We start from the raw sequence: 72,089 nt of genomic DNA, 5'->3' as shown, positions 1-72,089 counted from the left end.
CTGCTCACAGTGGAACTCGATCTTTTTTCTATATAAGGCCGTTGATGCTCTAAAGACCCCGTGTTTCTTCAATTTCTTACGCCAGAGGTCCCTTTCATTTCATCTCACTTTATTACTATCTCTAGATTCTCTCTCTTGTTTTTGAGCTTTTGCAGGATGGTGGTCTAACCTATGATTGTGGCTATGGAGTTGTAGGAAGTAGGATTATAAAATCATGGTTAGTTTATGGATTAGGAGTAGAGAGAGCAAGACTTGGATCTCGTTTTGTTGGAGTAGCTCAATCTGAGGTAGAGAGAGAGAAACCTGAGTTGGGACACTTTTCCAGTTGCGGCTGAATCTTGGGTGGTTTTTGGATTTATAGTGGTAGGCAAAGTTTGTGGCTTTCTTCTAGTCTTGCATGAATTTGTATTTCTTTCTAAATCGAGATTAGAGAAGAAGATAGTGTTCTTTCACCTAGGTTTATGGGGTTCACTGTTTGAGAGAGAAAGAGATTGAAATTTGAAACTTTATTTTGATGGGTTCCTCTATAAATTTGATGAAATGTGAATAATTGTTCAGAATTTGAAACGCGAATGCACAATTCTTTGATGGGTTTTCTTTGAGGGTCTTCTTACTGGTTCGACTGTAGGACATGGCGGCCATGGCTTGCCCTTTACAAGAGAAGCCAGTTCCTTCTCTTAGCTATGGTGGTCCTCTAAAAAGTGGAATCCATGAAGAGCTTGCTTCCCAATATTGAAGCTCGAGCTTCCTCCAAGCGTTGCCAGACAATGTGTTTGCTGTGATATCAAAATTTCTTTGCCCCATAGATGTCTGTAACCTTAGCTTGTGTTGCAAAAGCCTCACTGGTTTTGCCATTTCTGATAAGGTCTGATTCTCTCAGTGCGAGAGATTGGGTGCTCTGAAAGCTGATGATTTGATCCTATGGAGAAATTCCATGGCTTCTTATAAAGCCCTTTGTCGTTTTCTCGTTAGTGTTAGGCCTCTGGTTGGAATGTGGGTTCATCAGAACCTATAGCTTGGGAATGTGGTGTATATCATGTGAGGCTTTCTCTCTCTAGTCGCTTGCCGCTTAATTTTCAAGAACTCGGTCCTCAAGGCTTCAATAGCCCCTGTGTTTGAAATCATAAGTGAATCACTGGTTTGCTATCTTCATAGTAGAGAGATAGATCATGACTACTTTTATCCTGGTTTTTTGAAACCCATAAACAAAGATTGTAATGTTCTTTTATTTGAAGTGGAGCTTAGGAGATGTAAAATTCAGGATTTTAATCAAATAACGGAAGGGAAGCTACTGCAGACTAAGAGCTCAATTAGCTTAAATTTCGATCTTTCGAGGCTGCCTCGGCCGCGTGATGAGAGAGAAAGTAGAGGGAGAAAGAGAGTCGGTGGATGTTTGTATACATGGAGAGAGAGAGGTTACTTATGCAAAAATAAATAAATAAATAAATAAATAAAGAGGGGTTTGAGAAACACGTGGCGAGAGAAATGGAGAGAGAGTTGTGTAATAAAAAGATTTGTCTTTTAAAATTTGTTTAGGGTAAAAAAAGAGAGTCAAAGTGTTTAAAGTGGGCTTAAGGGGTTTTAAGAAATAGTACATGGCATCTCCATGCATCAAGATATATTCTAAAACTTTGGGTATAGTGAGAAATGAAACTAAAAAATTGGGGGTATGGAGATATTTTCCCTAATATTATTTTCTTAGCTGCTTTGTACATACTTTCTATATACGTAATTGATTTTGGTGATTTTCAGCTATTTTTAGTTATTTATGGCTAAAAACATGTGATTTTCAATAAATTACTTATTATAAAATTAAAAAAACTCTTAAAATAAAGATAAACTTAGACATGTTTATCATATATTATTTTATAAGGGATGCTGCTAAACAGTTGTATAATTCATTTTGAGAAGTAATTTTGTTAGAAGACTAAAATTATTAATGACAACGAGTTCATCCAAACAAGCTATAAAGAGACAGATGTTTCGATCACTATAATTACTTGTATTTTAGTTCAAAATTATATCCCGTAGTTACAATTACGCCATTGAGGCAAAAACTAATTTTTTTTTAGCAAATATGATAATCACATTATTATTGAGGTCCGCGGTGCCACTCCATTGGTATGGTACAAAAGTTTAATCTGCCACCCAAGTGTTGACCCTACGTAGGTAGGGGTGGCAATGAACCAGACCTGACCTGGGTCCGAGTATAGGTCCAAAAATTGGACCGGCAGGTCGGGCCCTGATCTAAATATTTGACCTGAACACTATTGGGGTCCGGGTTTGGGTCCATGATGACCTGATCTGAATCTAAACCGAAAAGTATTATTATTTATATAATATTTAAAGGAAAAAGTGTATATAGAGCCGAGGCTCTAAACAATCAAATTAGAGCCTAGCTCAAAAATTTCACTAGAGGAGGTTGTTTTGATGCTCAAATATCGTCAAATTGATCATCTCAACATCAAGATGCATGGACATGAGAAAAAAAGGGATTTCAAGTTGTGTAAATAATGTATTTTGTAATGCATTTTTGGACCGTCAATTTTCAAGATTTTCAAGTTTTCATAGATCTGTCGATCTACATTATTTTTGAAGCTTTAAACTTTATAAATAAAGATAAAAATACATTTTAAGGCTATCACAAAGATTTCCAGTATTGAAACCACATTTCTCGATACTATTTGAAGGTAGGCTCTAATTTGATTGTTTAGAGCCTAGGCGAACCGCACCCATATTTAAATAGTATTTAAATAATATTTACATTAATATAATCATATATTTTTAGTTAAAATATTTAAATGATACATGTATATATTTAACATAATATTTAAATATATTGTAGTATATATTTTTATTTTTGAGCCAGGTATGTTTCTAGATCCGGCCGGACCCGACCCGACCTGACCCGACATATTGCCACCCCCATACTTAAGAGGGTGCAGCTTAACTCGGCTTATCGCTTCGGCTTATATCAGCTTGTCTATCAATCCAGTGAAGAATCGTCTGCGATCATCCTTCACAATTGAAGATGTAACTTATACCAAAATTAGTTTATTGGGAAAATTATCTAAGCCCCCCTTTCGAAGATCGTACGTGCAGGACCCCTGGTAAGTTTTTAAGCACACCATTTACCCAATTATTGTTTTTCTTTTACATTCAACCTGAGGCTGGCAATGATCCAGGTGGCCCAGCTTGGCCCAGTCGGCCCGGCCTTGAATCACTAAAGCTTAGGGCACGAAACGTAGCCCAAGGGCTGAGTTGGGCTTGGGTCAGATCCAACGCAAGGCCCACCTAACCCTTTGTTTTCCCTAATTTTTTCTTGTTTTTCCTCTTGAATCTATTGGGCTCATGGCCGGGTCAGGCCAGGTCTATAATTTATTTGACTATATTTAATCAATTTAAGGGCAACCATACACTTATACAATGTCACCATATATATTTATAGAGTAATGATCCTATGAGACCATTCATATGTGTAGGACCTCAAAAGATCACCATTAAATTTGACACATATCATTATAAAAGTTATTACATGGATGTGGGACTTGACTTTTTTAAAGATATGTGCTAAATTTAATGGTGATCCTTTAAATTCATACATACATGGGTGTGGCAGGGTATCATATGATCATTACTCATATTTATACACAAGGAATAATTTAAGTAAATTCTGAATAAGATGTAAGCCCCTTGTAAAAATCTGCATTGGGACTACTTAGGGTGTAAAATATATCTGAGGTCACTCTAGGTGCATTTCGGTCGTAGATCTATGATTTTTGGGCTGTAGTACATTTTTGATGATTTACGAAGAATTAAAATGAATGACGACTAATGATCCAAATTTCCATTAAAAATAATTAATTTTTAATATTCAAATCTTCTTTTCCAATGCATGATTTGTGACCCATTTTACATTTATGCCCCGTGCTTGGGAGTGATTATGACTTTCTGTTATGCAAAAATAATGGTCCTAAAGAAATCATAAAGGTGTCGTTTGATTTTCTAACCAAATTTATTACTTTAGCTTATTTGAAAATAAAAAAAGTTTATATAAAGTTGCAACTTTAAAATGTAGAATTAAAGAGGCACCTCAAAAATCCATTGGAAAATGTTGTTTTACTATTGAAAAACCCTCTAATTGATCATTTCGACATCGAGATGTATGAAATATAAAACAAAAAAAGAAGAAAGAATTTGACTCTCAAAAAATAATACATCTTGCAATACATTATCTAGACTGTCTATTTTCAATATTTTCATATGTTTATAAATCTTGATTTTAACTATCTTTGAAGTTTAAAATTTTATAATTAGATATCAAAATAAATTTTTAGACAATCCTAAGAATTTTTTACATAAAAATTACATATTATGATAAAATTTGGGTGCGTGCCTCAATTGGATTGTTTAAAGTAGCTTATAGAAACCGCACCCTTTGAAAATTTCTCACTAACAATTTAACCTCAAGAGATCTTTGATTAGCAAATTTGAATTGATTCACAGCCAGCCACGAGGCACCTGAATTGATTTTTTTTACAAAATTACTCCTAGTTATTTTGCAAAATTTGTACTTTGAGTCTCTCTTTCCCCACCACTACCATTGTTACCATTGCCACCGCCACAGTACCACCACCGCCTAACTACCACAATTCCACAACCTACCGTGCCACCTCCACCATTACAGGTGTCACTTAGCCCCTACCACCGCTATCACCATGCCACCAATATACTGCCACTATTGCCACTACCACCACCATCCACCACACTACCACCACCTCATCACCACCACCACTCTACCACCATTGCCTACTTGTTGCCACCACCACCATCATGTTTCTACCACCACTCCACCACCACCATTTCACCTGATTTACTACAGCCGCTATCACCATCATATTTCTACCACCACTCCACCGGATTTACTACAACCACCATTGCATCACGACCGCTACCACTATCACATTATACCATCACTATCATACCAAAACAATCTCCACCTGCCATGGCACTACACAATAAAAAGGGAAACTTTTCAAAATACATCTAACTTTTCAACATTTTTAACAATTCACTCTTTTGCGACTATTCCAACTCATGGTCACATGTATTTTGATGGGGTATTCGTAATTAAATTATAATACAGGGGTAAAATATTAAATAATGGATCTTTTATATATATTTTGATAAATTTCCCTTATAAACAATTTATAATTCTGAGGTGGATGTGAGATTTAAATCTTGCTGACTTAACATTCTCCCATTATGCTAAGAAGGGCAGGTTGGTCATTGGATTCCACCGAGGATGCTTCAAGTTAAATTTTGATGGAAGCTCCTTGGGTAACCCAAGTGAAGCAGATATTGACAGTGTGGTGAGACATTAGAATAGGGCGGTTATTTTTGGTTATGTAGGTTTGACTGGTGTGGCAACAACTAACGTTTGCTAAGTTCACAACTTTGCTCCATGGTCTTAGTTTTTGAATTTAAAAATTCTAGGGACGACTTGTATGGTGGAAGGGGATTCGTTGAATGTAATCAAATGGTGTAAAAAGGAGTAACGTATCTCTTGGGAACTTCGATCTTATGGTGCCAAGTCATGGATATGGTTGATTGTTTGACTATATCTTTCTATCATATTTATAGGGAGGCTAATTTCCTTGGTGACGGTTTTGCCAAAAGAGGAGTTACTCGTGATTCTATTTTAATTTCTGATAATGTAGATCTCTTGTAATCCCCCTTTTTTAGCAATAAAATTTTGTTAACATTTGTCAAAAAAAAAGGACAATTTATAATTCAAATTGTAATCATCATAAGAGTAAATGACAATTAACTAAATGACAATTTGGTTGATTATAAATCGAGAAAATTTATTATCATCATCAGAGCCTTTTCCAATTAGTTGGCATCAGGTAAATGCATCATAGTCCACCATTCTTTTAGATAACGTGGGTTCAAGATTCATAAAAAGTTTTGTCAAAGTTTTACATTGATTGTCTATCTAATACAACCTATCTCTTTTACCAGGGCTCGGGATGAGTTACGGGAAAGTTTAAAATACTCATATTTCTTAGACCATATAAATTGAGAAAAATCCTATTGACAAAATTTTACTATCAAAAAGTCATTATATTTAATTATTACTAAATTTTAAGCTAATAATTATAAAAGGATGTTAAGATGGAATGCTTTAAATAAGGAAAAAGTTTATGAAGTAGCAACCTCATGCTTACTTCCAATTGATCATCTCAAGCTCGTGATATTTGGATATAAAGGACAAAAAAATGGAAGTCCTAAAAATAGTGCATCTTATAATAAGTTATTTGAAACGTCTATTTTCAAGTGTTTATAGATCTGCTTCATCTGCACCATTTTTAAAATTTAAAATTTCATAATTAGGGTTAAGAATAGATTTTTAGGCCATAGTAGGCCCTACAATAATATAAATAGAATGAATTTCTAGTAGAAAAAATGGGACGTCTTAATTTCATTTAAAATTTGAGGCTAGGTGGTTAGGGTGGTCGGGTTTGACAACTTGATGTCTTGAGTTCCATTTCTACTATGGGTAGAAAGCCCATTCCTAAACTACCAATAATAAAAAAAAGAGAGGGATGGATGAGAATCAACATGAAAGCTTGGGATCTATGTTGGTTTGGTGTTCCAGAGATGAAATTTCCAAACCTTTCAGGTCCATGGGGAGCATGGAAGGGGTAGTTTTCAGTTTCTTTACCATTTAAGGAAAATGCGTTGTTTAAAAAATGATGGAAAAAAAATGAAAGCTTCCCTTCCATCAATGTTTGAAACCACTACTCCGGTCGAGTACTCGGCCCATGCCAGAGCTGAGTAATCAGTCCGAGTCTAAGGCCGAGTACTGCAGTAGCAAAAACATGTTAAAAAATAAAAATAAAATATAAAAACTCAATAAAACGAGAACAATATATTCATAGTAAAATTAAACAAAAAACATTTAAATGTAGTTAAAAAAGTAGCGAACAAAAAGATCTTAAAAAATCAGTTTGTGATTAGAGGTATTTTCGACATCTTCCAAAAAAGAAGGGAAAATGTAAAAATAACAGGAGTGTCGTTTAAGACGCTCTCTGATATTAGATCCCAGGAGTTGGAGGCACCTAGAATGAGGTGAAAATGACAATATTTTCTTTAGTGGGGGAATAAGGCATAGGGACCTAATGGATTTCCTTTACTATTCTTTCATAAGTTCTAAGATGTTCTTCAAGTTGATGTTTATAACATGGTGATTGAATTTTTTGATAGGGGGATTATTGATAAGAGTATAAATACCACATTCATAGCTTTAATCCCTAAAAATGACTCAATATTTGGTATTTCAGATCTGATACTTATTAGCCTTCTTACGAGCCTATATAAGATTATTGGTAAATTAATGTCTTTGAGGTTGAAATTGGTGCTACCAGAGATCATAGCTAGGCATCAGTCAGCATTCATTAAAGGGAGAATAATTACATATAGCATTCTAATTGCTTAAGAATGCCTTCATTCTAGAGCTTTGGGTTCAGAGCCTGGAGTTCTTGTTAAGCTTAATATGAAAAATGCTTATGACAAGGTGGAATGACATATCTTAGATGCGATCATGAAACGTATGAATTTTGATATGATCTGGATAAGGTAGATTAGGGGATGTTTGTCATCGGCATATTTTTCTATTTTAGTTATTGGCAGCCTAAAAGTCATTTTCAAAGCCTCAAGGGGATTGAGGCAAGGTGACTCTTTATCTCCTTTTCTCTTTACTTTAATGGCTGAAGGGTTTAGTCTAATGCTTAGGAGAGTGGAATGTAAGGGATAGTTCAATGGATTTAAGGTCACTGATGGTGGTCCAATCATTCACATCTTCAGTATACTGATGACACATTGATATTTTTTGTGATGCTAATTTGCAGCAAGTGTTGGCCATTTCTTTATTATTAAGATGTTGTGAAGTCACTCTGGGCTTCAAAGTAAACTTCGTAAAGACTACTTTGGTAGGGGTAGGCTGTGGCGGTACTTTTATAAATCATTTAGTTGGAAATATAGGGTGTGTTGTGGGTCAATTTCCTACTTCATATCTTAGGATTCCTATATCATATTCTAGACTCACTAGCGCTATTTGGGATCCAGTATTGAAGAGAGTTCATACTAAATTGAATATTTGGAAGTCCAAGTTCATGTCTCCAGGAGGCGTGTCCTATTATCCTTATTGCATATGCCTGCCATTCTAGTAAAAGAAATAGAACGCCTCATGCAAAATTTTTTATAGGATTCCCTTGATGGAAATCGTAAATACCATTTAGTAGGTTGGGATAAGGTTTGTGCTAAGTCGGAATAGGGTTTGGGAATTCGCAAGATCAAGTCAATAAATCAAGCCCACCTTGCTAAATGGTGGTGGAGGTCTACGCTGGGAGGGGATCAATTATAAAAAGAGGTGTTGGTCGCTAAGTGTGGAGTGGATCATGAATGGTTCATTGGGAAAATGAGAGGCCGTAATAGTCGATCTCAACTTTGGAAAGGCATTTACACTCAAAAGGAGGTGGTGTCAAGGAATGCGAGGTGGGAGGTTGGGAGGGGATCTGCGATTGAGTTTTGGAATCACAAATGGTTGGGGCCTAATCTCTTAAAGGTGTAATATAGAGAGTTCTTTGAAAAGTCCATTAACTAGCCATTGAAGGTGGAAGATACTTATTTTGTATGTGCAGAAATGATTAATTGGGACATTCGCCTCATTTATAATAGGGGTCCCAGACAGCATTTTGACACAGTTTTGTGATCTTTTGAGGGACTTATCCACAATTTATGTTTCGCATGAGTTTGATGATGAGGTGATTTGGGAGCTTTCAAATGATGGAGCTTTTTCGGTGAGATCTGCCTATCATTTGTTATATCATGATAGAGTTAGATGGGAATAACCAAATCTTAAATCTATATGGAAGTGGCGCATTCCACATAAGATACAAATTTTTTAGTGGACTTTGTCACAAAATAAAGCGCTAACTGTGGAAAATTTGAGGAAAAGGAGAAAAGTTATTGTCAATTGCTGCATTTTATGTAAAGAGGATGAGGAGACTGAAGATCATTTGTTTTCACACTGCAAATTTTATTTTTCCTTATGGAGAGATGGATGCTTCTTTTAATAGGGATTTCACTCCCTTTACCTGAACAACATATTCATATTATTGATCACTTGCATATTTCTCTTATTCCAAAGTTAGGTGTTATGAATTGGCAGTTACTTAGATCTTCAATTGTATGGGAAATGTGGCTTGAAAGGAATAGACGGATCTTCGAAGGTAATTGTTTAGACTTAGCTCAGATTATCCAGAATGTTTGGTTATGGCTGCCGGTCCCCAAAGAAGGTTTGGGGATTTCAAGAACTGATGTTTTCCTCAATCGTCGGACTTTGATGCTTTTTAGGAGGTAGAGACCAATTATTTGAAGAACTTGGATCCCACCCAGCAATGGTTGTGTGAAACTTAATTTTGATAGTTGCTCATATGGGAATCCTGGACTAGTGGGGCTAGGGGTATTGTTACAGACTCTTCAGGCAAGGAGATCTTTTCTTTTTGTGGCCCAAGCGGGATTGCTATAGCCAATAATGCTGAGTTTATGGCTGTTTTATAGGGGATTAAAATTGTGAATGAGCGTTATCCTTTACTAGGATGGGTGGTAGAAGGGGATTCTCTTATTGCTATTAATTGATGTTCGGGGAGTAGTAAGCCTCCTTAGAGTTATAGGAAGCATTGGTTATAGATTATGGATTTATGCCGAAATTAGATGGTTAGTTTCAACCATGTTTATAGGGAGGCTAATAAGAGAGCCGACTCTCTTGCTAAAAAATGGGTCGAAGCTAATTGTTAGTTTATTTATGCTTTATCTTTGTAATCGAGGTGTTGTGTTTTGAATAAAATTTTATGTGCACTTGTCAAAAAAAAAAAGAAGTATTCATGACCAAAATACTTTTCAAATCTCTCCTAAATGATAGAAAACATAAAAAAAAATTAAAAAATTTTAAGAAAAAATTATAAATAGGTTTCTTAATCTTTTGGAGTTTTTATAAACTTTGTTGAATTTTTTTCCAGCTAGGGACAACTTAGGCTCGGTTAGTCCCTGAGTAACTTGGCTGAGTTCGAGTTGACTAGGTCAATCCCTTAAACCCCCCCCCCCCCCCACCCCCCTACGTGTCCCCCCCTTCCCAGCACCCACCCCCGCCCCGCCCTGCCCCCGCCCCTGCCCCCGAAATTTTGAGTATTTCAACTTCCAAAACCTATCTTTTGTAAAAAAAATCATGCAATGACGTTTAAATTTTGAGTATTTCTAACTTCCAAAACCTTTTTTTTTTTTCCAAGAAATCATGCAATGAAGTTTTCGTTTTCCTCTAAATTTACGCAAAAGGATTTCATGCTCATCAGCATATGCTCCATTAATTCCCTTCATAAAATCCAACCTAGGAATATCTTAGGACTCAAATTTTGTTGGTGTAACCTCTTCAACTCATAGACTATTCTCAATAAATTTTTTTTTTTTTTAAATCACACTGGCTTGTAATAAAAATAATGTCTCAAGATTGAATAGAAACTATCCAAATTTTCAAATGATAAATCCAAGTATCAGTAGACTCAAAACCTTTTTTTTTTTTTTTTCTTTGAGAAATAATCATCTAGTGATTCTTAAGTGGTTTCCAAGATTTGAGATTCAAAAAAATCCTCTCGGCCTTTTACTAGAGGGAATAATTCTACATTATGCTCTCAAAGGAGCATAGTACCACATGTGCGGCCATGGATTCATGGGCTACTCCTAGACTTAAGGGGCAGCCGTGGAAGATTGACCTTACTATTGACCTCTCTCAACAGTCCAATCACCACCCTCCAAGTATTGTGTTGGACGGTGGAGATCATGTTGGGAACATGAGGTAAGTGGACGTGGCATATTTCCCATAGATTCTCTTTGGCGTCATATTGCAACATAAAAAACACAACGCCAGTTGTATTTCACGGGATTGCAATTGTTAAGCATCGAGAAAGAGACTCAATCAATCAAAATAGCATGCCATTGATAGAATCCAAATGATATGATAGGAAAAATTCCATTTAGGATTAATTTTAAGGACTCAAATTTTAGGAATATAATATCTTCAACCAATAGATTAACTTCAATAAAGAGTCCAAACTGCCCCCTCTGTGCAGTTGAAAAAAAAACGCAACGTCTCAAGATTGAATAGAGACTCTCCAATTTTTAGAAGGTCAGATGTAAGTTTTAAAAAACTCAAATTTTTTAAAAAAATTCTTTTGAAAATAATTATCTAGTGATTTTTTGGGCAGTAGATGTGCACTATGCTCCTCCGGAAATGCAGTATACATATTCTAGGTCACTCCCACAGTTAATATAGGGTCTTCAATTTTTTGGAGATTTAACATTCTCAATCTAGCTAGAGACCTCGAAATAAAGAGAGCTTTCATGTGTCCTCTATACACGCCTGTGAACAAAATATCTTAAAAGATTTAATGCTTTTCCAATTTTGGGATACTTAAATTTAAGTGTCTAAAAACTTAAAATCAAAATTTAAGTTTACCACGATGTTCACATGGTAATTCTAAAGTGGATTCCAAGATTTTCAATCAAAGAATTTTTCATTTGCCTGAGGGAATAGATGTAGACACTCGATTCCCACATGATTACATCATACAAACTAGAGAGATTTTATAAAGAGCATAGTTTATTTCTACTCCCTCGGTTAGAAGACCTATTTGAGAGGAGTTTTTCAATCTAAAATTTTAAGTACCACTTAAAGAACATTTGATGATTATTCTAGAAAAAATTGAAATTTGAGTTTCTATACTTAGATCTCACCAATCTAAAACATTCAATCTTGAGAAATTCTTTTTTTCTCAAGTGCATAGACGGTACAATTCAAAAATATTTCTATTGAGGGTAATTTATCGGTTGAAGAGGTTACATCGTGGGTCCTAAAATTAATTCTATATGGATTTCTACCTGAGTGTGTAAATGAACAGTCTACTCCTGCGACGGAGCCATGTTGAGAGAGAGAGAGAGAGAGAGAGAGAGATGGAAGAGACATTAGAAAATAAACAAAAAAAAGTCCACTGTCTTCCACGGAATAAACAAAAAAAAGGCCACTGTCTTCCACAATCGGTTTCCCTTTGTAATTCTCTTACTGAAGAATCTATCTGCCTCTCTCTCTCTCTCTCTCTTCCCCCAAAACTATAATTCTCTCTCTAAACCAGTAACCATCCAATCTCTTCCTCCATGGACAAAGAAACAGGAGCATCAAAACTGCAAGATAAAGAGCCCCAATTACCCATATGGGAAGCCACTCTAAGAGCCACAGTTCACAACCAACCTCCCCACAAAGTGTGGCAACTCTTAGAGGACTTCTTCTCCATAGAGAAATGGCTTCCGACCATCGACATCTGCAAGAAAATCGAAGGGATCAATGGAAAACCAGGTTGTATCAGATACTGTGCCGCTAGCTCGAACAAAGTAGGAGAAAATGACATAGCTTGGGCCACTGAGAAGCTGGTTTTCATTGATTCTGCTGAGAGAAAAATGATTTATGTGGTGACTGATTCTAATGTTGGGTTAGTTGGATATGAGGCAACAGTTAGTGTTTTGCCTGAATCTCATGAGAATGAAGAGAAGGGGAGTGTGATTGATTGGTTCTTTAAGGTTGAACCTCAAACTTTTATGAGCTATGAGGGTTTGGTTGAATATGTAAAAAATAGTTTGGAATATATGGCCAAGAAGATGGAAGAGTTTCTTTATGAAGAATAAGCAAAAGGTATCTAGTTTCTTCTTCTTCTTCTTCTTTTTTTTTTTTTTTTTTATTTAAATATTAGTTGTTTGTATGTATGTTTGGAATTATAAGTGTGCTATGTGGTTGAATATATTAAAAAACAGTGTGGAATATATGGTCAAGAAGATGGGGGAGTTTCTTGTGAAGAAGAAGCAAAAGGTATCTAGTTCTTTTATTTTTAGTTTTATTTTTGATTTTTTGTTTTTATCTTTGCAGTTGTAGGTGTGGTATAAAATCGTAAGTGTGGAAATGTATTTCTCTTATTATTGGAGGAATTTCAGCCTCTTTGTTTTTTGTTTGGATTTTTATAATGAATAACATGGTATGTTTTTTTGTGTGAATTACTAATTTTTCATCAGTGCAGTAATTTCTCATGAGAATCTCATGTTACAATGTATCTTGATTTATTTGACTATTTTTAAAATAGTCAGGAAAATATTTTGAAATAGCCAAATAAATGGGGAAATCCCTCTCTCTCTCTTTCTGTAGGTTGAAGAAGATGGGTAAGGGTAAAAAGTTTTAGTGGATCGAAAATGGGGATAGGGGCTGAGGATTGTTGTGACCCCATGATCTTTCTTGATATGTACATGGTATGCGAGGAGGGTGAGAAAGGCAGTTGTGGAAAAGGAAAAGGTTCCTTTACTTCCTTTACTGTTTCAAGTTCTATACTATTTAGACCAAATGAGTCATTGACTGTTTGATCTAGAGGGATTTTATTTTTAGGATTTATGAAATTTAGTACGTGACAAGAAAATATATAAAAAAATAATTTTTAATAAAATAAAATAACCAAAATAAAATTTTCAGAGGTATTTTGATTATTTTATTTTATCGGGAGTATTTTTTATATGTTTTTTGTTTGAGCGAGTTTAAGAGATGAGTGGACGTCCAAAATTTGGTGCCAAAATATTTTGTAGAAAAAAAAATGTATAGGTATTGACATCGTAATTGGATCCATCTTAGCCGTTCATTTAGATCTTATGTCTAGATAATGGGAAGTATATAACTACCGTGCATTAGGGGAAGTATAGAAAAATTTTAGAGAAGAATGAGAAAGGGGGCATGGACTACCCGTATGCTACCATGACCTTGCGTTACTACTATTAGGGCTGGCAACGACCCTGGCCGAAGCCCGACGCTATTCCTTGAGGGTCGAGCCGAGTAAAATTTAAAAAAAACAATGCAAAAAAGTATGAAAAAGAGGGGCCGGGTCGTGCCAGTGTTGGCTTGGTCCAAGCTCGGCCCTCAAGCTATATTTTGTGGCCTAGGCCCTAATTTTTTTTCGGGCCAGGCCGACTAGGCCGTGTCACTTGTCCATTGCTGCGCCTAACGAGAGAGCATCTATTTTATTTATTCTACTCTTTCTTAAAAGGCAGGCATATGACCCTAATTTTACTTCTCACCTGAGAGAGAGAGAACTTTATTTCCTTTGCTCTTGATTTCCTGCGTTTGCCAGGATTGATGATCCATAAAATGCAGTAATCAAGCTTATCATTGTCCAAAGACATGGACCTTTTTGAAATGTATGAAATAATATAGGAAGGGTTTTGGTATTTCCCCTAATATGTGTTTCTCCACCTATCCAGTTGTCCAATTTAGATCAAGTAAGCTACTAATCGTTTGATCTAGATTCGATGTTTAAGAGTATTTTATTTATTTTTAGTTTTTCTATAAATTATATGAATATGAAATTTGGTACTTTCACCCTTTTATTCTCAATAAAATAAAATTATGTCAAGGGGTAATAACATATGTTCAATAAAATAAAATGACTCCTGAAAACAAATATTCTCAATAAAATAAAATGATCAAAATAGCCTTGAAAGTTTCAAAGGTTATTTTGGTTACTATATTTTATTGAAAAATTATTTTTTAATATTTTTTACAGGTGCAACTTTAAGAGAGGAGTGGACGCCAAAAATTTGGTATCAAAATAGTTTGTAAAAAAAAAAATTAAAAATAAAATAGTGTAAAGACATAACATTGTGATTAGGACAATCTCAGCCGTCCATTCAGAATGGACGGTTGGAGAGGGAGAAGCATATAAGGTTTATCCCATAAGGGAAGCATAAAAAGCTTGCTCTTAATAAAAACTAGTATTTCAACAAATCATATTCCCTTTTACTTGTATTACCTCAAATTTTACACGCATATGTTTCATCTCAATGATGAATCTGAAAATAAGAAAACATATATTTACACCTCAAAAGAGGTCAAATGAGTCCCTATCCAACAATGAATCAACTTCATTCATTAGTGGGCATTGAGATTATGGCTTTTAAGAACCAAAAATCAATTTTCTCTTTAAGCCATCAAAAAAATTTATGATTAAAAATAAGAAAGTATACAAAGAGACTATTTATTTTTAGTAGAAGGTGGTCAAAATCACTCTTGTCTATCATATTTTAAATCACTTGATTGTAAGTATGTCATTGACCAAATCCAAAGTTCAAAAAAAAAATTATCGAACTTCATGATAGACCCCATATCATCCAATTTGACATATAATGGTTAGGAATCATGATAACCTCCTTGTAATAACGGTAAATGATATCATAGTATAAGATCCCTTAAAACAAAGCTCTTTTAAGGCGAAGATCTAACCATCACATTAAGTGGACATTCCTTGGGTTAAAATATGCACCTTTTGGGGCGCATTTTCAAATAGTGGTTTTTTTTTTTTTTTTGGATCTTCATCACAACGAAAGAGTGTATGGTTAAAACTTTCGGGTCAAATGCCCCTAATATGGTTTTTTATTTTTGTTTTTCTTCTATTTTGGCTCATAAACCCCAAATCAGTGATTTTTTTTTTCCTTTGTTGATGTTGTACTTATAACTCGCAAATGCTTGAGTTAACACACTGATAAACCCCAAATTAGTAAGTTTTTAATTTACTTTTTTTTTCTGTTTTTATGATGTTAAACCCAAATGGCTGCAATAATGTACTTTTTTTTTTTTGCTATGATTTTATATGATAAACCCCAAATCAGTGAGGTTTTTTTTGTTTTTTGCTTTTATTTTGGCTCATAAACCCCAAATCAGGGAGCTATCTCATTGATAAACCTCAAATCAATGAGTTTTTTTTCCTTTCTTGCAGTTTTTCCTAATAACCCCCAAATATTTGAATTAACTCACTGATAAACCCAAGATTATTGTTTTTAATTAATTTATTTACTTATTTTCATGATGTTAAACCCCAATGACTGCATTAATGTAAATTATTTTTCGCTGCGATTTTATATGATAAACCCCAAATCAATGAGTTTTCTTTTTTTTAATCTTTTTTTTGTTCTGCTAGTTTGGCTGATAAATTCCAAATCAGTGAGTTTACTCACTGATAAACCCCAAATTAGTGACTTTTTTCATTGTAAATGAGTTCTTAGGCACTGCAAAAGCTTTATTTCATGATTTTTATGTGTTATAAAACTTAATATATACATAAACTTTACACAAAGTTGTAGAGGCCACCAATGAAGCTAAAATTTTGTGTGAATATAGATCATAGGTATTGGGAGATTCAAATAATAATTTCATGGAATTTAAACAATTTTAAACTGTAAAACAAAATGTTCTTCATTCTCATTAAGTTTTATGTTGCATAAAATAACTAGGAAATTAGGCTCCGACTTGAAGAATTATTCAAGAAAAAAAATGTTTTATTTTGAGGTAAAATTTTATGAAAAAGTGAAGGATTGTGTAATAATCTCTGGTTCAAATTTCATAGTTTCTAGACAATGGAAAGCAAGACATTAGATTAGTATTAACTCGCTGATAGGCTGTAGTATCCTCTGTAGCAGACTTGTTTCACCCTTATGGTAAATTCTTTATTTGTAGCATAACTGTCTTTTGATGTTTTTTTTATCATCTTCTAAAACAATCTTCTTGGAGTATGATTTCGAAATAGATTTTGACTAAAATATGACCATACAATCCCAAAACTTGAATGCAGAAGGTAGTTTATCCTTGGTTGCCACAGATGGCTTCCTCTAGGCATCCTAAAGGTGGATGGACAAACGACTTTTATACATTGGATATGTTTACATTGCTTCATGCCCTTCATATGAAATGTCACTGATTCTTGAGTTTTCCTCATGGGAGGGGAGCATTGTTTGCCTTGTTAAGGAGAAGGTGAAGTCATCAGGTGAGATGGTTTTTTTGTAACATGTGGGTGTAGAGAGAGAGAGCATTAGATGGGGATGGACTTGATGACAATATTCTTCACTATTTATATAAATATTAGTATTCCTTGAATCTATTTATATTTTTTATAATATGTTGGATGAATGGAATAAACCCTATTTAATTACAAAATACTTTTTAAAAACTGCATTTCACAAATCATATCAGTGAAATACATAATGAACAATATTACATGCAATTTCTAGCTTTCCCATTGCCAAACATGTGAAACTACCAGTACCACAGTTTATCAATCAAGGTTTCCAGCTTTCACCTTACCAATTTTCACATGCATCCCAAAATCTAAGAAAGTCAGCAGCATGAGTGATTTCCATGCATCCCATAATCTAGAAAAGTCAACATCATGGGTGATTTCTAGAGACACAGCAGTGAAAATTATCCAACACTACCTTAAAACATTTAGAAAGCATATTTGATGCATCCTAATATCAACACCACCATAAAGGAAAAATTGATTATGAGTCCAATTTCCTAGATACATGGTTAGTCAAAATGGATGGTCAAGAGTCAATCATACATAGAGGATAAAAATAAAATTTGGACAAAAAAATAAGGGGAAAGAAAACAACGTAGAAAATTAAAATAGAGAAACACAAAAATTTATGTAATATGGCAATTCCCTAGGTCCATAGGCGGTAAACTTCTTTTTCATTAATCAGAAAAATATCAACATGGAGAATATAATAGTTTTAAAGCTCTCTCACAAGCTTTCAAACATCATTTTTTCTCTCTAGAATACTCACCCAAAGGATTACAAGAAATCACCCTCTTGTCTCTATATTTTGTACTCATATAATTTCTCTTTCTAGAGCAACATATTTATAGAGAGAAACCCATAGGACAAATGCTTGAGTCACATCCTCATTCCATCCAAGATTTTTGTAATTTCTTTTACGTAAGTCCAAAATCTAAAAGATACCAGATCCTATAAAATAGGAAAGTTCATATTCTAATGAAACTTGTCTCCCATGTTAACATTCTCCACATACTTCCATTTTCACTAGTTTGCTAGAAATTGCTATCAAACAGTTACAAATCATGAAGTAACTACAAGCATCAAGGAAGTGATGCATTTAATGTGCTTCCCCTTCCCGATGGGCTTAATCAATATATTTGTTGGATTGCTATCAATATAAGTTTTTTACAATAAAATTCTTCCATCTCATGCGACATCATAAATAAAGTGAAATTGATCATCAATGTGCTTAGTCCGGCCATGGAAGGTTGGATTCCTTGCTAAAACCAAGGCACCATAGTTATCATCATAAAGTGGTATCCCTTCTTACACAACTTGGAACTCTCCAAGTAACTTATTTAACCAAATTGTTTACTTAGATGCATATTTACTACTCAGCCTTATAGTACACAAAGCCACCACATACAACCTCTATAACAAACTAATTGCACTACCTCCCAAAGAAAAAACTTATCTAATAAGTAGACTTTCTTTTATTCAAGAATTATATGCAAAATTTGCGTCAACGTAACAATTTTCGATTCTGTCCTATTATAACAAATACCAACATTATAAGTTCCTTTTAAGTTACAAGCGATCCACTTCATAGCGGTTCATTAATCATGGTCAAGACTTGCTCTTTATCTATTTATAACTCCCACTGTTTGTGCCATGTCAGGACTGGTACTAAATATAACAATCATGATATTCCTTACTATTGAGGAATATAATACTAGAGATATCTATAGCTTTTTGCTCGGTGCTAAGACATTGTTTTGAAGACAACTTCATATGCATAAGAAATGAAGTACTAACTGGTTTAGTACTCTTCATATTGAAGCGCTACAAATCCTTTTCCACATAACTCTTCTAACATAATCAGATTTTAATATTCTTCATGTCTCTAAGTATACCCATTCCAAGAATTTGATTAATGGCTCCCAAATCTTTCATATTAAATTTCATAGCCAATTAAGCTTTAAGTATTGCAATATTATCTTTATTTGGTTTTATAATAATCATGTTATCGAAATACAATAATAAGATAATAAAGTTTTCATTACCAAAACCACAAAATAGGCATAATAGTTTAGCTTCATATCTATAAAAATTCAAGCTCCACATGAAATAACCAAATCTCTTGTACTAATACCTTTGTGCATGTTTTAACCCAGATAATAATTTCTTGAGCCTACAAACTAAATGTTATTTATCTTCCTCAGGTTAGGTCATAAAACTATCTTCTTTAAAATCACTATGCAGGAATGTAGTTTTCATAGTAACTTGTTCCAATGAAATTAAGAACAAAATAACTCTATGGTTATGCGCGTATAAGAGAGAAATTTCATCAAAAGCAATACCTGGCTTCTAAGTATAACCTTTCACAATTAATCGAATTATATACTTTTCAATAGCATCATCAGAACCTTTTTGCATCTTGAAGACCTACCTGCAACCAATTGCCTTTTGCCCCTCTAACGATTAGACTAGTTCCTATATTTAATTTATTTGTATGGCCTCCATCTCCTCTTCTGTAGATGCTATTCATTGATGGGCTTCATCGATCTCATATACTTCACTATTAGAAATTGACTCGCCCTCCTCTGTAATGTAGACATAGTATAAGGTATGGTCGTTAAGCCTTATAGGAGCATTTTTAAATATGTCAAATCTTCTCATTTAACACCACCTAAATATTTTTCAAGGATTTGGATAATTTTATGATCTTAGTCTTGACCACTATCTCGTTCGTTCTCATAGTTGTATTCCACTTCAATAATTTATGCATTTGGTTCTTCTTTTTTTCCTATATAGAATTTTCATTGAGAATAACATCTCGCCTATCAATAATCTTGTGATCAGTAAGATTCCACAACCTATACCCTTTGCACCATTTACATAGCAAAAAAAAACTATAGTTTTTAGATTTTGTGTCCAATTTAGTTTTCTTATCCTTTAGAGTCAAAGAATATGCATCACACATAAAAACACGAAGGAAAAAATAATCAATTGGCTTACCTGTTCAAACCACTTCTGGTTTCTTATAGTCAACCACAAAATTGGAAGACCCATTAATGAGGAAGCAAGTTGTGTGAACTGCGTTTGCCCAAAAATACTGCTTTAACCCAACAACACTCAACATACAAGTGACATACTTTATAGTGGTACAATTCATCCTTTCATTATAGTGGTACAATTCATCCTTTCAGCACCTCTATTTTGTTGTGGAGTCTCTAAAACTATCGACTTCGTAGTAATAAAGCTCTTTGTAATAACTACATTGCTCTTTCTAGGTCTCTGTAATTTTGTCCTCAGTTTAGAGAGGGGGGAATCATTGGGCTATTTTTCAACTCTCTACAATACATTGGTAATTCTATAATATAGGTTTTAGGGGAATACATTTTTCTTGGAATATGTTAATAAAAATTTTTATTGATTTTTTTATTAAACCAATATTATTGACTTAATCTCATTTTGGTAAAGGTCATTTGGAACTTAAAACTCAAGATTTCAAATCAATAACGAGAAAAAAAGTCCAAAAAAGTTAAAAAATAAGAACATTAATACAAGGAAAGATCTTTTTAATAAAAACGTTTTTGGAAAAAATATAAATGCGCTTAATGAATTCCATCAAAAAACATGTTTTTTTTTTACGGTTTTTGAAAAGGAAAAAGTTTATATAAGGATACAATCTTATAATGTAGAACTACGGATGCACCTCAAACATCCATGGGAAAAGATAGTTTTAAATTGATCATCTCAACATCGAGATGTATGACCATGAAAAATAAAAAGATTTTAAGTCTAAGAAATAGTACATTTTACAACATATTATTTACACCGTTCATTTTCAAGATTTTCATATATTCATATATCTACTTGATTTTAACCTTTTTTGAAATTTAGAATTTTATAATTAGATATAGAAATAGATTTTGAGATAATCCTAAAAACATTTTACATCAAAATTATATACCATTATAAAATTTGAAGTTGCACCTTACCTCTACACCTACGGATGCATCCGTATGCCAACTGCACCCTTTTGAAAAACTCAAAATTTTGAATGGATTTCAAATAATTATATATATATTTAAAAAATCATGTTTAAATTAGAGACTTGCTTTCAACCTCATGGTTCTCCTATTCTTAAGAAACCAAAACTGAGAAATCAGTTTATTCACAATCAAATGCAAAAATATTTTGGAGACCATCTGAGTTTCCATATCCTAGTTGAGCTCTAGCCTTAAGAATTGCCTCTTTAAGATCCACAGCAAAATGCTACCATAGTCCATAACATCATCACATTCAAGGTGCCTTTCATGTTCCAATAAGTAATAACTCGAATATTCATGTCTTCTCTCCCTCCTTGATCTTTATTAGAAGCCATTTTCCAAAAGATTAGTGATCCCTCTCTCTAACTCTAAGATTTTATCTTGGAAATGGTATACAAATGGGATACGAAAAAAAAATAAAAAATAAAAAATAAGAAGAAAAGAAAGAAGAAAGTAGAAAGTGGTCGGGAAAGGGACCAGGGGCAACCAGTCCTTATGCCCCTTTTTCGTGCACTAACTATTGAATGGTGCAGATGTCAAGATGCACTTAGATCAGTGTGATTTCCAACACATCATCTACTTCTCTTATTTGGAATAATTTTCTTCTCAATCTTTTTCTCATGATTGATGATCTTTTCTTTCTTTCTTTTTTGTTTTTTAACGTGTTATTAGTTACTCTAGCACAAACTAATTTGATGTCGTTCTATTTCTATCATGATATTCCCATCTATCTGTGAGCTTGTATGGTGCATGAATGTTCCCGTAGGAGCATGCTGTAGACTTACTCCCCAAATACTCTTCCCAAAAAAACCGAACGGTTACTTGTTTACTATTGGGTATTATTTAGGGAAAGCTTTCTACGTTCTCCCTACAACATAAAAGTACTATCTTCCCTTTTATCCAACCGTCTATTTTTTAATGGAGGGTTAACATTGTCCCAATCATAATGTCATGTCTCTACACTGTTTTATTTTTAATTTTTTTTCTATGTACTGTTTTGACACCAAATTTTGGATGTCCATTCCTCTATTACACTCGCACTAACAAAAAATATAAAAAAATTATTTTTAACAAAATAAAATAACCAAAATACCCCTAAAATATTTAAGGGGTATTTTGGTCATTATTTTTATCAAAAAATGATTGTTAATATTTTTTATTGGTACGCCCCAATGAGAATATGGCACGTACCAAATTTTATATTCAGAAAATTTGTATTAAAAAAACTAAAAATAAAATACTTTGAGATGTTGGATATAAGATCAAACAGTGAATGGCTCTCTTGATAAAAAATGGACGGCTAGATGGTAGGGGGAGGATAGAACTTCTATGTTGTAGGGGGAATATAGAAGTATTCTTTATAAGAAAAAAGTTTATATAAGTGCGAGGCTCTAAACAATCAAACTAGGGTACACCTCAAAATTTTCACTAGAAGAGGTTGTTTTGATGCTCAAATATTCTCAAATTAATCATCCCGTCCTCAAGATGTATGGACATGAGAAAAAAAATAGATTTCAAGTTTTGAAAATAATGCATCTTTTAATGTATTTTTGGATTGTCAATTTTCAATTTTTCATAGATCTGTTCGATTTACATTATATTTAAAACTTTAAATTTTATAATTATAAATAAAAATATATTATAAGGCTATCACAAAAATTTCCATCATTAAAACCACATTTTTCGGCACTATTTGAAGGTGCCTTTACTTTAATTGTTCAATTCTTGGTCTTATCCAAACGGCATCCTTTTTTGTAGATTCATGTTGCATTAGAATTTCCTTTTAGAGTTTGGTCCTGCATTGAAAACGTTTTATACCCTTAAATAAGGAAAAATTTATATAAGGTTGCAACCTTAAAAATGTATCACAGATACACCTTAAAACTTCATTGAAAATATTGTTTTAATGTTGAAAGAGCCTTCTAATCAATCATCTCAACATCGAGATTATGAATAAGAAAAATAACAAAAAAAAGGTTTTTGAATATAAGGAATAGTGCATTGCAACACATTATCTAGACCGTCCATTTTCACGATTTTCATATATTTATAGATCTACTTGATTTTAACTATTTTTGAAATTTAAAATTTTCTAATTAGGTAAGAAAATAGATTTTAAGATAATCCTAATAATTTTTTACAATAAAATTACATGTTATGATAAAATTTTAAAGTGAACTTTAATTGGATTGTTTAAGATTACAACCTTCTAAAAACCGCACCCTTTAAAGAAGGAGGGTTGAAATGTTTTTCTTTTAAAAATAACCTACCTATTCTTAGGTGGTTCCAATAATTTCAAATTGAAGATCCCCCACGTGGGTCTTGAGAATCCAAGAGATTTTATACTCCACTCTAGTGTATATTGCATTTAAAACTCTTTAAGACACCAAATTTTGGAGATATTACTTTTTTAGCCTATAAAGTTAAAAAAAGTTTCTAAATTGAACTTTTTATGTGCTAAAAAAAATATAATGTCTAATTTTTGAAGGGTGAGATTTAGGCATAAAAAAAAACTCAAAATTTTTTTTTTTTTCTTTTTGAAAATATTGACGTGGTGATTCTTAATGCTCCCACATAGGCCTTTTGATTGAGGGAGTATACATACCAACTACTCTGAATAGAAAATAAAAATAAACTTCTGCCCAAGGAAGAGGCGAGGGAATGCTCCCGCGGGAACATAAAATCTTTTTCCCAAGGTTCCACCGCTGCATACATTCAAAGGAAATGACAAAATGGTGGCCTATCCTGAGGGGCATCTTATCTTGAAACTTGTTTTTATTTCTCCTACCTCCTTTTCACTGCAATTAAAAAATTTAAAATCTTTTGTGTTTCTCCTTTTAAACTCCCCCTTCTTCTCTCTCTCTCTATCAGCGCTCAAAGCAGACATCTCTCTCTAGTGCCTCCTCTTCATTCATTCACTTGCACCAAAAGATGGTTGGGTTCTCGCTTGATAATCCATTAACAGTTCTTGCCACCTTTGCTTTCGCTCTCTTCTCATGGTTTCTCTTCACAAGGCTTTTCTTCTCTCTCTCGAGAAAATCTTCAAATGCCCCCCCAGGTACTGCTTCTTTTTTCTCTCTTTCTCACTCCTCTGGCACTTGTGAAACCTTTGTTTTTTGCTGTAAAAATTGAAAGTTTTGATTTTGTGTTTGTGTAGCTGTTCCTGGGTTGCCTGTTCTTGGGAATCTGCTTCAATTGAAGTCCAAGAAACCCCACATGACATTTACAAAGTGGGCTGAGGCATATGGGCCTGTTTACTCCATCAAAACAGGGGCCACAACTCTTGTGGTCCTCAACTCCACTGATGTGGCCAAGGAGGTACTTTTGCTAACAGCCCATATGAGCTTTTCTCATTTCCTGGCATGTGCAAACTCTCTCTCTCTCTCTCTCTCTCTCTCTCTCTCTGTGATTGTGATGTTGTCTTGAATTAATGAGAATCATGGCTTATTCGAAATTGGTCATTTTTATCTCCCTCTCTGAGTGTCTGTGGTGTCACAGCCTGGAATTAACCTGAATCATGATTAATTCTAAATTGGTCATTTAGAACTCTTTCTAGACGAATCCTAAATTAGTCATTTTCATCTCTCTCTCTCTCTCTCTCTCTCTCTCAGTGTTTGTGATGTTACTGTCTTGAATTAATCAGAATCATGACCAACCCTCAATTGGTCATTTACCGCTCTTTCTAACTCTCAATTGGTCATTTACCTCTCTCTATTGAAAGAAAAACCTACGTGATCTTTTGTTGAAAAAGTACAAATTTTTTTTTTAAAAAATAATAATTACCCCTTATAATTTTGGTAACAAGATCACTCACAGATGGTCTTATTACAAACAATAGAAATTCCAAAACTAAATAACACATCAATAAAATAAATATCAACTACTTGATGTCATTCATACAACTTAATACTGTGCTTGAGAATATAAAATAAAAAAACAAACAAATAAAAGAAAAGATGCCGGAGATTATCTCAACTGGGCTTTTTACACCCCACACCGAGTCACTACATCCAATGGCACGGGATCTGTGGTCTAGTTTCAATCTCGAATCGGGATAGCTGATTTCGCCCTTTAAAATCTCTACAAAACCCTAATTTCAAAATAATTAGGCTCAAGCCCTTATTTTTTCAAACCCTTAGATTAAATCACGAGAGGGAGAGAGAATCTCTATGTTCTTCTCTCTATGTTGGGGCATGTCCCCTAGGGGTAGAGAGAGGGGCATGGCCTGTAGGGAGGAGAGAGAGTTTATGAGAGAGAGGTGTGTAGAGATTGGAGGGAGAGCACCCCTATTTATAGTGGATATTTAAGTTTAGGGTTTCTTAAGGTTTTTCCATAGTTTGTTTCTTTCATGATATTGAATCTAGACCCTTGATAAAGATGACTTGTGGGGTGAGAGATCGGAGTCATCTATTCCATTGATGAGCCATCAACATTATGGAAGGTGCTTGAACTATATCTTTCTTTCCTTAAACTATTTTCTCATCAATATATTTAAATAAAATAAATACCATGCATTCCATAAAATTGTATGATCCATGTCACATATTCCATAAGGATATGTCAAATATTATCAAGTAAATAAAGATTACCAAATAAGTTAAGGTCAATATTTTCGTTTCAAGATTTGACCACATGCCACAAATCAAAGTTACTATATTTAACACACTTGAACACAAAACAACAAGAGAATCCAAGGGGTGGTACATGTGGGCCCCCACCCACATGCCACATTATAAGCTCATATGCATTTTGGGCCCCCATGGAATTTTATAAAAATTTTAAAATTAAATAAAATGAATTAATATATATTTGAATTTTTACAACTTTGTAAAATCAATAACTGTATTTTTATAAGTCCAAATATCATAATTGAAATATTGAGAGATTCATAAAAATTCAAATAATAAAATTAAAATCATTTAAATAATAAAATGAACACAATTAAATTAATATGATGGGAAAATAATCCATATGGTTTTAGGAATTTAATTTGTAATAATGGGGTACTCCACCTCAACTGTGGACTACAGACCACACTAGCTTTATCGAACCGACCCAATGTTTCTCATGACCCACAGTTCAAGCAAGGGTTCATTAGCGGGTCATCAAAGTTAGGTCGATAAATCAAGAGGTCGCAATCCCAGTCTGTGGATTACATGTCCTCTCCTAGAGACGAGTCAAGGACACCACGACCTGATGCGACTGCAGCTCTATGACGCATAGGGGTATCTCTCGCACATGCATACGTTTCACCCAAAGGTGGATATCTGGCTTTCCAGAACGATATATCAATATGCATGTCGTGTGATGGAACATGGATCAGGTTTTGGTCCCCGTCTTAGTAGGCCTACCATCACACATAAGGATCACACAGTCCCTCGGCTCTCTCATCTAGGCATAAGCTCCGACCTCATCAAGGGTTAACCCAAAACCCTCATTGGTTAATTCTTTATGCCCAGGTACCTTGGGTTTTCCAACCGACTGGCCTAGATCGATAAGCACAGTCCTGTATAAGCAACCACTAGTCGCTTAGTATGGTCTTCGAGTGACCACACTCCTACAGAGTTTATGTTTCACTATAATAAAAGTATATCAATACATACTCATAAGGCCTTTAAAGGCCACATAAACCCAACATCTCTCTCTCTCTCTCTCTCTCTCTCTCTCTGGTAGTAGCCTGTTCAAGTTGTGTTACCATCTGGAATTAATCAGAATCATATCTGATTGCTAATATTGTTCTCAATGTTTGGAGTGTTTTGTTATCTTGCTGACTGTAATTAATCAAGATATTTGTTTTTGGATAGGCCCCTCCCAATTCCTGCCCACCCCTCTTCTCACTCTCTATATATGCATTATCTATCTCTATCACTTCCAATGTAGATTTGGTTGTTTTTGTGATTTTACTATTACAAACACAAAATACTGCAAAGAACTCTCTCTTTATTAATTAATCAAGAATATACAAGATCCCGTATAAATATACTGTTAATAACAGTTCTGGATAGATACCAACAGTTATGGATAATTACTAACTAATCTTGAGATACCTATTGACACCTAACCTTATCAAGAGATATATATACCCATATACATACATATTCATACTGATATGTATTCATAATGATGTAAATCAATACTGACAAGGATATGTATCCATAATGATGTATATCAATACTAACAAGAATATATGTATATCAATACTAACAAGATATTCATACGCTAACACTCCCCCTTCAAACTCAAGATGCTTTAACACAAAGCAGCTGGAATTTTAACAATAAGTTGCATAAATGAACAAGTTGGATCTTTAAGTCTTCACGTGCATAGAATGCTTGAACAACAAACACAGAATGACACTTGGAAGAGCCAATAGAACTCGGTGTGGATCCTTGACAGATTTAGCAACTCGCAGTCCAGAACACAAGCCAGAACAGAGACAAAGACTGTTTTGCAGAGAGTCGAAACAGACCCGGCAGAGAGCATAGAATCAAAACAGACTTGCCAGAGAGTAGAGAGTCGAAACATGACTCAGAAGCCTTTGGCAGTGCTTCTTTGGTCTATGAGTTTCTCTAAATAAACTGAGAGTGTTGATTGATTCAACCATGGATGAAGATGAGAGCTAAAGTTTTTGGACGAAGCGGAGAGCTGAAGTTTTTATGCTTTAGAATCGAAGGGATCGATAGAAGAAGCTTGGTTGTCCCACAAGTTTTGAGTATGACTTTGAGAAGGAGGGGATTAAATGGCTAGTGTAGCGTTGGGCCAAACAAGGGCGAGAGCAGACAATGCAATTCGATGCAAAACAACAACGAGAGCAGACAATGCAATTCGATGCAAAACAATGACGAGAGCAGGTAGCCTTTTGGAAACATAGTCTCATAAAATTTACTGACCTCAGATCTGAGGTCGACGAGCCCACGAGCCCAAATTTTAGGTTGCAGAGTCTAGATCTTTGATACCATATTAGAAACACAAAATACTGCAAAGAACTCTCTCTTTATTAATTAATCAAGAATATACAAGACCCCATATAAATATACGGCTAATAACAGTTCTTGATAGATAACAATAGTTATGGATAATTACTAACTAATTTTGAGATACCTATTGACACCTAACCTTATCAAGAGATATATATACCCATATACATAAATATCCGTACTGATGTATATCCATAATGATGTATATCAATATTAACAAGATATCCGTACGCTGACATTTACTATCTCCAATTTAATTGGAAAGATGCAGATTTTAAATGGGTCCGTTTCAATATTCATTTTGATATATCTTAGACTCGCTTGAGTTACTCGGCTATGGTCGGGGCCAACTCCGGAGCACGAGCAGAGTAGTTTTAGACCTTATTCTAAAACCCTCTGAAGTTGATGAAAATGCTCAAATTTGATGCGGTTTCCTTGAATTTTAGGCCTTGGTGGATCGGTTCTCATCCATATCAACCAGGAAACTCTCAAAGGCGCTCCAGATACTCACTTGTGATAAAGCTATGGTTGCCATGAGTGACTATGGAGAAGAACATAAACTAATGAAGAGGTGCATCCTCACCAGTCTTTTGGGCTCAAACGCTCAGGTTACTAATTCACTTTCTCTACTACAGCGAATTACTCAAACTTACAATCCAATTTCCTCTTAATGAATTATTTCTTTTTTTGCATGCTATACTTAAAAGCTGATTGATTATCTTTTAGCATTCAAGTGCATCATCTGTGGTTTGGTTCTGATGTTTGCTTTGTTTGATCTTTCAGAAGCAACATCGTTTCGACAGAAACACCATGATAGAAAATATGATGCAGAGTTTGCACGATGAGGTCAAAGATAACCCTACTGGTTCAATCTGCATTAGGGATATCATTAAGAAAGAGCTGTTCACATTTTCTCTAAAGAAGGTATCTCTTCTCTATTTATTATCAAGAATCCTGATCCTAGGTGTGAAATTGATCGGTGAAAGTGAAAGAAATGTAAAATTTTGTATTTCAGGCTCTTGGTAGAGATGTAGGCTCTGTTTATGTGGAGGAATTAGGAAGAACAGTGTCAAAATGGGAAATCTATGACATTCTAGTGATTGAACCGATGATGGGGGCCCTTGAAGTGGACTGGAGAGATTTCTTTCCTTATCTGAGATGGATTCCAAACAGGACCGTTGAAGAACGGATCCAACGGATGGACTTTCACAAAACGGCGGTAATGACAGCATTGATTCAAGAGCAGAAGAAACGTTTTGCCATGGATGAGGTACATCTTTCCCATTCATACCCAGTTCACACACGCACAAAGAGACAGAGAGAGAGTGTGTGTGTTTGTGTGTGTGCGTGTGTGTGAGACAGAGAGAGAATAAGGATGGGTGTATGATGTATGATATGAGAAATTCGGAGGTGTGATAGCTCCATTCCTTCTTGTATAATAGGATTTAAATTCTTTTCAGTTCCTTGGGCACTATGTTTTCTACTTGTCTGTATCCTAAGTTTCAGGCTTCACCTAACCACAAACATGGCATTTAGATTTTACACACATACACCCCTTATGTCATATTTGATTCTTTTAGGCAACAAAATGCTGAAAATTCACTTGCCCATACATGCTAGTTTTTCATTTGAATCCAAATTGGGTTTTGGAGTATAATGGAAAACTTTGGGTTTATGCTTGTGGAAGTAGGATTCTTATGTGGATCGTTTGCAGGAGAAAGATTGCTATTTGAATTTTTTATTATCTGAAGCCAAAACCTTGTCTGAGAAACAAATAATTACACTGACTTGGGAAGCAATCATAGAGGCCTCTGACACCACCATGGTTGCAGCCGAATGGGCCATGTTCGAACTAGCAAAGAATCCTAAGCTCCAGGTGGTTTCTCTCTTCAGCCAATTAACTTCTCATTGTTAATCCGATCATCTGTTCTCCTGTTTTTTTCTTTTGGCTCCTTAGAGCCCATCTCATCAACTGTTTTAACTTATTACCGAGCCCTCATTTCTCGCTCATTTTCTATTTTGCTTTTGGGTTCTTTAGAACTGCCTTTATGATGAAATCCACAAAATTTGCGGAGAGGATAAACTCATAGAGGACGTTTTGCATCGCCTTCCATACTTGAATGCTGTTTTCCATGAGACTTTGAGGAAACATTCCCCTGTAGCAATTATGCCTCCTCGATATGTCCATGAAGATACCCAAATTGGAGGCTTCACTATTCCTGCTGGTTCTGAGGTCTGCTGATTTCTCATGAAGAATTTGAACCCCTCTTAATACTTTCAGTTTTATTATTAGTAGTTTTAAATCGCTTAAGGATCAAGAAACTAATGGAGTATGGAGAAAACCATTGTCCTTTTGGGTCATCACCATTCATTGAAGTGATGGACAGTGATTAAGAGAAAGTGAGCACTGCAAGAACATGTCAAGACCCTATGTGGGTGAGGCAACCTCCCTCCCGATTACCATCCATACTTTCTTTGAATGGTGATGATGCATTGGATTATGTTTTTTCCACAATCCTTTGGATGTGGTATGCTTTCCTTCCTAACAATAGTGTACCCAGATCATATTATACTCTCCCGATGATTTTTTCTATTAAATAGCTTTCTATTTGATGGGTCTTTATGTTATTACATTTGCAGATTGCACTCAATCTCTATGGATGCAACATGAACAAAAATGTGTGGGAAAAACCAGAAGAATGGAGACCTGAAAGATTCCTTAATGGAAAGTATGAGCAGATGGATTTGTTCAAGACGATGGCCTTTGGGGGAGGGAAGAGAGTTTGCGCAGGAGCATTGCAGGCCATGACCATCGTGTGCACTGCAATTGGTAGATTTGTTCAGGAGTTTGAATGGAGGCTGAACGGTGAGGAGGAAGATACTGAGGAATTAGTACTGCTCACCACCCACAAACTCAAACCCATGCAAGCAAGCATCACACCAAGATCAAAGATTCTTCAAACCTATGGCTAATGATGGGAGCTCTTGGTAGGTTTTAATCTTCTTCCGTTTTCATCATCTTGTTGTGTGCTGTGAATTTTGGCTGTTTTTATGTAGAAAAAGATCATTCTGTCTATGAATGTACATTGATGTTGGGTTTGCAGTTTTATAGAATCAAGGCCATTCTTAAGGTTTCCAAAGGGTTTTTGCGTCTTAAATTAAATTTGACGGAGTTTTGCAGCTTTTTTGAGTCTCTCCTGTTTGTCTCTACTAAGCTTATAAAGGGGCTTTCAGGGTCTACCCAACTTTCGGTTGTGAATAATCTAAGGCAGAAAAGATATCCTCCAATAAACCTTTAGTTCATACTGTTGTATAGAAGATGCGGAGAATAAACAACAATTAGTATTAGACTGTAGCATAGCTCTAGCTCGGTCTATATGAGAAAAATTTCGTTGTTCAAAATATAGCCTGGTCGGTTTCATGTTGATAATATCAACTGTTTCTTCTACAGTTTGGTCTATTTCTGACAGTGTAATAAAAAACAAGGATCATATTACACACGGTTATGTATAAAATAATAATAAAAATGTTTTGTAGGAGTCATATACCGCAATGTGAACGGTAATGAAGACTAGGAACCCCATAGGAAAATTAGCAAAGACGCACTGTTTTTTTTATTTGGGGTGAGTTAGTGGGGAGAGGGCCCCTAGGAATTGAGCCTAGGACGTAGTCTTGTAAATCGTCAAGCGTTAACCATTTAAACCCAGGCTCTTTTCCTAACACACACTGTTACAAATGAACCAAACGAGCCCTAAGGCTCGTACGCTATAGCTCTTTGCCTAACACACAGTGTTACAAATGAACCAAACGAGCCCTAAGGCTCGAGGGCTAGGCCTATGCTAGGCATGTTTGGTCTGAACAAATTCTAGGGCGGACCCAAGTGAGCCTTGGTTCGACTTGAAAATGTGTCTACCCATTTGATAGAATTGAATGATCCTGATAGCACGGATCGAAAGATCCAAAAATGAACGACCTTGGTTCGGCTTGAAAATGTGTCTACTCATTTGATGGAATTGAATAATCCTGATAGCACGGATCGAAAGATCCAAAAATAAATGACCAACTTTATGTGTATGTGTGTGTGTGTGGTTTTTTTTTTTAATGACATATTAACATTGGGAATGGAGGATGGGATGTTTTGTTGAGGTATTGTCCCACCTAACCATCGATGCTTCTGAGCGTGTTTTAAAATTTTCTTTCCTCCACCGTCCACGGATTATTGGTCGATGAATCCTAACTTGGAAACCTCGTTCTTTGCTTTATATATATATATATATATGCAGAAAGCAACACTTTTTATTGATTCAATTACATAACCAGAAACCTCTGTTGTAATTTCTTCGTAAGTATATTGTATCTCTCTTTTTTCTTATGGGAATGTATACAATGAGATCATTTATCATTGCAACATGAAGGTCACAATTATTTATAATTTTATGATATGAAATCTGATAGCTTGGTGTGTCACAAAGATTGAAAATTTTGTTTTAGAACTTTAAACTTGGTTATAGAACAATTATTGCAGCCATTCAATTTCACATCCAATAGTATAGATTAATTGCAACCACTTTGTACAAAAAATAAATTGTCTTATTGTATACTTTTCCTTTTCTTATATATAACATTCATGCGCTGACCACTGAACGAAAACCCCAGCCTGACGGGCTTTTTGACATGACCCAAATTCAAGAAACAGGATAAGGCCCCTAGGTGGGGTGCCGGCGGGGCCTTGTATGTTCAAACTATTCTCAAGTCGGTCCCAGTCTAAAAGTATATATTAATATATTAAATAAAAAAATTATATAGGACCCGGTTGAGACCCCGCCCGATTTTTTCGTTCAGGGCCTGGCATGGGTTATCTCATGAAATCTAGTCAGGCTCAGATTGGGACAGGCCTACCCTACATTATTTCAAGCCAGGCTCTGGCAAAGGCTGCCAGGCTCAAACCCACCCAGTTAACAACCCTCCATCCCACGTATGCAAGCATGAGCAAATCATGTGTTGTTTGAGCACAAATATCACCTTGAATGATAATATCGTAAAACAATAACAAGTCAAGAGTACAAAATCTTGACCATATTTAGCAAGTCGGGAAATATCAAAATATTGGCTCACCATAAAATTTGAATTAAATCGGTTTTGGTCCAAAAAGTCAGATGCAAATATTAGTAGTAAATATACGGATCGGTAAAAATATTGTATGTAAAAGTATCGTAAATATATCGGGTTGGATTCAAAAATTCAATGTGAAAAAATCAGATATATTTAACATATTTAAATTCTAAATTTTTTTAAAAATAAATAATTTAAAAAAACAATCAATAAATAATAAAAATTTATTGAAATAATATAATTAAATCAATCGATTTAGATATTTCATGATTCTCATCTGGTTTCTGCCCTCTCCCTATCTCTCTCTGGGTTCTGCCCCCGCTCTCTAGTTTTTGCCATGAAAGTCTCTTGTTCTGGAGGGTATGATCTATGTGACTTTTACGGGCAGAAGGTTTCATTTCACCATCAAGCACGTGGCTCTACTCATAGTTAGTAAGTAGGGGAATATCAAAATATTGGCTCACCACAAAATTGGAATTAAATCAGTTTTGGTCCAACAAGACGGATGTAAAAATTCAGGGCAAATATACGGATCGGAAAAAATATTGCATGTAAACCACAAATATATCGGGTTGAAAAAAATGGATATGTTTATTTATCCCCAAAAAAAAAAGACATGTTTAAAGTTTTACATTTTTAAATTCTAAAAAGTAAATAATTTGAAAAAACAATCAAGCAATAGTAAAATTTTTACGAACTGATATAATTTAATCAATCAATTTAGATAGATTTCTGCATATCACTCTCTTTAGTTTCTGCCTCACTCTCTCTCTCAGTTTTGTCCCCAGTCTCTCTATCTCTTTTTTGCCATGAAAGTCTCTTGTTCAATTGCGTGAGCTTGAACCCATCAAAAAGTATATTTGTTGAACACAAGCCCTTAATCTATATAATACTCATAGGCACAAATTTTTATTTCAAAATTACAAAATACACTCTAAAATGGACTATCTACGCAATTTACCCCTATCTCAATTTTTTCTCACACTTTTTTCCCCCGAACAACCTTTCCTCGCAAAAACCCCCAACCTAAAAGTAATATAAAATAAGACTAAAATACCCTCAGTTCTTTTCACACGGCATTCTCTCTCCTGTTTCTTTTCACACGGCCTTCAGCTCCGGCAATGGAGGACTACGCTCCAATAGTGCTTTGTCTGACCCGCATCGCTCTGGCATACTGAGAACTGCACTTCGGCAAAGATACTGCACGCTCCGGCAGTCTGCTCCGGCATTCTGAGAACGCTCTCCGGCACTAAAAATACGCACTCCAACAGTTCGCTCTGGCAATGTAGCACCGCGCTCTGGCAATGCTTCTTGACATTCCACTCCGGCAGTAGTTTACTGCGCTGTGGCACTACTCTACTTGATATCGCGAATTGATTTGGTTTGTACGGGAAGGGCATTTCCATCTAAAAATTTAGAACTTTTTACCTTTGGGGGTTGTTGGGAGGAAAGGTTGTTTAAGAGAAAAAAGTGTGAGAAAAAATTGGGGCGGAGGTAAGTCGCACGGATAGTTCATTTTAGGTATTTTGTAATTTTCCCTATAATTTAGTGAATGGATTTCGGCCATCTCTCTATTTCTTTAGTTTCTGCCTCTCCCTCTCTCGGTTTTGCCCCCGCTCTCTCTCTCGTTTCTGCCATGAAAGTCTCTTGTTCAATTGCATGAGCTTGAACCCATCAAAAAAGTATATATGTTGCACACAAGCCCTTAATCTATATAATACTCATAGGCACAAATTTTAGATTTCACTTTCTTTGCCTGTAAAAATCTCTGGCCATGTCTACATTCTATCTCACGCATTGAGGATTGAGGTCTACACCCATGGATATCAATAGAGGAGAGAGAGAATAAATAGAAAACCCATCCATCGAGCATTACCATTGTTGGTCCATAATCACCGTTAATTAAAATCACAAATAAAATAAAAATTACTTCAAAAATCACAAAAAAAATAAATAGTTCAACACTTCAACCAATCCAAATCAGAAATAAAATAAAATTTAATACGAAAATCTGAATTTTACATGGTTATTTTCCACAATAGCTACTGAAATCTGCAACATTAATCAATGAAAAAACCATACTTTTTTTATTTTTTTTAAAAAAAACATAACTTTAGAATGCAACCATAGTTTAGAAGAAGAATACTTGGGACAAAGTTTATCTTGCAGGAGATAAACCCTAGCAGAGCTAGGGATAAACCCAATATTTGGGGAAAGTTTTTCTTTCTCAAGGAATGAATAACAAGATATTTTAGGTTAGATTAAAAATAGAAATTTCAAGTAAAGGAAAAATATATATATAGCTTTCGAAAAGAAACTTTTTTGCAAGTAATAAAAAGAAGGAAAATGTTTCTATAAGGTTGCAACCTTAAAATGTAGAATTCAAGGTGCACCTAAAACATCCATCATAAAAGGTTGTTTGGATGATGGAAAATACTCTAATTCATCATCTCGACATCGAAATGTATGAATATAAAAGACAAAAAGATTTTGAGTCTGTGAAATATTGTATCTTGTAACACAATATCTGGACTGCCCATTTTCAAGATTATCATGTATTTATAGATCTACTTAATTTGAATGATTTTTAGAGTTTAAAATTTTATAATTAAGGATGAAAATAGATTCTCAAACCATCCTAAAAACTTTTTGATATAAAAGTTACATTTATCATAAAATTTAGAGGTACGCCTCAATTGGATTCTTTAAAGTTGGCAAACCATTCTTTAAAGTTGCAACCATATGCAAACCACACCCTAAAAGGAAAGTTTTTCTAAATCCGGTTTTTGAAATTTGAATATAACACAATTTTTTAGGTCAGATAAAAATAGAAATTTTTAAAAGACGAAAAGGGTACATAGCTTTACAAAACAAATTTTCCTGCAAAGCAATAAAAGGAAAGTTTTTTAACAGTATTTTTTAAAAAATAAATATAACTCGTTTTAAACATTTTCCTTAAAATATCGCCTTTCTTTCCTGCAATTTTTTTTTAAAAAATAAAAACAGTTTAAATGTCTAATAAAAAACAAATCATTTTAAAAAATAAAAAAAAAAAGCTTTTAAATCTGCAATTTGCTAAAGATTTCATTTTTAAAAAAAATACGTTTAAATGAGCGATTTGCTAAAGATCTTGACCCTTAAAACTCACGTATGCTCAAGTAGAGTGCACCTCAAATTTACGGTGCACTGGTCAATTTTAGGGGACCACGTAAAGTTAATTTATCAATGATGCCAGCTTGGTCTTTAGGTTGTACCACCAAAGCTTTTTGAATAAAGAGGTTTGTCTATGAGGGAAGGCTCCAATAATTGGTGCCATGTTGCTAACTTAATATGCATGGATACAAATAGGCGCTTTGCATGCATGAAAACATGAAAAAAAATATCATGAAATTGCCCGAAATGGATAAATATGAGTTTTTAATCATCATTATCTTTATAGTTTTTTCTAACTATTTATTCCGCTATATGAATCCTGATCCGTCATTGTGCTCTATCAAATGAAAAAATATGGGTTAAGATCCCTATTTTAGCTGAATATTCAATAGATTTGATAAAATTAAAATTTATTTTAATATAGTTGCTAAAATATGGGCATTCTGTCTTGTTTAGTGAGGATAAAGAATGATTTGATATTTGGACTTAGAATCTTTGGGACTTGTGGCTTTGTATCACCGAAACGATGTTGTGTCCTTCAGATTAAAAACTCCACTTGAACTTGATTGTATATTTTAAAATTCAATTTCTTGAATTTATTTTTACTTCCACAAATACTTTTATTCACCCATGAAAGAAAAATAAAAATAAAGATGTTTTTATAACGAAATATTCACATTTGGAAAAGTGTTTTGTGAGTCAGCAGACTCACTAGCCTATTGACTCGAAATCGTCCATCGTTAAAATGAACCTCCACAATTAAGTATTCCTATCCAATGGATAGGAAAAAATTCAAAAAAAGATGATTTAAAATTTCAATTTTTATTTTATTTTTTTATATTCATGATCATCGTAGTGTAAATCATGGATCTCTACAAATTTGGATTCAATATCTATATAAAACTGGGTGTTAGAGGGAGCCCGTAAGAGAATAGTATGAGTTGTGGGACTAAAAAACCGGGTCCTTCACAATTAGCACCACCTACATATAAAATATGAGTAAATTTGACACAGATATCTAGAGAAGTCAAGTCCCACACTCATACGTAAAATTTTTTTAAAAAACTATGCCAAATTTAATTGTAATCGTTTGAAGTCCTTCACACATAGGTGTGAAAAAGTCTCACAAGATCATTACCCATAAAATATATGTGAGGGCTCAACTGCCTTATCTTAGTGGATAGTCAAGATAGCTTCTGACAATGTCATAAGTTAGCATCTAATTGTAAGATGTTTAAGTAGATGACTCAGAGTATTTCATTTTTACTGTTTTCTTTTAGCAAATCATATTGAGATGTAATTTGGGACGTCCCATCTTCTCCCAAGCACACGCCTAATAAAAGTAAGAACAAATATTTCTATCAAGGAAAAATAACCAGCTGTTTTAAATGGCTATTTTTATCAGAAATATTTTTTTGAAAATTTTCTTGGCACTCCCTTGTAATGAGTAAGCATGCTCCAAGTTTTATCTCAAGATAATTTGTGGGGGAAAATAAAAATAAAATCATTTTAAGTATGACATTCTGACTGATGTCAGAAACTCAACCATTTGGATAAGAAAACTGAAGAAACTACCACATTTGTTATTTGTTTTAGATGCATGGTAAAGATTTCCCAAGAATATGTCTTAAAATTTTTAATTTCAACTATGAGAAAGACTGAAGTTAAACCAAAATATTGAAACATCAAATCCTATGACCGATTACATAATCTACTATTCTATTATGTAGGTAGTCAAATTACACTGGCTCACAATAAACGCAAAATCTGTTAGGAATTTACCAGTCACTAGCTCTTAACAAAAAAGATGAAGTTTTTGTAAGGCCTATGCTTTAACCTCTTCTCAAATCTTCGTTTGAAAAGCACTTTTGACAACAAAAATCTCTATGATGACTCTAAAATCAATTTTCGACACCAACAATAAATTTTAAATCTCAAAAAATAATACAGACCTTGAGGATTTGTAGACACATATTTTTAGGGCAAAATGGACGTTATAGATAATTTGTTACAATATACACTATTTTTAGATATTGAAATCCTAATTTTTTTCATAACCATAATGTTCAAGCTGAGATGATCGATGTAAAAGTTTTTTAATGCTTGAATTGCAATTTTCAATGAGTTATGAGATGAGACTTTATGTATTTTGATAGAACTGTAGCCTTATCAAACCATTTTCCTAACAAAAATCCTAACATTTATCCTTCAAGTAGTATATAATTGGAGATCCTAGAGTTTTAGCTTGATCATCATCATCTGAATCTTATCCTAACTATTCAAAGTCCGTTACACATGTCCTATTATCCTTAAAAAAAGGGTCATACCGCCAATCACGCCAACCACCTGGCTTCATGGATTAGAAAAAGAGGATCATAACATTGTTGTGGGCATGCTTTTGAATCCTAGTTCAACGACTAGCACCAACAAAAGACAAAAAACAATAAAGAAATCATATATTACTCTTAGACACCCAGCTCATTGGATTGTACCTTTGACTATTTCTCCCAACTAAAATTGCATGCATATTTTCAATGGTCCTAATAGCATGTGGGTCTCACCCCTTGCTTAAACCATGCCCTTAAATATCACATTTGATATCTTTATACTATCTTTGATCCTTGGACCACTCAAACCCTTGACCACAAAGGAAGGTTGATATGGGTAGGGGCCATTAGGTGGCATTGCGTGCACGTATAATTCATTCCCAGTGAAAGTTACCATATTGCCCCTATACATCTTGTGTTATTCTAGAGATAGAGCTGAAAAGTGGCAACATGCCGGGCTTGGGCCACGGCTGGGCCTGGGATAGAAGTGGCAAGTGGCAATGGGACCGGTCTTGATCTGGGGCTAGGCCCAGCCCAGGCCTATCTCGGCCGTGATTAGCTTAAAAAGGCCTTGACCCTGGTCCTGTGAGGGTCGGGATGGGGTAGATAAATGGAAAATAACTTAAAAAAAAAAAGGTCAAGATGGGCAGAACTGGGCTGGCCCTATAGTGGCCTTGGCCCAGCCTCGTACCACCTTTTGTGGCCCAAGCCCAAGATTTTTAGGGCCTGACCGACCGAGCCAAGCCGCCCGACCCATTGTCACCCCTACAGAGAAAGTTATCCCGTTATAGATGGGTGAGAAAATATATTGTAATTTGCAAAGTGCCACTATTCACTGTCACCAGTGTTTCAATGATCGCCTGATCAAGTTGGAACTCGTCAAGGTAATTGGATCTGGATGTTAATGATTCGGGGTAGAATGACCTTAGAATTGTCTAAGTCTCCAGGTTTTTAATATTTCTTGAATTTTTCTTGTTCACAGTTTCGTGATTCAACTCAAACTAGCTCGAGTTAGGCTGATGAGTCTTGACTCGAACCCCGGGACGAGCCTTAGCCCAAGCACGCTCGAGTTAGGCCGCTGAGTCTTGACTCGAACCCCGGGACGAGCCTTAGCCCAAGCACGAAGTTTTTATGACATTGGTTAGGACAAAAACGAACGAACATCACTTTCACCCCAAAGCGAATCACAATTGTTTTTCAATAGATATGTGTGTACAAATGTAGCTTTCAAAGAATAATGACATGTCCTAAAGGGAGGGGCATAATTGTCACATTTCTAATGTTATGCATGGATAATTTTGCCACACTGGTGTGCCATCTATCCATGGAGGGGATGCCTCCTTTGTCCTTACTCATGGAGGGAGACTTCCCTCCCTAAAGGAGGAAATATGCTTTCTTTCTCACTCAAGAAAAGAAAGAGCAATTCCCTGTTATTATTAATGAACAGTACTGAAAACTACTAAACAATGACATTTTATCTTTGTAGTTGAAAAATATAGCGACTTTGAAAAATCACGACCCCCCTTGTTGTACTATAAAATCATTTATTTTTGTATAAAGAGGTCACAATTATCTAATATCTTTAGATTGTAAGATTCGACAGTTGAGAGTTCAAAAAAATTGTCATGAACTTTAAGCCCGATCAATGGCACATTTATCACTGTTCAAATTTACATTCAATAGCTTAAAGTGATTATGACATACTTGCTCCTGTATCAAAAGTAAATGATCTCATGTACTTCTCTATTTATATATACTAGAGGAAGGATCCATCTATTTCTTAAATATTAGGAGAAGTGATGAGTGCATGTCAATTTATATTATCTGAAGATCTCAAGAAAGTTCTTGAAGTAAACAATACATGTATTCAAAATTTTATAATTGAGATTTTGGTGTTATTTGACACTCGATCTCTTACGTTGATTTCTCTATGGTTCTAGCCCTTGCACCATTTGGCACCTTATGAACCGTCCGATCTTGTGGCTCAGACTCAACCGTTAATGGAAATTGTTTTCAATGGAGACTTTTGACTGGTTTGTTTAACGATAAGAAAGCTCAAACTTGTTCTGAAAATATTTTTCTGGTTAATTTAATAAAAAGGAAAGCTCAAACTTGTTCTTCTCTTTGGAATATATTATAGCCAGACCAAAGAGGGGTATCTTGGAAATCTGAATTTAATAAAGTGGCCTCCAAAGTAAGCTAACCTTGTTTCAATATTAAATTTTAGAGCCCATACATGGCACTCCCACGAGACCATGCTGTATCTTACTCCCTCTCCGGCCAAAAGATGGACCATGGAGGATTTTAAAGATTTTCTTACCTAAGATTTGGATGGCCTTCTCCCTCCCACATGCTATTTCAAGCTCAACATCGGTCGCTCATCCATTTATAATCTTGGTGCAATTGGGTGTGGGGTGATCATCAGAAATGACACATGCGGTTTTTTTGTGGCTTTTGCAGTTCGCCTGGTACCACATCTAACAATATAGCTGCGTTCCATGTTCTGGATTGGGGCATTTCTTTGGCATATAAACTTGATTGTAAATCATTAATCATCGAGAGCGATTCCAAAATGCTTGTTAAATCCCTAACCCGGTATGGTAGAACCCCATGGAAGCTTTGTATAATATTGCCCAATTGCATGGCCAAGCTTTCATCCTTTGCAAATCATCCGGGGTAGCTTTTTCAATATTTTTGGAAAAAAGGCGACCTCACAAGTAGAAGCAATAGTATGGCGGGCCTGGCCCCAGATTTTGTAACTTATTCTGCATGACACTGCTAACATTTCTTATGTAAAGGTTGTTAAATGATTGTACATGTAATATCTTTCTTTGATTAATAATAAAAACATGTAGGGGTTCACTATCCAAGAACCAAGAAACAAAAATCTCATCAAGTTGGAACCTGTTTTTTAGAACCCATTATCCGAATCTAGGATCAGGATCGAATCGGTTCTAGAAGGCAGTGGTATCGACCTAGATAACCCCCCAAAACCTCCCTTTTATTTTTATTTTTTTTCTAAAGACTATCCCCACCCAAGAAAAAACACCTCAAACAAACCACTATTTTTTAAGTAATTTTCTAGACCCATCTAATATAGATTTATAAGGTGGACGATACATCCCACAAATCCAAATTTTGAAACACTGGTTAGAACTTAGAACCTAACATTGTTTCCAGTTTCTAAACACTAGTTCTTATTTTCACTAATGTGATTTGAATTCCACAAGGGAAATTATTTGGTCCATCCAAGCCCGCACTTGGTACTATGCAGGTTTAGAGATCTACACCATCCACCAAAATCAGGTCCCGTAATATAATAGTCTAAAGAAAAAGTAAAATCAACCGTTCAAATATTTTCTCTAAACAATGTCATTTCTAGTGTTTAAAACTTATTTATTTCAAAAAATAAGATCAAATTCTAATTTCCTAAAAATTAAGATCAAATTCTATTTCAAAAAATAAATTATTAAAAGCCCACATTTCTACGTGTGAGTCTGTGGACTCATAGAAACCGTATTTTTTTTTTTTTTGGGTAAGTCAGTGGGGGAGAAGGCCCCTTATCTGTTTTTCATTAATAAGTAATAAATAGAAAATTTACAACTCATTACCGTAAAACCCTATAATAGGGCACCTATGCCAAATCATGAGTTAAAGCAAGGCAAATAAAATCCGGCGAACAAGAATGCCAAACAATAGCTATTTGATAAGATGTGGTACTCTTTGCAAGAATATCAGTCATCATATTGGCTTCACGAAAGATGTGGAAAATAGACCACCACCACTTAGAGAGATGTTGTCAACAATTTGATGCTACCGTATGTAACTTCCATGGAGATCGCCAGCATTCATAAATAACATTAACAAACAATGCTGAGTCACTTTCAATCTGAATAGGCAGCACTGTAGCGGATCATATAGGATTAATCCTTTTTCAAAAGAGTAAAATTCCACATAATTATTAGAAGCAATTCCAAAAAGTTTGGCAAATGTTGCAATAAAAGCACTATCAGAATTCCTAATAACACCATCCCCTGCTTGGCCTTGGCTATGCAAGGAAGCTCCCATCAATGTTTATCTTGAAGTAATTAAGGCTAGGATATGACCATGCCACTGAAGTAGTAATTTTATCCCTCTGCTGGTACCATTTGAATTGTAAGTTATTGATGATCGCATTTTCTGACAAATGAAATATCTAGGATTTAGCATCAACTAACTCCCGAATATGATAAATAATTTGTCTGGCTAATTGTTCCCCTCTAGTCAACCTATTTTGGAAAACTCTTCGTTTGCGTTCTGTCCATAAGAACCATATAGTTGTGAAGAATAAAGACTTTCAAATATTGAAGAAACCATTTAATTTGAATCTGAATGATAACCATTTTTTTAACATCACAAAAATAGATCTGCCAGAGATGAAGTGCTTACCGTATCGCCAGGCAACCGACTTCCACATAGCCTATGCAAAGTCACAAAAAAATAATAAATAACATGAACTATCTTCACTATTTATACAAAAAAAAGTATACAACAAAAGCCAGAACAATCCCACGCGTTGCTCCAAGTAGAAACCGTGGCCATCTAGTAGAAATACTCTTTTATATTCTGGAATTTATTTGTAAAAAAGTCATGGGGTGACATGCTCAAGTATGAAGAGGAAATTTCCCCTCAAATTTTTCGTGCAATGACAAGATTCACGGTATTTTCGAATACTTTTCCATTTTGAAAGGACGCGTGTCTCTCTATGATTGGCACATACGTCGCAGCGACGAACTAGAGACTTACTCTAACCCGCGTCCTTCGAACCCATTGAAGGCCCTAACCCGAGTCAACTTCTAACCCTAGTTAACTTCTGACACCAATCAGTAAAAAAATTAAAGTGTAAAATGAATGGCTATTAAAATTCTCACCGTCCAATGTGTGCATTGAATAGAAAAAGATCGCATATATCGTGCGCCCTCCGGAGTTTACTTGTGCAGATTTTTTCTATCTTAAATTTTGAGAATTACTTGAGAATGACTCGATGATTAATCTCAATTTTTTTTTAAAAAAAATTTGAATTTCTTAACACTCAAATCTCACCATCCAAAAATTGACAAAACGTATTTGGGAGGAGTTTTTCTTTCTAAAATTTTGAAAACTACTTAGAATAAGTAGATATTTGTTAAAAAAATAAATAAATTCAAATTTGAGTTTTCCAACAAAGATCTCACCATCCAAAATTAGATGGTCTCTAATTATTCTTGTGACATTATTTTTTAAGTATATAGAAGATATAATTAAAATGTATGCAAGTAAGTGTTCTACTTAAAAACAATAGAAATTAACGGTCAACATATTTTCTTATTAGAATTATTATTTTTAATTTTTAAAATTTATTTATTTTTCATATTAATGATCTCCATGTTAGAGATTATATGTCCTAAAAAATGAAGTCCTAAAATCCATTTCAAAAATAGATTTATTGAGAGGTTCACATTTCTACATATGTTGGCTTGGCCGCAAAGAAATTAGGTTCTTATTTGATTGATCGAGCTCAAATTCTAAATTTTTTTTTTTCAATCTTTTGTGACAAGACCAAAACTATCAGCTATGATATACGGATGGTTATAAATAGTTGTGATCATTTTTTAGTTTGTACCATATATAGGTAAATAGTCTTATCATGTATAATTCCATTTAAACTTCCGTAGGTGGGATTATATCCGGGGGAGTAAATGGACATTCTACGTCCGACAGAGTACAATTTTTTCACGAGCAAAAGAAACGTGTAACTGAAAGCACGCTACATAATGTTCTATCTTTGACCGTCAAGTTTATAAAATGAACGGTGATTATTGCATAACGGAAATATTTATTTTTGTCCTGTACTTTGTCGCCTATAAATGGAGCTTCTTCTCCATTTCAAAAGTCTTACATTTTTGCAGGCGTAAAAGGAGGTAAAAAAAAGGGGAAAAAAGAAAAAAGAGGAAAAAGAAACGGACGGCTCTGATTGCTAGTCCTCTGTCGGATGGCGATCGAGAGCTGTTCGATGGAGCTCACGTCGGGTGCGAGTGGTCGAATAATACCAGTGTGTAAGAACATCAAGGATTCCGTACTTTCATGGCGGGCCCTGAACCGCCTGGTTTTGGTTTTCTATTCTCTGTTTCTATGGATTTTTCTTCTTCTTCAGTACAGGAGGCGAAAAGCGGAGAACCTCTCTTCTTCGCCTTTGTCTTCGAAATCCGGCAGTGGGTTTCGAAGAAAAGGGGTTTTCAGAGAACAAGAGGATACTTTGAAGAGAAGGTACCTTGCTGAGAGTTTAATGGTGGGTGGGAATGGAGATGGGGAGGGTTTCTTCTTTGAGGAGAACGCGTCTTTGTTTGTGAATTCGAGGAGGAATGCTCTGTTTTATCGGTCGTGGACTCCTCTTCCTGCTAGTGAGTTGAAGTGAGTTTTTTTCTGTTCTTTTTTTGGGTTTTTATTTTTTATTTTTGCTGGTGCTAAAAAATTTGGGTCATGTTGATAAATTTTTGTTGGTTTTGATTATTTTGTTTTTGCTGCTGCTTTCTGTTCTCTTGTAACGGATTCATAATCCTGCATGCATGTGATACAAACTTAGAATTTGTTTAAAGTTTTTTCATTTTTATGGAAAATTTTGATTGTTTTTTTTCTTCTGTACATTTCTCTGCATTGCCTTGGATCATTTTGTTTTATTTTAAATTTTTAATAGAGTTTTTGCATTTTTCCCGCATGTTTAGTTTTTGAGTTGTTGAGTGAAGTACTTGTTCTTCACCGTGAAGTAAATTTTCATTTTGACCTTCATACTTTGTTGGTTAATTATTACATGTGGTGTTTCTCCCATGATACAAAGTAATTCTTTTTTTTTTGGCCTAGAAAAATTTTTTTTTTTTTGCCTTTTTCCGATTCTCTATTGGAGTGATTCGGTCATTATATCTCTATTTGTTCTGAATTTTTTTTTTTTTATATTTGGGTTTTTTTTTTTTTTTTGTATGTAAGTTTGAGTGAGTTTATTAAATGAGAAGTCAACTGTATATGTGCTAATTTTTGGTTGATTAATCTTGAGTAGATGTTGCTGAAATAATTTTGTTCAAGTTGTAGCAATGTGACGATTTCATGACAATTAGTTTCTCATTGGCGGTCAAAAACCCAGCAATGCTTCAATTTGCAGGAGAATTTGGGATTGTTTAATGGAAAATCTCAGTATATAACTCCAAAATGCTTTTGCAAAAATACAAAAATTGAGGAAAACTTAAAGCTGAAGGAACTGAAAAGAGATACGTATCTTTGATTACTTCGATCTTTTTATCTTTGTCTTCAAATGTATTAACATTCTCATGCAGCAACTCTTCAACCCTTGTTTTCTTTTGCTGCCATTTTCATTTTTATTGTTTTCTTGTTATTTTTTATTAAATCCGAATAATCAACGTCTCCTCATTTTCCTTTCTTTGAGGGTTCCCAGCTTGCCAGGCCCCTTCCATAGCAGTGTTAACTAATGTGGGTACATTCCACAAGAGTTAGTCGGACTTGGCAGGGTGCCAAGCCTATAAGGAATGGCCATACTCTGTTAGTTCCTATATTGTAATACTATTTTCTGTCTAGACTCAGTTGAGTCATAGTGACTCAACCTAGTCTCTTTGGGCAACTCAAACTCAGGAACCCTTCCAATTCCTGAGTCTGAGCCGTCTTCAAAACATTGTTCCTTGGTGTCGCTTATGTTTATGAATTGCACTTTTTGGATTACTTTATGCGTTATATGTAATGGTGCTTTTGTCATTTGGCTTAAGGAAGTTCTATTACTTCCATACTAAATTCATCCTTTTTGATGCAAATGACGATGGCATTTCTTGAGATTTGGGAGAAAACATTAAAAGAAAAAGAAGAAAAAAAACTGAGGAGCAATGCCATTTGTGTTTGAAAATACGTAACATGCTCCAATCTTCATATTCTATCAAAGCAAGGCTACCTGCTTCCAGTTGGTTTATTTGAGCATGTGAATGTAGTAAATCGTCTCCTTTGTCACCTTTCCAGTAGATCCCCTCCATAAAATTTCCTAATCTCATGGGGCTTGTTTGTCTATGATGGAAAGATTAAATTTTTTGTATTATAGCTATTCTCATTTAATGGCCTTGGAAAGGTGTAGCCACTTCAAACTTCCTTTGTGGTAAAATATATTGGTTCGATCTTTAAAGCCAACAGTTAACAGATATTAAGTTTCACATCTACCGTGTACACAAAAGTAATCATAACTTGTGTTTGGAGGGCATTGAAAGGCTCATTTTGCCAAGAGGAACATAAGGATGATCTAGCAAATCTGTCTTCCTTTTTGAGAAGTCCCAAGCGGACCAACTTTACTGGCTAATAGGCTCAAGTTAGTTTTATCATGGTCTTGATTAAGTGATAAATGCAAGTCTTTCTAGGATTCATTTATATATTATTAGTTTAAGGTGAATCCAATCAAGCATGTTTAAGTCAAGTCCTTGAGTTTTGACTCTATGGCTTACAGTGTTCCTGAGTAATAAGTTTGTCCATACAATTCACTGTTATCGCTTTCCAAAAGCCTTGATATCTGACATAGCCACTCTGTTCTGAAATAAAGTTGTTTGGAATTTTGGCTGTATTGTGAAAAGTTTTGGGCAGGCTTTTATCTCTGATAACATCTTCTTGGTTCAAGCTCTGATGCTGTCAAACACTCTGTGTTTGTTTCTGAAATTCAAAGTCTAATGTTTTATGCTGGATGTGATTGTAAATAACAATGTGATTTTCCACTGTTTTGGCTACTTCTACCATTAACCGATGATTTATCTGTTTGGGCTACTTCTATCATATGATATTTTATTCGTTATCATGTTTTCTTAACTTTATTTGACCTCTCACAATATTCTCTTATGAATCAGGGGGATTCTGATCCTTATTCATGGGCTTAATGAACATAGGTAAGTGAAGTTGTGCTATCTTGCATCTTTCTTGTTTGTTATGCTTACTTTTCAATGTAGAATGACTTTGCAGTTTTTGTTTTGTTGGTTGCATCCAGTGGTCGATATGGACATTTTGCTACGCAACTAACTGCATGCAACTTTGGAGTCTATGCATTGGATTGGATAGGTACATTTTCCATCCTATAGCTTCAATTCACCTGCAAACTACAACTATATGTCTATATTCATTTAGAGCCCCTTTTGATATGGAGATTGGTATTATATGTATTCTATTTCTATTTCTATTCCAGAAATTGCACATGCTTTTAAATAATTTTCGCTGGTTAAATGACACTTTCTTGCTACTACTTGGACTCTTTTGGTGGATTGGTGATATAATATATGTGTGCTAAATCACTAGAGAGCACTGTTTATCGTATATGTTTTTTATTTGAGCATGGCAAGTATTTTGAAACACTTGGGAAAACACGTAATTATTGACCCTTAATCCCATTTGGTGATTGTCGAAAATATCCTTTGAGGATTTATCATTTCGGCAGGTAATCACCTATTGTAAGCAGCATCAGGTGATACATGACTGACTCACCAACTTTGGAAATCAAGTGATTCCTTCTAAGAAGTAATTATACCTCTGCAATCTATTTCAGGTCATGGTGGGAGTGATGGGTTACATGGATATGTACCTTCTCTTGATCATGTTGTTGCTGATACTGTAAGTTTCCTTAACAGAAAACAAAAAGGAAAAAAACATGTCAAAAACTTGTTTATTTGGCATGAGTTTGTTGCCAATATGTCTCTTTCTTGATCATGTTGTTGCAAAATGCACATGGTGAGGTTTTACTTGGCAAGTCTGCAAATCGACCACAAATATGCCAATTGACCACCATATTGTTATTATACAGAGTGCGTTTTTGGAGAAAGTTAGATTGGAAAACCCTGGTATACCGTGTTTCCTGTTTGGGCACTCGACTGGGGGAGCGGTGGTTTTGAAGGTACAAACCTGAATATTGAGTTTTTTCTTCGAGCTATTTCATATTCAACTAATTCAAGTAATCGCAAATCATGTAAAATTTTAAGGAAGTTTTTTCTTGTTCCTAGGCGGCTTCTTATCCTGCTATTGAGGCCATGCTTGAAGGAATAGTTTTGACTTCGCCTGCCCTGCGTGTGAATCCTGCACATCCCATTGTCAAGGTGCATTTTTCCCTTCTTGCATTTTCCTTTCAATAACAGAGGCCTGAGACTTTTAACAGACCAAGCACTTTCATAATAAATAATGCTTGGGTGAAACGACTGATAATTATTCCGAATGGGTTTTAAGATTAAAATCCTTACTAATGACTTGATTAGTTGAGTGAAGCAGTATTGTTTCTTGATAAGGTTTTATCATATACTATGGGTGGACCATAGTTAGCAATGCTCTGTTTAAAACCCATAGTTTTCAAAAACAACTGTTATACTGAGGATTCTTTTAAAATACAGGTTTTTCAAAAGGAAAAAGTTTATATAAGGCTGCAACCTTAAAATGTAGAACTAAAGATGCACCTCAAAAATCCATCGAAAAAGGTTATTTTAATGTTGAAAACGATCTAATTGATCATCTCGACATCAAGATGTATGAATACATATAAAAAAAATGATTTGAGTTCCAGAAATAGTGCATCTTACAACACATCATCTAGACCGTCAATTTTCAAGATTTTCACATGTTTATAGATTTACTTGATGTTAACTATTTTTGGAGTTTGAGATTTTATAATTAGATATGAAAATAGATTTTCAGATAATCCTCAGATTTTTTTACATCAAATTTACATGTTAAAATAAAATTTGGTTTAATTGGATTGTTTAAGGTTGCAACCTTATAGAAACCACACCCTTTTCAAAATGACTTAAAAATGCTCATTCTTGTCAAGAAAATGAAACATAGCTCTGTTATATTATCTAATAAAAATACTGAAAAAATCTTACTTAAAGATGAATTTGAAGTTATGCCACAGTTTTCAATAATCAAGAGTCACCAATCAAGCCCATCCTCAAATTCCTATCACTTGCTTTCTTCGCTCCTGCATTTGATCCTCCAAAGCCCTGTCACAGGATGGTAGTCATACTTTACCACTTTAAGCTTCATGAATTTCAGTTTCTGGAATGAGTTTGTTTGTTAAACATGACAAGTTCTACCAACTTCCTTTCCCTTGAGACTATGTAGACTTGTGAGAAAGTAACACACGCACCCACTGGGTGGCACAACATCGTCCACACACTATATGGCTAAGGCAATGGAAATAGGTTATAAATAGGACGTTGGGTTAGAGTTTGAGGCACCACGAAGTAAAGAGAGAAGTGAGAGTAATAAATGTACAAGTGAAATGTTATATGCATGTCGCTTATGACTATTTGCATGAATCCCCACAAGTGGTACTAGAGCTGGAAAACATGACAAATAGTATCAAAGCTTTTATACCACTCAACAGGAATTCTTGGGCACAGACATATTGGTCAGAATTCCTGTGAACATTAGCATATTATACTACTCTCGAGAGACACGGATGTAAGATTTTTCTTATACATTTATTCTCATTCATTACAACACAAGCATTATGTCATTCATTCCACTCATCTAATTCATTTCTTGTTAACGTCATTAATTACCATACTGATTACACTTTATTAATTATCTCTCACACACCATTTCCATACACTCTTCTAATATTTTCTTGCTCTATACTCTTTTACGCACACTGTATTTCAGCGCGTTATACTACACTTAAAGACACTCTCATTAAATTCTTCATGTCTTTGGTACTCTCCACCTTTGTCAATTATCTTCTACTTCTCGATGCCTAAAACTCCAGTCAAACCTAATATTTACAGCTGACATGCACCACCTTAACTTCTAATATGCGGACAATACCTAGCCACCTAATAGATGTATGTATCTATTTCTCATGTGTCCACATAGTCCTTCAAGGAAAAAGGTCGGTGTAGAAGGTTCAAGATAGGTAGAGCGGGGGAAAGCCATGTGTTGGCTTCTACAATTAGTCTCAGACGTGGTACAATCCATTGACTCCACCAAGAAGGTCCTTTAGCCCATGGAAAGCTGGTGTCTATCAGCCAGTGACACTTGAGGCAAGCTCCAATGCCAATTAGAAAAGGTCATTGAAGAATCACAACTATGGTATTCAACCAAGGTAAGGAGACCAAATCCCAAATTTGTGGACAATGAAGTGGCGGAGGTAGATGGTATATGAGAATTAGGCTCATATGAAGAGGCACCAAAGTGCAGAATGGTAGTAGAAGGCAATGGAAGAGATCTCAACACTAGAAAAGAACTAGATGTCATACTTGGTTCCTAGGCTGAAGGGTGTAAATCCTATCTCATGTTGATGGTTGTACAAAGTAAATCCTATCTCATGTTGATGGATGTTAAGAATGCTTTTCTTCACGGAGAGGTCGATCGAGACATGTATATGGAGTGGCCGAAGGGATCGAGCCAATAACTTCTTTAAGCTAAGAAAGGCCCACTATGGGCTAAAGTAGGCACTGAGGGCCTAGTACGGCAAAATTGTTGAGCTCTTGCTACAGAATGGACACTCAGCCGCACCCGTCGACTCTAGTTTTATTTGTAGAAGTCAGAAATAGTCGACTATCCATCACACTTGTTTATGTTGCTGACTTGATATTATCAGAAGGGATGATGTTGAGGAAAGTGATTGCATAAATAAGAACCTGTTGGTAAAATTTCAGATTAAGGAGCTTAGAGAGCTCAAATATTTTTTGGGACTTCAAATTGATAGAGTTTAGGAAGGTATGTTCTTGTTTCAGTAGAAGTACCACAATAAACCTACTCCAGAAGTATGATATGGTCAACTACAAGCCCATATCAATACCTATGGAGGCAAATATGAGGCTATGTGCAAATGAAGGGGACAAACACAGATTCATCCATGTACAACACATTGTTTGCAGTTTGATCTACTTAATAATGACACCGTTTGACATGTCACATGCTGTTGGAGTAGTTAGCTAATACATGCCGAATCTGAGGAAACCTCATCTAGACGATGCCTGTAGAATCCTGTGTTACATTAAAGGTACTATAGACTATGATATATTGTACAAAAAGGGTAGATGCGAGTTGGCGTAGATAGTGCGACACAGTTTTTGCTAGTCGTCGAACCAGTGTTATCAGGATCTGATGGGCCACCAAACCGGTGAGAGGTCTAGTCCAGTCAAAACCGGTTCAACTACCGTTCGAATTGATTAAACCGGGTTTCAGAAAAAAAAGAAGAAAATGTATAGTAGTTTAAAAACATAAAGTACATTCCTTAAAAAATGCTCAATTTTGTTTAACTAGTCTTATCAGTCAAAACTGGTTAGCTCGACTGGCCAAAACCAGTCAAATATTAGTTTTGGCCGGTTTATGATCAAATTTGGTTTTTGCTTTAGAATTGACCGAGGAAGGTACTGGTTGGCTGTTCGACTGGTCGGACCAAGCGGTCCGGTCTGATCTTGATAACTATGCGGCACACTACTCGCCAAGCCACCTTTTGATATTATTTCATCCTTGAATCAGCAATAGCCTATTGATGTTTGAGAGACATCTGTCTCCCTGTCGACCATCGACGCATAATACATATTTGTAGCAATTGCTGCCCAAGAATTCATCTGGTTGACATTTTAGAGATTTAGCATCAACAACTAGAGAAAACAGTGCCACTATTTTGTGACAACTTATCAACCATTCAATTGGTTGAGAATCTTGTCTTTCATGCAAGGACGAAACATAAAGTATATCATCATTACATCTGAGTAAAGGCCCTACATGAAGAAATCACATTGGCACCAATCAAGATTGAGGAACAAGTTGTCAATATATTTACAAAAGGACTTACTGTTGCAAAATTTGTTGGATATAGAAAGACTTGGCATCATAAGAAGATCAACTATCAAGGAAAGCTATGTTGAGGTGGAGATTTTAGAAGCAAACACATGGCTTCTAAAATCTTTCAAGCCACCTTTCCTTACTACAGTGGACTTATGAGAAAGTGACACACAGTCATACACACCCACTTAAACTAAATATCTAAGCTGGTGGAAGTAAAAGGAGGTTCAATTGGAATTTTACACATTGAGAGGTACGAAAGAAGTGATGAATGAAGTGTGAGAGAGAGAGGGGAGGTTCTATTGGAGTTTTAGACATTGAGAAGTATGAGAGAAATGATGAATGTAGTGAGAGAGTCAGGGTGTCATTAGAGCTTAGTTATCAAGATTGGACCGCACCACTTGAACCGGCTTGTCGAATTTCCATTTGGTGTTTTTGTCGGTCTAGTCTAAAATAAAAATCAGATTTGGTTGAAAACCGGTCAAAACCAATATTTGACTGGTTTTGGCTGGTCGGACTAATCAGTTTTGACTGGTCATACTATTTAAACAAAGTCGAGCATTTTTTTGGAATGTACTTTATGTTTGTGAACTATTATACATAATTTTCTTTATTTTTGAAATTCTGGTCCAATCGACTGAAATGACGGTTGAACCAGTTTTGATTGGACCAGACCTCTCACCGTTTTTGTGGCTGGTCTGATCCGGATAACACTAGTGTAGAGCGTGCAATAGGGAGTAGTGTGAGAATGAGATAAGAGTGGTAGGGAGTAATGTGACTGAGAGTGTGTAATTAATGAAGTGTAATGAGTAAATGTATTTAATGTGTAACAAGTAATGTATTTAATGAGTGCAAGGAGTGTGCAATGATCATAATGAATAAGAAAAAACACAGGAATTCCATCAAGTGGTATCAGAGTTGACAAATCTGACATGCATGGTTATTTTGAGGAATGTTAAAATAAAGGACGTGTTTTTGGTGAATTAGCCAACTCACCAATTTTGCTGTGTTCCCTTATGCATCAAACGTTCGTCTCTATGATGGACGTCGAAAGTTGGAGCCTCCACCAAAAGTTAAAATGAATGGTGGAAAACGAAGTTTAAAAAAACACCATTTTTAGAGATTCATGATCATTATTATGGTTGATATTAGCAACCACTAAAATTAAAATCCAAAATCCTTCTTTAAGATAGACTTTGGAGGTGGGATGCGCATGATTTGGTGAGTTGGCTGACTTCTTTTCCTAAATTGAAAGTGTGGTTAACTTTGAGGGACTATCAAGCTCACAAGTTGGTGTGTTCAAAGATGGATAATTCTGTGGTGTGTTTGGAGAGAGAGAGAGTACTCGTTCTTAATCTCGCTAGAGCTCTCTTTTGCACAGAGAGGGTACTCATTCTTAGTCTCACCAGAGCTCTCCTTTGCACATGCAATTGCACCAGTCTTCTCTAGAGAGAGGAGGGAGGGAGGGAGGGCGAGGACTCATTCTTAATCTCACTTGAGCTCTCTTTTACACAGGCATTGGCACCCGTCTTTTCTCTCATTCACCCCACGCTCCAATTCAAGGGAGCCAACAAAAGAGGCATCCCGGTTTCTCGAGACCCAGCCGCTCTCGTGGCCAAATACACGGACCCCCTTGTTTACACAGGCCCCATAAGGGTGCGAACGGGTCATGAAATCCTTCGCATCTGTAACTACCTTCAACGAAACATGGCAGCCATTACAGTGCCATTCTTAGTTCTTCATGGAACAGCTGACAAGGTAACTGACCCCCTCGCCTCACAAGACTTGTACAAATTTGCTTCTTCTAAACACAAAGACATCAAACTTTATGAAGGCTTCCTCCATGACCTGCTCTTTGAGCCTGAAAGGGATGAGATTGCAAGGGATATCATGGACTGGTTAGAGATGAGGCTTGAGTCTAAATAAGTGTCACAGGGGTGTTGTTTTAAAATTTTATTAGATTTCTTTGGTCTAGGAGTTGGGGTCCCCAAACTTGGGACAAATGAGGTGGTATGCTGGGTTGGGTGAATGGTGGGGATGTTGTGTTTTTCGTTGATTGGATTCAATGAACGGTGGAGATGTGATGGGTGGTGTTTACGTATGGTAAATATTAGCTTTCAGTTGTAAAGATGAATATATTAAAAGAAAAAGAGAGAAAAGCAAACAGAAGCCAAGTCTGGTTTCATTGTTTGGTCTGAATGTGTAATGTGGGTTAAGCACCCTTGCTGGTTGGCTCTGCCCTTTGTATTGAACATTGGTTTAATATATCATATTTCTGAAGATGGATTGGGAATGTTCTCTCTCTCGATAATGCTACAGTATTTTGCCACCGCTACGGACTTGTTATGTCTATAGCGGTTTATTGAACGGATGCAACAGATAGTGCGTCTACTGTTACAGTTTCCTATGATTTTTTTACTATCATGGACCTAATATGTCTGTGATGGTACCGCTATGGATATGCTAGGTCCGTGACGGTTAAAAAACACACGCCGTTTGATTTTCTCGGACAGTGATGCGCCTATGGACAAAAATACTATTCATTTTTCGTCCAGGCCTTGCATAGATGCTTCCATATATATATATATATATATATATATATATATATTCTCCAAAAATACTATATATTGTAACAAATTATCTAGATTGTCAATTTCACCCTAAAAATAAGTATTCACAAATCTGCAAGTATATGTACCATTATTTTAATTTCAAATTTCATTGTGAGTATTGGAAATTGATTTTAGAGCCATGGAAATTTTTTTAGCTGGAAATTCTTTCTGGACGAGGATTTGAGACGACATTTTATTTTTTTATCATAAAGCCTAGGTCCAATAGAAACCTCATGCATAAAAAAAATGGAGTAGACATGAACAAAGGATACCTTGGAATTTATATTTCTCTTTAGACAGGTATGAGAGCAATAAGGATCGGATCAATTGGCAAACGCTTTAGCTTATTCATTGTGCATCATTCGAGCTTAGATACTGTAATTCTTGTTTCTTTATTCTTTTTGACTAACTCTTTTGACCGCTTGCATTTTGGACAAGTAGGGAGGAAGTTTGTGCACAATTTGAAATTAGCAATCAGGGTTGCAATGGGATGGGCAGCCTGGTTATGAAAATTCTTGGTTTGGGCCACAAAATATGACTTGAGGATTGAGTAGGGGCGAGAAAGACGAGGGCGTAAAAAAATTAAAAAATATAAAGTAATAATTCCAATTTTAGTATATAATATTATAGTTGGTTACATTGTGATAATTTTGAATGATGGACTCTATTCCTCACATGAAACTTAAAATCGTTCCTTCTTGCCAAACAATCCCCGATCTTATTCTCAGTCGCCAGGGCTTTTAGTATTTTTTTTAATCATGTTTAATGCGATATCATTATATTCACAATTTGGGGTTTTAGTATTTTTTGAATCATGTTTAATGCAATATAATTATATTATATTATAATTATTAATTATATAGACATCCAAACAGGAAACAACGTCTCAATATTCATGTACTTTTACAAAATAACAAGAGTACATAATGTAACAATTTTAATTTTTTTTAAACTAAAAAAACACTATTTTTAGAGATTTTTAGTGAATTTTTGAAATATTTTTGAAGCCAAAACTGACCGATTCAGTCAATTCTCTGGTCCAAATCGCGATCCGACACGGTTTTTGAATAGCTGATCTGGGTGATCGATCCGTTTTTTTAAACCTTAGTATAGACTGATGCCTTATTTGGCTTCATGTGCAGGAAAACTCGTTTAGATTCATATCTTGGATGTAGAATACAAGGTTGTGGACATCCTAATTACCAAGACAACCGTTCTGTGTAGCTTTTGGATGAAATATAGGCTACACAAATCCTATTCTTTTAGTCATGGGAAAATTCTAAGATGGCTCTAAATTCAATTTCTACCACTAATTATTAAATTTGTAGCTCAAAAAAGGGTAAAGATCTAGCAGAACCAATTGAAAATGGACGGTCTAGATTATGTGTTATATTATGTATTATTTTTAGAACTTAAAATCGTAATGTTTTTTCGTCAAGGTCAAGATGATCGATTAGTAGGCTTTTCGACACCAGAACTGCAATTTTTCGTGAGTTATGAGGTGAGGCTTTATTATTTTGGATGGGGTATAGTCCTATGAAAACATTTTTCTTTTTTTTATTTATGTTTTAATATTTCATACTCTAATAACAGCAGCAGCATATGAAAGAGTAGAAATCAACCAAATCCACTCATAATCCCCATGAATCGGGCTTGGGCTTAAGTGGTTGGCACTTAGACTCTATCTCAAGTTCGATTTCTAACTTTGAACTACCCCTAAAAAAAAAAAAAAAAAAAAAAAAATGGAACGGTCATCATCCCCACCAATTTTCAAACTCAATGCCTGAAAATTTTTCATAATCACTACGACATCAACGATCAAAACAAAACAAAAAAAAGTTTATTGGAACCAAGGAATTCACACAATTATTAGAAACTATTGAAAATGATTACTATGACCCACCTAAGAGCCCTAACCAAAAAACTAAGTATACCCCTACATGTTCAGGTTGAGTCAAATTAAACAACCATTTATCGTTCAATGTTCCTAGTTTTGAATGCGGACAATTAAACATTTTTTGCGATATTTTTTGAAGATGTACTTAATTGAAAATGAAAAGTTGATATTCTACTATTAATTATGGCTTTTTTACTTCGTTAATGATTTTATATATTGTAAAAGTAACATATGTGTGAGGATGCAATTTTATATTTTCTTTTCCCAAGGTATTAACATCCATCTTTAAGATGGATGCAAAGTTGCAGTCCCTCCTAAAAGAATAAAATCTAACCGTTAAAAAAGTTTCTCCAAAAAACTATTTTTTTTAGTTTTTATTTTTATTTTATTTTTACATATTAATGATCTCCATGTTAGGGATTACATATAATCTGAAAAAATAGGTCCAAAGTCTATATAAAAAATAGATAAAAAAAAGGGACTGTATCTTTACATATGAAACATTGTCCTTATGTAAAGATAATTTCCAAAATAAATAAATCTAACAAAAATAGTCCCCCAAAAAATAATTTAACTACAAATAAAAATTACGTAAGTTTTTTAAATTTTTTGAAATTCGGAAAATTTTGAAAAGGAAACGATACTTAAGAGGCAAAATATCCAAAATTTAGTGATTATAGCCATTTCTAATATCGTTTCAAAATATTAAAACTTTAAAGAAATCTCTGCAATCGGATCATAAAACACCTTTTCCACTTGCTAAAATGATGCTATAATCATCGAATGAAAACGAGAGAGAGAGAGTAAAATTAGACTACAGGTAAATTTCAATAAAAAAAAAACAAGCTGAAGAAAATTAGAAGAAGATTGAAAATTCCAAGTTCCAAACCACCTCCTAAAAAATACTTAATTTGTATCATTTAAATTAAGTAAAAATTGATTGGAATGGTTTGGGTTCTCTTTTGACATTTGGGTTTTTTCTTGAATGGATTGGTTTGATGCAAGTAAAAATTAAGTCATCGATATTATGATTATGATAGGGAGAAAGACTGTCCGGATTTAATAAAGGAAACTGTATGAGAATTTCGTCTCAGAACTATTTGACAATGAAGTGATAGTGAGATCACCTCATTTTCCCTCTTTCCTGTTTCCTGAAATCTACTGTCATTTCACGAGCTGACACAAATTGGGTACAGATCCATCTCAAATTTACACTTGTCATTTCTAGTAAAAAACAATAATTACAAAAAAAAAACTACATACAGACCTGAAAAAAAAGTAAAAAAGAAAAAAAGACAAAAAAGATACTGCATGATATTCATATTTTGAAGTATTTTAGGCCGCCTTTTTTATTTTTTTGGCCCATGTTTGATATTTGCAATATCATATCGATTTTTTATTTTATTTTATTTTGGTTTGTAGAAATTAGTATGATGTTTTGAATATCGGACAGCCCTATAATGACCAGTTTGATATATGGAACAATATACCGTCAGGCCTACGAACGTTTTGAGCAGTATGATATTCCAAACATTGGACTAACATATTTTAAGGAGTCCGACATTTAAAATATAGGATTGCGCGACATTTGAACGTTCTAAGTAGGCCTATCAATCCGATGTTACAAAAAGTCAGATAGCTAAAAACTTAAAAAAATCTTGAAGTCTAGAGAGGTCTAATGTTAAAAATATTAAATGCCAAATTCAAGTTCAAGGCAAATTGATGTTAGGTATGTCAGACTGACCGCTAAAATACTTCAACCCAGTGTACAACCCTCCAGAACACTCAGAAAAAAAATAACAAACATCGAATTGGAAGAAAAAATTGAAAAAAATAAAAAAAAGGCACTTCGTTGGATCTCGGCATAAAATACTTTAAAATATGGATCATTCCTTAGCAGTAAAAGAGTGAATTACGTATGGGCACAAAAAAAACTAAAATATTGAATGAGTCAATTTTGTGTTAAAATTAGACGAAAGTTTGGTCAACCTGAGGCTTTTTTATTTTTTCAAAATATGCCGTAAGTTCGAGGATAACATCCTGGTACTGCATTTTATAAATATATTTTTTAGTCTTTTTGATAGTAGGGTTGCGTCCTAATGTTTGGGGCATAGCCCAATCATTCCGATGTTAGCATTATTTGACTGCCTTTTGTGGTGCTCTTCAAAGCCATCCAAAGTTGTCATCCTCGGACCGCAAAGATTGATTTTGTTAAGCATTCAGAGGTGGTTCGAGCTGCCCATTCTTGGACCGCTTTCTCTTGTGCTCTTTAGGGTGGGCCGTGGTTGGCATGCTCAGACCACATTAGCTCATTTGTTTGCCAAAAAATAAGGCAATCTAAGGATACCAACCTAAGACTGCCTTTTGGATTGGGCACACCCCTCACACAAGTCATTGACCTATTGACAAAAAGAATAACAAAAAAAAAAAAAATAGTGGTTCGGAGATAGCATCCTCCAACCAAGGAGCAATTTTGGAAAAAAAAAATTGATCGATATTCCGTGCAATTTTCCCCCGAAATTGATCCATTTCTCATTTTCTTATTTTTTTTGTCGTCACATAAATTACTAAAAGTAAAATTTCAAAGCCAAACTTGCCATCTACGGTTGCAGTTGCATCCAAAATGAACCATGTTTAGTTGAAGCAACGGTTCGCACGTGTGGCACCTTCAATGGAGCTCCCAAGTTGCAGAGAAACACATAAAGAAGTGATTCATCTCATTCCTTTTCTCTTTAAAGAAGAAATAAAAGTAATTTCATGATGAGTGTGAATAGTCACAGAGGAGATAGACAAGGTCGAGAGGAGGCACTCGTGAATCGAACCCAAGGCAATGGCTTAGGGGCGACAAGGCTTTCAGCCATTCCTTTTTTTTTCTCTCTCTAAACGTACTAAAGTCCTGATGAGAGAGAGAGAGTGGATGGCTCTCGTGAAGCCTAAAAGTAGAGAAGCTCGTGGCCTTCTTCTTTTTCTTCTCTTTGTTATGTGAATGATAACTGTCTTCCTCTCTCTCTCTTCCAAAAATGGCATTAGATCACAATAATTGTGACTTGCTAAGGTAGAAAACACACTCTCTCTCTACATGTATGGAGAAAAATAGGTGAGTGATTCCATGCCACAGAGTTAAAAGAAAAAAAATATAATAACATGATATTAAAAATATAGGTTAGAAACATTTGTTCGACTTCAAAATTTAAATATAGAATGAATAATTACCAAAAGGTAAAGTTTTAAAATATACTCTAGATATTGTTTTTCTAGCCCAATTAATAAGACAAGCTTACTATGCTTCTTTTACCACATAAAACTTATATACTTCCCCTTATCCAACTGTCTATGGAGGTGTAAGATTGTCCCAATCACAATGACATGTCTATACATTATTTTATTTTTAATTTTTTTATACAAGCTATTTTAGCAGCATTTTGTGCACGTCTAATCCTCTATTAAACTCGCACTAGTGAAAAATATAAAACAAAATATTTCTAAGAATATAAAATGACCAAAATACCCTTAACATTTTAAGTGGTATTTTAGTCATTATATTTTATTGCAAAATTATTTTTAATATTTTTTTATAGGTGCGCCCCAATGAGAAGATGACATGTATCAAATTTCATATTCATACAATTTGTATAAAAAAAACTAAAATAAAATACTTTGAGATGTCGGATCTAAGATCAAACGGTGAGTGACTCTCTTGATCAAAATTGGACGGCTGGATGGTAGGGGAAGCATAGATCTTCTATGCTATAGGGGAACTATAGAAACCTTTCCGTAATTAATATAGATCGTCTATTTTAGTGAGATGCTTAGATCAAGGTCTTAGAATGAATTTTTTCCTTTTCAAAATTTTTAAATAGCTTTATTACTATTAGATTAATAATGTTAAAAAAGAAATGATTAATTTTAAACTCGTAAAGGTCTAGATCTTGAAATTCACCAGATGGATGGTCTTTATTGTTGGAGAGGTCTCATTTTGACCACATTTAAAGTGCAAATTGAATTTTATTTTTTTAAAAGCAATTATTAGGATGAAGGGATCATGTGTTAAAATACAAATACTTTCTAATGGAAGAAACAAGGTTGCTCTCTCTCTCACGCACACAAATGTGGCTGCCTACTAATTTCCATTTTGACCAATATGTGCACGATAGGACGTATAAAAATTAGCAAATTACAATTTGCGAATTCTATGTTACTTGAAAAAAAAAAAAAAAAAGAGTCGGGTCTGTCTCCCACCTCCCTCTCAATCCCTTCCACACAAGAAAACACACCACTATTGTGCTTCTCTTTCTCTCTCTCTCTCTCTAAAAAACACACACCCCCACATGACACATTTGTAGTGTGCGTGTTTTATTGATTTTTTTTAAGGTCATGTTTGGTTGGTGCATAAATATTTTTTAAAAAACATATTTACATAAGTAAACACTTTTGCAAGAAAAACTTTTGTAAACTTTCTTTTCCCATGTTTGTTAACACGTAAAAAAGTATTGTGCACTAAATTTCATATGTTTGGTAACTTATCTAGTATTTAAATATATTTTTATAAATATGTTAAATCTATACATGCATTTAAAGGGCTAAAAACCAATAAGAAACTACAAAATTTGGGAAGAAAGAAACTTAAAGACTAAGCCACTAGTTTTATGCAAGTAATTGGATTGCTTTTTGACTTTGTTTTGCTTTGCATGAATATGGTTGGTTTCATGGAGCATCTGAGACCTTCACTCCTTTTCCCCAATGTCCATTCACCATCAACTATTGTAAGACACAAATTTTGCATGGCCCAGGCTTGCACGCACCTCAAGTTAGAGAGAGAAAGAGGAGAGAGAAGCCGAGAGAAAAGTTTCATGGCCCACATTTACAAACACTGTCAAGAGAGAGAGAGAGAGAGGTCTTCTCTATATAAAGCCATTGTAGGAGACTCAATACCCTTCAAACACAGTAGACTTATGAACATTTTCAATTTAACTTCTCACTCTACAGAGCAAAACCAGAGATACAATCCCCTTTAACTCTCCATTTTCACACTCTTCCTCAGCTTCCATTGAAAAACTAGGCATCCAACTCTCTCTCTATCTAAAATACAGAGCCCCCAACTCTCTCTCTCTCTCTCTCTCAAGCTATCTCTCTCACTCTAGAATCAAAAGATGGCACCGATTGCAGAAACATTTCCAAATGGATACCCAAGTAAGACCATGATCACCACCCTGAACCCTTACAACAAAACCCCAACCATCAAACCAAAAGAGATGAGTGAGAAAACCAGTCAGAAAAAGAATAGTTTTCGCAGACCTCAAAAGCTCTCTGTAGAGGGATTACAACGAGCAGTCTCTGACCTCTCTCTAGAACTCAGCCGAGAACCCATCGAAGAAATGAAGCTTCCTACGATTTCCGAAGTTGAAAACGCAGTGTGCGAATGCTGCGGCCTCTCTGAAGAATACACCACAGATTACATGAAGCAAGTTAGAGAGAGGTTTTGTGGGAAATGGGTTTGTGGGCTTTGTGCTGAAGCTGTGAAAGAGGAGCTTCAAAGGCTTGGAGAAGTTTCTCCCACTAAAAAAGAAGAGGTTTCTTTCACTAAAGAGAAGGTTGAAGAAGCACTGAGTGTTCACATGGCGGTTTGTGTGAGATTTAGCAGAATTGGTAGGACTAATCCTGCACTTTTTTTGGCAGATGGGATGAGAGAGATTTTGAAGAGAGGACAGAGGACAAAGTCTAATAGCCCAAGAGATAGGCAACAGGGTAAGAGATCAGGTGGGATAACTCGTAGCACCAGTTGCATTCCTGTAATTGCTAGAGAGAGAAACAATGATTCTTCAGGTGGCCATGACTGTGTGTGAGGGTTTCTCTCTCAAGGCCTCGCTTCAATTCTAGAGAGAGAAACTGGGCCTAGCAAGTTTCATTGAAGGTGATCTTGGTGGAAGGAGTTTTGGGGTGGCTTTTGTTCACAACGGTCGTTATATTGTTCACAAACCGTTGCTTTTTGTCACCATGTTGATCAGTGCTAACATTTCCCTTTTTTTCTTTCTCTTCTCTCTCTATCTATCTCAATATGTTTAGGGCTAACATTTCTCTTCTTGTTTAGCCATTATCATCTCTCTCTCTCTCTCTCTATTATTTTTGTGTTGATGTTTGTGGGTAGCTTTGATTTGCATGGATTTGTTTTTTTTGGGTCTGAGAAGTTCGGAGCCTTTTGTTTTTGACAAATTCATGCAACTGGCAGCCCTTTTTTTTTTATCTTGCTTGTCTTCGACTTTCTTATAAATAAATTTTGTTGGACTTATATATGAACTTTCTGACAAAGCTTGTTTGATCTGATTGGCTCTTTATATTTTTTTTTTGGTTTTTTGCGTGTTATTGCTCTCTCTCTCTCTTTGTCTCACTCTATTTATACAGACAATGAAAAGGTTTACATTTATGGTGTCACCAAAGGTGTACATAAAAAATCTATTGGATTGGAAAAAGTTGATAAAAAATCTATCGGAAAAAGTTGTCTTCGTGATAGAAAATCCTCTTATTGATCATCTCAACCTTGAGATATATAGATATAAAAGAAAAATAAAAATACAGTTTGCATACAGATGCATTCGTAGATGTAGAGGTAACGTGCACCTTCAAATTTTATCATGATATATAATTTTGATGTAAAATGTTCTTAGGATTGTCTCAAAATCTATTTTTATATCTAATTATAAAATTTTAAATTTAAAAAATAGTTGAAATCAAGTAGATCATAAACATATGAAAATCTTGAAAATGGACGGTGTAGATAATATGTTGTAAAATGCACTATTTCTGATACTTAAATTTTTTTTATTTTTTGTAGTCATATATCTCGATGTCGAAATGATCAATCAAAGGATTGTTCAACATTAAAACTACCTTTTTCAATGGATTTTTGAGGGGCATCCGTAGTTCTACATGATAAGGTAGCATCCTTGTATATACTTTTTCCAAAAATAATTTTAAGATTTAAAAATATCGCATCTTGTAGTACATTATCTAGACCATCTATTTTCAAGGTTTACAAGTATTTATAGATATGATCCATTTGCAGGCTTTAAATATCATAAATAGAAATATAAGTAGATTTTAATGTCGTCCTAAGATTTTCAGCGCTGGAACTGCATCTTCAAGTGCAGTTTAAATATACCTTACTTTGATTGCTTTAAGATGAACACCACTTGCGTCAAGCCTCTAATCTGAATCCATATTTTTCTAATGCATGCAAATTTCTACCCTCTTTAGATGGGCCACTAACATGCTTGTTTAGTGTTTCCTCTGTAAAATAAAAAACAGAAGGAAAAAAACGAAAAAAATGCGGTTAATCCTCTTCAAAAATGCAGTTTCAATGCCAAAATTCGTTTTATTAGCGTAAAATTATTCCGGCTCCTAATTCATCTACCCAACTAGCTAGGATAATGTTCAGATGATGATGATGATGGTACTACTATTCAAGTGAAACTAATAGAAATGACAATAGCATCTCAGAAGAAATGATTCCACTTAAAGCATCCATTAGGAAGTGTGAGTTAGTTCAACTTGAAAGCTAAAAAAAGACAAGGGAAAAGTCAAATTGACATGGTTGGAAGGTGAAAAGATATGTGGATTTATAGCTTCACTGAAAGTATGACCTTTGAAAAAGCGGAATGTTAGATTATGATTCGTGTAACCGATCCCAAATAGTTGAAAAAAAACAACGATGATGATAATAATAATCATGCAAAAAATCATGATCCTCAGGAGAAATGAAGGATAAAAACTCATATATGGAAATGTAGAATACAAATGTCCAATCGGCATTGAGCTTAAGCAAATGGAGTGAAATTTTTCATTTTTCTCAATCCTAATCTATAGTCTAGACAAGGCCTTCTCTTTTCATTGACTCGCCCTTTGGCACCATTACTGCTATAAAAAAAAAGGGTGGCAGTGCAAATCCAAACTTTAAATAGCTAGGGGGCCATTACCTCCCTATTTTTTGGTGGTCCCATGGCTTTTCTCATACTCAAGTTTTCTTTGTATTTAAGCTCCCCTCCTAGAAACTTGACAATATTCACCTTCTCTGCAATCTTTTCAGCCTCGCCCTCCTTTTCTTCAGATAAATTATGCCCCTTCTAATAATGAAAGTTTATGAAATAATAATATAAAAGAAGGGTGTGCCTCGCCCTCCTTTTCTTCAGATAAATTATGCCCCTTCTAATAATGAAAGTTTATGAAATAATAATATAAAAGAGGGGTGTGGTTTCCATAAGGTTCCAACCTTAAACAATCTTATTAAGATGCACCTTCAAATTTGATCATAACATATAATTTTGATGCAAAATATTCTTAGGATTATCTCAAAATCTATTTTCATATCTAATTATAAAATTTTAAACTTCAAAAATGGTTACAAGTAGATCTATAAACGTATAAAGTTTTTTAAAATGGACGGTCTAGATAATGTGTTGTAAGATGCATTATTTTTTGAACTCAAAATCCTTTTTTATTTCTTTATCATGCATCTCGATGTCGAGATGCTCAATTAGAGGGTTTTTCAATATTAAAACAACCTTTTTCAATGAATTTTTTAGATGCATCCGTAGTTCTACATTTTAAAGTTGCAACCTTTATATAAACTTTTTCCATATAAGAAAGAGCGATCTTTGTCCATTTTAATCAATTTCAAAAGTATTGTACATTGATTTCTCTTTGATCTTTCTTCTACATTTGCATTTCCATATATCCTCCTTCTCTCTCTCTCTCAAAAAAAAAAAAACAGGCACAAGTGATGTTATTGTAATGCCATGTTTGAATTTGGACCCCTTAAACCAGGTTAACTTTGGCATGGGACAGACTTTATGACTAATCCCTGGGATAAGGGAGTATTTTATTCAATTCTGCTTATAAAAATGAAGCTAGGTCCCAAGTTTCATATTACGATCATTTTTAAATAAAAATGAAAAATGAAAAATGAAATTGATTTTTGGCCCTTTTATGAGGCTGGTTCAATCTAAATGATTAAAAGGTGCTTGTGCACTTTTCAAGGGTCCACAGCATGTGGACCCAATACCAACACTATTTGAATTGCATAAATACTATATATTTTGCAAACATAAAAACTATATATTTTGTGCGATTGAAACCCTTCACAAATAGATATGAATTCTTTTATTTTGTTGTTATAAGCAACTAGCAAAGTGTATTAGAAACCAGTCCCATGTACGGAAAACCTTTCAACTTGAGTATTGATGTGTTACTCTGATGTGTTTCAGAAATCTGTATGACTATTTTGTGAAAGTGCATTCTTGTTATATTGAAATTGAATTTTTCTTGATCAGGCATAGTGCTTTTAATATTTTTGACTATGGAGTTGAGATCATCCATATTTTAGAGATCTTGGGTAGAGGTTGTTTTGTTAATATACCCCTGAGGCTTATCAGTTTGAAAATATGAAGTTTGTTCATTGAATTCAATATTTTGTGAAACATACATTCGTTTGGTTTTTCAGTCATAGCATTTGTAACCTTTTTTTGAAAATAAGGAGTTTTGCTAAGCAAGTTTGTCTTTATAATTTTATGATAAATGCACAAAGCATTCACAACTAAATATATTCAAATGATGAATAGTAGGAGGATAACCATGCAATATTTCATAGGGGCTTCTATTATCCAATATTTTAGTCGGCAGACGATTTATAAGATGATAAGCAGTAAGAATGTCCTTAGACCAATATGATATAGGAACATTCATTTCAAAAAGTAAGGCACATGTTACTTCAAATAGATGCTTGTTTTTTCTCTCAGCAATTCCATTTTGCTGAGGAGTTTCTGCACATGACATCTGGTGAATGATCCCATGATCAATCATATATGAAGAAAATAATCTATTTGTATATTCTTCTATGATCAGTTCTATAAATTTTCACCTTAGCATCAAATTGGTTTTTGATCATGGCATGGAATTCCTTAAAGGCAATGAAGGCATCACTCTTGAATTTCAATAGATAAATCCGAATATAACGATATCTATCATTGATAATGGAGATCACATATCTAAAACGAGATGAAGAATCAACTGTAGCAGGTCCCCATAAGTCTAAATGAACAATATCAAAGTTATTATTGTTGATTCTATCAGAATTTTGAAATGGAAATGTGATCTGTTTGGCATAATGACAGACATCACAAGATGAAAAGAACACATCAATACTAAAGACCACCTGCTTCAGAAGTCTATTAGATGGATGTCCCAATTTGCAATGCCATGTGTAGTCCTTAGATTACTTTTTTCTTACAAAAAACGTTTTAGAGGTTTGATCCAACAGGTACAACCCATGTGATTGGTTACCTTCACCAATATTCTTCCTCGAGACCTGATCTTGAAAAACAACATTGTCAGCAGATAAAATAGCCAGTCAATTAGAGGCACAATAGATTCGAAGGGAAAGAATGCATATATAAAACTCTACATGGCTTATTCTTAGAAAAAAAGATTAATATTTCCTACTCCACAGAGTGATACAATAGTCCCTTTGGCCAATGACACAAGACTCCTTAAGACATGTGTTCATACCCTTCGAGTCTTTCACAATGGCCAGTCATATGATTTATATATCCAATATCAACGATTCAGGTATGACAATTAGTAGAAGATAGGTGACCAAAAAGATTAAGTTGTGTAGTATGTGGTATCTCAAAAGAGGAAGTAATGTTCGCCTTTCCAATTTATTGAAGCAAACTCTTTTAGCTTGTCAACAGAGAGGAACATCTCACTTTGAGCAACTTGAGCAGCAGGTTTCCCCTATCAGGAAGTTTTCCAAGGAGATCCCAACACCATTCTTTAGTGTGTCCCAACTTTTTGCAATGAGTGCACCTAGGTCGTTCATGACCACGACCACAACTAGTATTCTCAAATTTGTCATCGGTACAGTTAATTTTTTCAATTTGTTGAGATTCAATACAAAAGGCTGATTTGTCAATGTTGTCGTTGGGATCCTCCTTTTTAATGGCAAGGTTATGCCCAGTTTTTTCTTTCTGAATAGTGGCGCATGCAAGAGTATAGGAAGGAAATTCAAATGGCATTAGGATTTGGCTTCTAACGGCCCCATACTTTGGAGCAATGCCTACTAACATAGCAAAGGTTTTATCTTATTCGACTTCTCTTATTCTGTTATTTTATCACTAGTTGGGAGTGTAATGGGACAAATCATCCCACATGCCTCCAAGAATTCCAATGTACCTACATCCCTTCACCAAATCATTTTTTAATTGAGTTTATAAGCCACGAACTGACAAGGTTGTCCTCAGATTCCCACACTTCATAGGCAGGATCATCGGGTTTTGGAGCTGGTTTTCTTCATTCACAAATTCTAACTTACATTTGCAGTTGAGATACGTGGTTGCTGCTGTAGACTAAATTTCATAATTAGTTCGATTAAGAAGCTTGACAGTAATTTTAATATTTTGGTTGTTGCCCTCATGCACTATAATGTTTGAACCATAATTTTTAATGCCCATTTAAAAGAAAAGATGCTTGGAGATTACCTAATTGTAGGCAAAGGAAATTGGCGGAAATTGATTACCCCAATTATCTCCAAAAATAATTTTTCGATAAAATATAATGACCAAAAAAAATATAATGACCAAAAAATATAATGACCAAAAAAAATTAAAAATAAAATAACCTAGAGACATGACATTGTGATTGGGTCAATCTTAGCCCTCCATTCAGAATGGACGGTTGAATAAGGGGGAGGATAGAACTTCTATGCTGTAGGGAAAGCATAGAAGACTTGTCCTGCAATAAAAAGTCCGTGGGTTTTTCTTTTGGATACGAGTTAACTTGTAGAAAGAAAATTATCTTTAGTTTTAGAAAGTATATTTTGTTTCTTATTTTAAAAGGATGGATATCTTTTTGAGTTAGATGGAAATAATCAATATTTTGGTTAATTATTATTTTTGGGTTTTTGGTAGAAAGCATGGGGGTTATCTTTTGGGGATGGCACGTGTTATTTATAGTGTATGTGTTAGTGGGTGAGATTAAGAGATAATAGGTATAATTTGTTAGTCGGTAAGTTAAATATTTTGGTTATAAATGGTAAGGTATTAATTACTAGTTTCCTATTTATAAAGAGGTTATTTCCTTAGCTCATAGGAATAGATTAGGTTGTTAATAATAGATAAAGTTAGATTATGAAGGTTTATTATGTGTTTTTGGAATAGGACGTGCCGGTAGGAATTGAGTCAATAGTATTTTGTTAGTTATCTTATTTTAGTAGTTACCTTCAGTGTGGTGAATGTAAACTCCTATAAAAGGAGCACGTGAATTGTAATTGGGAGATGAAATTTAATGAATGAAAACAAGTGATCTTTGAGACCGTGTAGAGACAGTGTTTTTTTTTTTTTTTTTTTACTTATGGGTTTGTGTCAAAATGCTCGTATCCGCACATTTTGTTCTTTTTTCTTGTGATTTCCTTCAGGGTTTTTATTCTCTTTCTTAAACGCAGATAATTTCATGGGTGTTGTTTGCCAATAAATTTTATTTTCATGTCTAAGCTGTGCACGATTTCGGAAAAGAGAGAAAGAAAGAAGAGACCTTGGAATTGCATTAAATATCAAGATCTTAATGAGATCAAAGGCGTGTGACATGTCACAAGTTGGATGTCTGATGATTGCCACATTCCCATGAATATGAGAGCACACAACTTTATCCCATGAACCCTGACTTGTTCATTGCAACAATCTGATCCCATGAACCCTGACTTCTTCATTGTGACAATTTGATCCCTTGAACTCTTGAGTTGTTCAATGTTTATTTTGATTTGTTCCATGTAGCCACACCACTCCAATCTGGCCATGCACTTGTAGATCACAGCCACTAATGCCCGTCAACTCCACCAAGGCCAAGACAACTATGTCAACACAAAAGGGATGCCTCATCCTCAAGAACCTAAATGATAAATCTCTCTCTCTTATCATCTAAAAGAGGCTTGAAAAAATGAGTCTCTCTAAGCCTCTTATCCTCTAAAAGAGGCTCGAAAAAAAATGAAAAATATCACCTCTCTCTCTCATCTTTAAAACTGAATCTCTCTCATCTCTCTCTCTCTCTCCTCCTGTCCTGTGAGCCTCTAATCCTCTTAAGGCGCTCTCTAACTCTTGGACATTGACATATCATGCCAAAAGCAAACTTTCGGCGTCACGTAACTGCAACTGTAAACGTCCTATCCATTAAAACTAACCTTTGCCCACTGCTTAAAACTCCAAGCCTCTCAATTCTTCAAAAGTGGGGCCATCTCTCTCTCTCTCTCTCTCTCTCAAAAGAGGCCATCTCTCTCTCCCTCTCCCCTTCAAAAGAGGGCCCATCTCTCTCTCTCCCTTCAAAATAAGGGCCATCTCTCTCTCTCTCTCCCTCTCCCCTTCAAAAGAGGGCCCATCTCTCTCTCTCTCTCCTTCAAAAAAAGGGCCATCTCTCTCTCTCCCTCTTCCTCTCCCTCTCCCTCTCCCCTTCAAAAGAGGGCCCATCTCTCTCTGTCTAGGATTGTGCATGTATTTGACCAAGACATATCATGACAAGAGGGAGCTCTCTATGCCACCAACCTAGGACACCATTCACAAATCTAAGCCCTTCATCTTTGTAGAGAAGGCCCTAAACTCCTTCCTCTCACCCCTGTGGCCCTTACAAAACCCTAATTAAGTCTCCCATGAGTTTCTCACCAAACCCAAGATTTTTTTTTCTTCTGCCTAAGATTTTGAGACTCTATAGGATTCATCCCCTCAAATCCTATCACCCACCTCATATTCAATCACCCCAACTTGCACCATCTTTCAATATAATGAGTGTAGAACCCTCTTTTTCATCTCAAAAAAAAGGTAGAATCCTCATTCACTTTGGACCCCAATAGGCTCCTTATTCATTGCTAAAAAATGCCACCAAATTCCATTGAAGGCAAGCATTTGGCACCCCCAACTGAAGGTCTTCAAAGAACCATTTCTGATGTTTCATATGAAGTTGGAAGGATCAGTAAGGAGATAGGTCTCATTTCCATTGATGAGGTTGAGAGAGCTGAGTGTGAATGCTGTGGTCTATGTGAGGACTACACACCAGCTTACATAGGCCATGTTAGGGATTTCCATTGTGGAAAATGGGTTTGTGGGCTTTGCTCTGAGGCTGTGAAAGAGCAAATGCACAAGTCCTCAAGAGAGGATATTGAGCAGGCTGTAGGGACACACATGGCCCTCTGCAGGAGCTTCAAAGTGAACCCCTCTATCTCTCTAGCAAGATCCATGAGAGAGATTGTCCTGAGAAGGATGAGAGCGAGGGAAGCGGGCGGTGACCCAAACGGTTATTTTGGGCCTTCGAGGAATGGGATCGCACGGAGTAGGAGCTGCGTCCCAAGGATTGACATTTTGAGGGATAGTTACAGTCGTGAAGAAACAAATTTATGAGTATGGTTTTTCGGGTGTATCTTGGATTGTAAATTTTGCATGGTTTCAATAAAGTTGTAGACTTTCTTAGTGCATAGAATGAAATTTCAAATAATATCACCATTCATGTATGTTTGTGTGCATCTAGGTGTATATTGGTACCTTGAGCTCTGCGAGAGAGAGAGATGTCTATGTGCTTGGAGCTCACTAACTGTTCATTCAGTTCTAATCAATCTTGCCTTATGATACATGATGTACTAAAAACTCAATAGTATTGTTTGGCATTGACCTTATTTAGCACATAAGCCTCAACTCTATTAATTTCATTGTGCTAGTCTTCAACTCTAACATTTGTTTCATAATTTTCCGTTTACTTATCTCATTACAATACCAGCAAATACTCTACAATATGTAACAATCAAAGAGTATTTACTAATTTCTCTTCATAATTTTTAGCATATCCCTGCCTGAGTTGAGGCCATTAAATGATGTATCAGTCTGGTTGCTCTCATACTTTAAGCTTGATTGCAAATATTTGTAGCTTTGCTAATTTGTTTGTCATCTCCAAATATTAATTTTTCTCTTTACTTTTATTTGATGGGTTTGTATGCCATGCTAACTTCTGGTTATCCAACAATCTTCTTTCAGCTCATCAACCGTCCATGGACAACAACGGACGGTTAACAGACTTGAGTCGACACCTCTCAACCAACTCTCTCTCACTTTCTTCTTCTTCCTTTTTTTTTTTTATCCT

At 35.0% G+C, this 72,089-nt stretch overlaps 4 protein-coding genes across 5 annotated transcripts; all 4 read left to right on the top strand.

Annotated features, from left to right (window-relative positions):
- Window positions 1-12,081: 12,081 nt before the first annotated feature.
- Window positions 12,082-13,158, top strand: LOC18443401 (uncharacterized). The gene has a single exon (XM_006853591.4). The coding sequence runs from the start codon at window positions 12,271-12,273 to the stop codon at window positions 12,793-12,795; it is 525 nt and encodes a 174-aa protein (XP_006853653.1). The 5' UTR covers window positions 12,082-12,270; the 3' UTR covers window positions 12,796-13,158.
- A 10,736-nt stretch (window positions 13,159-23,894) lies between these two features.
- On the top strand, window positions 23,895-31,145 carry GA3 (GA requiring 3). Of its 2 annotated transcripts, XM_006853590.4 has the most exons (8): window positions 23,895-24,086; window positions 24,186-24,346; window positions 28,452-28,613; window positions 28,789-28,929; window positions 29,021-29,275; window positions 29,720-29,881; window positions 30,044-30,238; window positions 30,646-31,145. In XM_006853590.4, the coding sequence occupies exons 1-8, from the start codon at window positions 23,960-23,962 to the stop codon at window positions 30,976-30,978; spliced, it is 1,536 nt and encodes a 511-aa protein (XP_006853652.1). In that variant the 5' UTR covers window positions 23,895-23,959; the 3' UTR covers window positions 30,979-31,145. The 2 variants fall into 2 exon arrangements, with proteins under 2 accessions (XP_006853652.1, XP_020528792.1); XM_020673133.2 differs by lacking the exon at window positions 28,452-28,613.
- Window positions 31,146-44,512: 13,367 nt separating this feature from the next.
- On the top strand, window positions 44,513-54,711 carry LOC18443399 (alpha/beta-Hydrolases superfamily protein). The gene is made up of 7 exons (XM_011628427.3): window positions 44,513-45,026; window positions 47,495-47,533; window positions 47,632-47,702; window positions 48,184-48,248; window positions 48,439-48,528; window positions 48,635-48,727; window positions 53,934-54,711. Exons 1-7 carry the CDS (start codon window positions 44,608-44,610, stop codon window positions 54,342-54,344), a joined length of 1,188 nt encoding a protein of 395 aa, XP_011626729.1. The 5' UTR covers window positions 44,513-44,607; the 3' UTR covers window positions 54,345-54,711.
- Window positions 54,712-70,834: 16,123 nt separating this feature from the next.
- LOC18443397 (uncharacterized) lies at window positions 70,835-71,356 on the top strand. Its single transcript, XM_006853587.1, has one exon. The coding sequence runs from the start codon at window positions 70,835-70,837 to the stop codon at window positions 71,354-71,356; it is 522 nt and encodes a 173-aa protein (XP_006853649.1).
- The last annotated feature ends 733 nt before the right edge of the window (window positions 71,357-72,089 follow it).

The sequence above is a fragment of the Amborella trichopoda genome, chromosome 5 (genome assembly GCF_054954075.1).
Source record: "Amborella trichopoda isolate Santa Cruz 75 chromosome 5, AtrichopodaSantaCruz75HAP2 v2.0, whole genome shotgun sequence".
Lineage (NCBI taxonomy): Eukaryota > Viridiplantae > Streptophyta > Magnoliopsida > Amborellales > Amborellaceae > Amborella > Amborella trichopoda.
Note: the sequence above shows the minus strand (reverse complement) of the source record. Positions and strands in the feature narration are given on the sequence as shown.

Excerpts from the sequence above, each read along its gene's own strand:
- LOC18443399 (XM_011628427.3), top strand. The coding sequence starts at position 44,608 with ATGGCGATCGAGAGCTGTTCGATGGAGCTCACGTCGGGTGCGAGTGGT. Across the intron at positions 48,249-48,438 it reads ATCATGTTGTTGCTGATACT|AGTGCGTTTTTGGAGAAAGT; the intron begins GTAAGTTTCCTT and ends GTTATTATACAG. Across the intron at positions 48,529-48,634 it reads GGGGAGCGGTGGTTTTGAAG|GCGGCTTCTTATCCTGCTAT; the intron begins GTACAAACCTGA and ends TCTTGTTCCTAG.
- LOC18443401 (XM_006853591.4), top strand. The coding sequence starts at position 12,271 with ATGGACAAAGAAACAGGAGCATCAAAACTGCAAGATAAAGAGCCCCAA.
- GA3 (XM_006853590.4), top strand. The coding sequence starts at position 23,960 with ATGGTTGGGTTCTCGCTTGATAATCCATTAACAGTTCTTGCCACCTTT. Across the intron at positions 24,347-28,451 it reads CCACTGATGTGGCCAAGGAG|GCCTTGGTGGATCGGTTCTC; the intron begins GTACTTTTGCTA and ends CTTGAATTTTAG. Across the intron at positions 29,882-30,043 it reads CAAAGAATCCTAAGCTCCAG|AACTGCCTTTATGATGAAAT; the intron begins GTGGTTTCTCTC and ends TGGGTTCTTTAG.
- LOC18443397 (XM_006853587.1), top strand. The coding sequence starts at position 70,835 with ATGCCACCAAATTCCATTGAAGGCAAGCATTTGGCACCCCCAACTGAA.